The sequence below is a fragment of the Eurosta solidaginis genome, chromosome 5 (assembly GCF_040869045.1).
Source record: "Eurosta solidaginis isolate ZX-2024a chromosome 5, ASM4086904v1, whole genome shotgun sequence".
Lineage (NCBI taxonomy): Eukaryota > Metazoa > Arthropoda > Insecta > Diptera > Tephritidae > Eurosta > Eurosta solidaginis.
This window is the reverse complement of record NC_090323.1, coordinates 216976900-217048988: the sequence shown is the minus strand read 5'-3', so window position 1 is coordinate 217048988 and position 72089 is coordinate 216976900. Positions and strand designations below refer to the sequence as shown.

The window sequence follows — 72089 nt, the reverse complement described above, 5'->3', positions numbered from 1 at the left end:
CAAACAAAAACAGCGTTTCAAGTGCACAGCTGGGCATGTAATGTTCGGTTTTACCCGAACTTCGACTTTCTTACTTGTTAAGTATGTCCACTACTAAGATTTTGACCGCAGCTGTATGTGCTTGATAGGGTTGTATAATCATATGTGTGATTGTATGTGTGTATTAAGAATTACGAAACGTAAAAAAGAAATAAAATGTAATCAAATTTTATTTCCACAAACTCATCAAATACAACAGCAACATTAACAATTGTATATGCATCTATTCTCATTACTGTTAGCAACAGTTTATATTTGATTTATAGCAAATTCGGAGAAAAAGTCGACATAATGTCTAGCAAACCAGGCGTGCTATAACAAAAATGATGTTCAACTCCCATCAACGTCGCTTTATGTTTAGATACCAGATTACAAGGGAGAAAATACTACCTAAAATAAGCGTATAATAACAAGAGCGTAATATTTAAGTATGCGCACTTATGCTAATTATGCGTATAAAGCTTTGGATATAAAATTTGTGTTGTACGCAGAATAGGAAATGCTGAAGAGAATGAATGTAAAAAGTTTGAAATAATTAAATAAACATATAATTTTTTTCCGTTTCTGCGTTTTAAGCAAACGATCGTGTGCGGTCCAGCGACTCGATCTAAACAATCGAAGTACTCGCATAATTAATAAATATATTCTGTGATGTTAAGACTCTTGATCGATCTTTTCATATGATCGTAATTTTTATGAATTGTATATTTTTTTAATCAGCTCGGCGACAAACAATGCAATAGGGAGCAATTTTGATTACTTTGTTGTACTGATTTGGTTGATATGTATGTATATTAGGGTGGCCCTCATAAATCAAGTTGTCGATTTTTCCAGTCTCATATTGTACATAAATTTTTGACCCGTTCAGAGACAACTAAGGGGTATCGCACATAGGCCAAAGCTAAGATAAATTAGTTCAGATTAAGATTTTTGTAATATCCAAAATCGATAATACTATAGCACTACTACAACAACAGCAACATAATATCAACCAATCAATCAATCATTTATTAGGCATTTTCCTTATATCTATGTATGTACATATTAAAATAACATCGTAAAAGCAAACAATTTAATCTTATATATATGGGATATATGTACAAGTAGATATAGGAAAAGTTAAGACATTTTTATGCCAATTCAGCATAGTGATAAATGTCAATTATAGCAAATATAAAAAATACAGTGGGGTGGACTGTTAAATAAAATGATTAAATTATAAATAGTTGTTTAATTTAATTATAGTATATAAAAAGATTCAGCTAAAATTCCAACAAACCCATGGGTAAATGAAAGGAAAAGCAATTAAAATTATGAAGTATTTGTTATTATAAACGGTTTATGTAGCTGGCTGAAGCAAAACTTCCATTTCATTGTGTGCGAGGCCTAAGAGGAAGGACTTAACACTTTCTGTAAATTGCCGAAGATTCCGTAAAGTACGTATTTCGGTGGGAAGTAGATTAAAGAGTTTTCGTGAAACAATTGTGAAAAACTTGCTTGAATGTGTGGTTCTGGTCGACGGTACAACGACTCTAGTTTGTGAGTTTGTCCTCAGGTTATATGTTTCCGACCTCATACTTTGCAGGTAGCCACATCTAATGAAAACAATTTTTAAAACTTTGAAATAATACAGGTCCTTGACTGGAAGAATCCCTAGACTTCTAAAAAGTTCTCTCGATGGATGCAGCCGATTAACATTAGATATTTTTCGAACAGCATACTTTTGCAATACTAGTAAGGGCTAGGTTTTGTTAAGGGTGGCGCCACCTCAACAGCTGAGTCCGTATTTTAATTTAGAATGAAAAACCGCATAATAAACTATTTTGAGAAGATTGTTGGAACCGGAAGTTCTTAGATGATAAAGACAGCGCAAAGAGGATTGAAGATATTTTTTTAGACGGGATATATGCTTACCCCAGCTCATATTCGTATCAACCGTTACACCCTTATACTGAAATTCATCAACATAGTCTATCGTGAAGCAGTCCTTACTACAGGCCACAAGCGAGGCGAAGGTACCGGATTGAAAATCTTGGCACATATTTTCATGTAAAGCAAATCGCTCGCAAATCGCAGAATGAAAAACAATACTTACATCCGGTGTTTTTTTTTTTTTATTTAGACTAAAACTCATGAGTTTGGTCTTATTGCTAGCGACGAGCTTATGTTTTGCAAACCAAGTTCTCAGTAGATGTACATCATGGTTTATACTACTTATCAAATCAAGGGTGTTAGGAGAACTATAGGCCATCGCAAGATCATCTGCGAATGCAGTGACTTTCCCCAAGAAGGGCATATCAAAAATTGAATTAACATAAATTAAAAATAAGATGGGACCGAGCACGGAGCCTTGCGGAACCCCTCTCGTGATTGGATTAGTTTTCCCCAGTCTTCCGCAAACTCTCACGCATTGTACCCTTTCAGAAAGGTATGATTGAAACCACTTATGTACAAATCCTCGAAAACCGGCTCATATAATTTATTAATGAAAATAGCATGATCTGCCGTGTCAAAAGCTTTGGTTATGTCTACGAAAAGACCAGCGCAATTTTTTGTTTTTTTGTCCAACTCTTGATAAACAAAAGAGCAGAATTCTAAGAGAGCATCTTCAGTATAGCGGTTTGCTCTAAAACCAAACTGCCTTGGACTAAAAAAGCTTCTGCTTTCTAGAAACTGCATAATTCGATTCTTAAGAGCTTTTTCAAAGACCTTAGATATAGAGGATAGAAGTGAAATAGGCCTATAGTTATTTCTATCTTCCCTGTTACCCTTTTTAAACACGGGTATAATAATCGCACACTTCAAGGCATCGGGGAAAATTCCTGTAAAAACACTAGTATTAAATAGATGCTTTAGTACGTCCAGCAAATTAAGGGCTACGTTTTTAAGAAGTTTATTTGAAATTCCATCGTATCCACTAGAGCCAGAGTTGCTTATACTTTTTATTATTGCAAGCAGCTCAGTGCCTGTGAAGGGCTCAAACATAAAACTGCACCTAGAAATAGATGCGTCACCACTGGACATGATGCAGTTGCAGGAAGAAGTATTACATTGACCAACAGACACAAAAAAATCATTAAAAATATCAGCAACAACAGAGGGGTCGTCAATCATATTGCCACAATTATTCAGAGCAATAACTCGTTCACTACCAGAGCTATTTCGGTTGATAATCCTATTTACAACTTCCCATTCTTTTTTAGTGTTCCCATGGCAGCTCGATAGTCTACTCCGGAAATAAGTATCTCGGTGCGATTTTATGTAACGAGATCGAAGCGCAAGATTTCTTGGATGATTTCTACACTTAATACCTAACTTATTTTTCAATTTAATACTTTTTAAAAGGGCAGAATGCATCCAGGGTTTAAGCTTGGTTTTGGACTTACGTCGAGCACAAGTGAAACTAGAGAATTCTATGTCACCATGCAATATATTTATAAACAGAGAGTATGCTTTTGAAATATCCTTCTTAGCGTAGACAACAACCCAATCCTCATAAAGTAGCTTTTCATTAAGCATGGAATAGTTTATCATATTCGTTTTTGTATTGCTCGTTAAATCTTTCTTTTTCATATGGAACTCAAGTTTGACACCAGTCATACTGTGATCTGTAATACCTAGTTCCAAATTAATGCCAGTGCATAAGCTGCTAAGACGGCAAAAAATATGATCCAGAAAAGTGCCAGAACAGTTCCTTGTCGGCTCATTTAAGTACGATGTAAAACCGTGACTGGCCAATAGTGCTAGGTAGCTTTCAGATACCGCATTCAACTGCATTATATCTATGTTCAAATCACCTAATATAACAACATCCCTCTCTTTTAAACCATTCAAAAAATCTGAGAACTCTTCCAGAAAGGCCTGACTAGTTTCAGAATGTAACCTATATACACATATTAAGGCTACAGTTTTTTCACCATTTTTTAGCAAAACTTTCAAAATATCAGCACTTTGCACGTTGTATTTAGCAGTAGTACAATCAAACGTGCTTCGCACAAAAGCTCCGGCACCTCCAGCAGAATAATCGTCATTATTATTTGCAAAAAATTTATAATTAGGTATATCATAAAAGCTATTCTCATGAGAATATAGCCATATCTCCGACACAACTATTATGTCTGGGTAGACTGGAAACGTTTCTGTATTACACAGTAGAGAATCGAAGTTTTGCCGCAGACTACGTATGTTTTGATGCAATATATAAATACAATTTTCAATATAAGAAAGCTGGTTAACATTATTTAAGGGCTGTTATTGATTGGGTTGTCGATGTAGAGATCATTGAAATCCATTATAAGTTAAAGAACACTAAACAAAATAATAAAAACGTTAAAAACATAAAGTTAGTCCGGAATACCAGACAAATCATCAAACGATCGTACAACAACAACTGCATCATTATCAGCTTTTCTCAACATAAACTTAGTATTACTAAACCACGCATATTTATATTTTTTTCCTTTTACCATATTAAGCAATAATATGTTGGTTCTCTTTGGAACCGGTTAAGAAGTGCCGCTTTTATGAATCTCCATAGAAAAATAGCAATTTCGACCCCGTAACAGCGTCTAATTGGACCAAAACTTATCTATATCATGCGATTAAGATATTTTTTTTTTTTCGTTAAGGATGGTTCGAAGATGGAAAAGTAAGTGGTGCCACGCCTCTACGGAAAAATTTACCTTCGCTTTATAACCGAAATTATTTGAAGAATGTATGCAAAATGTATATTAGGGACTCCATTTATGAGTAGGGCTGCAGTGGGAGTAGGAATGAGGGTGAGAGTTGATGTGTGAATTGGACTGAGAGTTGGAACGAGAGTTGGAATGTGGAAATGAAAGTTGGAGTAGAGGTGGAAGTGTTAGCAAGAGTGGGAGCTTGAATTTGAATGGAAGTGGGACGGAAGGGAGGTAAATGGAATTGGATGGACAAGAATAAGAAGAAATGTAAGTTATAGACAGCGAAGAGGAAAGCAAGACCCACTTCTTGAATTGGTCATGTCGCCACGGAAAAATTTATCTTCGCTTTATCCCCACAATGACTTGAAGAAAGTATCCAAAATTCCAAATAGCAGATATATTTTTTATGAGTAGGGGTACAGTGGGAATGGGAGTGAGGGCGGTAGTGGGAGTTGAATTGAGAGTGGAAATGAGGGTTGGAATGAGTGTTGAAGTGAGGGTGGGTGTGCGAGTGGGGGCTAGAATCGGAATGTAAGTGGGAGTGGTAAGGAGGTAAATGGAATATACAAGAATAAGGAGAACAAGTAAAGGTGTCTAAGTTCGGGTGTAACCGAACATTATATACTCAGCGTGAGCTTCAGTTGCACATTTCAGATAAATTACTTTGCTACATAACACGTGGCACCACCCGTTAAAAAAAAATGTCTCCCCATTTCCTCTTACAATAAAACTTGATGAGTGAAATATCATTGATTTAAAACTATTTTTTGGTAAGGTATAACTTATTATTCTAGTCTACGACCCTTTTAAATTGGTTTTATATCTAAGCTGCCGTGGTCTTTAACCGATCTCGTCCATTTTTACTAGAAATATTTTCTGCTATAAGGAAAATATGTGTACACAATTTCATTACGATATGTTAATTTTTCTTCGAGTTATGGCTCCCGAAGCATAGAAAATTGCTTAGTCACTAAAGGGGCGGTGCCACGCCCATTTTTTTAAGTTTGAAGTTTTTCCTATTTATTGTTATAAATCCACTTGGGAAATGAAATACCATTGATATAAAGCTCTTTTCTGCAAAGATATAACTTATTTTATTAGTCCACGACCCTTTTAAAAATCTTTTATATAAAAGTGGGCGTGGTTCTAAACCGATTTCGTTAATTTTTGTTCAAAGCATTCCCAATAGTAAAGGCAACCTCTCTGTCGAATTTTGTTACGATAGGTTTAACTATTTTTGATTTATGATTAATAATATTTGTAAAATTGATTTTATCACAAGTGGGCGGTAAAACGCTCATTTAAAAATTCTTTTTGGAATATTTATCAAGAGTCTCAATATCAGGCCACACGTCAAATTTCAACATTCTAGGTGTATTATTTACTGAATAATCAGGTTTCTTTGTGTTTTCCAAAATGTTATATATATAAAAAGTGGGCGTGGTTATCATCCGATTTCGCTCATTTTCAATACCAATCTATTCTGTGTCCAGATAAGCTCTTATATCAACTCAATATTTACTCAAGTTATCGTGTTAACGGACAGAAGTACGGACGGACATGGCTCAATCAAATTTTTTTTCGACACTGATGATTTTGATATATGGTAGTCTATACCTATCTCGATTCCTTTATACCTGTACAACCAACCGTTATCCAATCGAAGTTAATATACTCTGTGTGCAAAGCACGCTGAGTATAAAAATAAGTGAGGTTATCGCGCCTTGCATTCATTTTAATTTTTTATCATCGTTTCAAGACATGAGACTAAAAAATTATCGTTTCTTTCATTTATAATTACCACCCTTATGTAGATATTTACGATTTTATCTAGAGAAGTACAAAAACGCATATATAGGAAATTTACCAAACCCTGTCGCCGAAAACGATGTCGAAAATTTGCATGACTTGCTAACGTTCCTGCGTATGAACAAAATCAATACAGGCGAACAGGATTATACAAGCAGATATGGGCGCGGTAACACCGTCACCGAACTATGAGGAAGGGAGTAGAGGTTTACGCCGATCACTTTGTCGGCGGTGGCGGCGTAGGCTCTATTATATACCGGCGGCGGCGGCGTAGGCGGCGCGCCGGCGTACGCCGGTGTTCTTACTTTAAAAGCTTGATTTTTCTATTTAAAAAAAAATAATGTTTACGAAAAGTTTTGTTTGTATGTATTAAAGGAAATCAACGTGTTGGCCATTTCGAAAGATCCGTAGGTTTTGCTTCAAGATCTCGCAAACCGTTCAAACATGTTCAGGCGCAGCTCCTTGCGGAGGGATTGACCCACGTTCACTTACTTCAGAGAGGCTTCGAACCTAACCCCGGTCTTTGGAATTGGTACTGCTGCGTCTTCAGAAAAGTAATAGATATACATAAAATAGTCACACTTTTGCTTGTATATCTCGTGCAAAGCGTAGTTTCACCTGGGGTTAATTCCTAATAATCATCGCGAACACAATTTCTCTAAATCATTTGTGGCTCCTTGGCGGTCACGCACAAAGGCGACTTACGGTTGCTACTAATGGTCTATTAATACTCATAACCCTCGTGGCACAGGGCGCCTCCAGTTTTTTCGGCTGTTTTTAAGAGCTACAATTCCCGATGTGCGAACAGTAGCAATCCCGAACACCAGTCGCTACCACGCCTTCTGACCCTCACACCATATGCCAGCACAGAAGCTATGGGACTGCGACTTCGAACTCATACCTCCGTCGACGTCACTTTCCTAGAATCTCTAGCTGTAGCTCCGAAGATTTTCCAACGGATGCTTTTGTCGCGCTATGCTGCCAAGCTACACCAGAGAAACACCTTGAAACGTTAGGGAGTGACTATTCGCCCAAGGACGCCGTCTTCGAAATGATAAGCAGTCTAAGTGGATGTCATTGCGTAATGGGTGAAAATCGTATAATCCTCGGCGCATCTACATAATTAAAATTTTACAAGGACCCTGCATAAAATTTTTAAAATATAGATCAAAGTTTGCAGACGTTGTATTCACAACATAGATTTTAATATTCTTCGTTAAATCAAAACGATATTTTTTTTGAAAGTCAACCGATTTTAACTTGAAAGATGTTAACTGCTGTTTTCCGGCCTTATGATATAAGAGCCCGTTATGGATGACTGTTCGATTGTTCACTACGTTAGGATAGTAGCACACACGGCCATTATTTCGACTGCCTTGGGAAAGCTTTTGCTTCACCACTTTGAGTGTTCTTGCGAAGGACAAAGCCTCACCTGGTAAATATATGTGCCTACGTATTCACATTTGTAAAAGGAACCGTAACTGGTAGGTGATATTTAAACTTGGTTGATAGGCTATAATCAATGTGATTCACTCCAAGAGACTAGTTTTGGATAGGGCCGCCAACTTTAGGAAATGTCAAACCGGGAGACTTGGGTGCTGAATGATGAAGTGTGAAAATCAAAATTAACATTTCAGGCGCTATTGTATAGTTTCGCAAATAAATAACAGATGTTTGAATGTAAACCCAAGTGATTTTTCAAACCCTTCTCATACGTATATAAATCCTCAACTTAAGTATGAGGTAAGAATCATTTCAAAGGAGTGTTTATGCCTTTAGAACCTACTAAAGGATTTTGCATCACTGATTTCGCTTATTCTTTCAGCTAATCGCAATATAAAAATTTTTAAAAAATCGGCACTTTTTTTGCTTTTTTTTAACAACTTGAAAACCATTTGAAACGCTTTGGGTAATTTTTTTTTTGGAAAAAATATGCAAAGTGATTATATAAATGTATTATATAATGTTTCTTTTAGTGTTTTGTTTTAATAACTTGGTGAATTGGGTGATGTAAAGTCCGTGTTATGCTGACATCGAAAGCGCCTGTTTTTTAAATAACTTTTGAACAGTTAGAAAGAGTTAAATTTCGCAATTAGTTTCTTATAAATGGCAGTGATGCGCATCCGTTGATACCACATTCGATCATATCCGACCAATTTTCGACTTGAACAATAAATGGCCTAAACAGCCGTAAACGAGTAGAAAATATAGTAACGCGCCGGACGCCGCGCCGCCATGCCGATATTTTTGACATTCGGCGGCGGCGTGCGAAAAATTACCCTAATCGGCGGCGGCGTTTATCGGCGGCGTATATCTCTAATATATACTCCCCTTTCACTACCACACACTTCTTTGCACGCTCATACAATTTGTCAAATGAGTCGGAAATGTCCTTTTTAGGAATCTTGTCTAGTTCGTCGGTCGTCGCATTTTGAATGTGTTAAATTGACTTTTATTTATTTGAGTAAAATTTATTTTGAGCTCTGATTATAGTTTTCTTTCACTCTCTAGAATTTTATGTTTGTAAGAAAATTTTAGAAATCTTTTTCATTTTTCGGGGGCCCCCTAAATTCGCATGGCCTTTCGGCCTAATTTTGTACGTGGATGCTTTTGATGTACATAAATAAAAAAAAAAATAAATGTAAGGCGCGATAACCTCCGAAGAGATCTAAGGCCGAGCTTCTCTTCCAATTTGCGTCGTGCTCCTCTTGATTTTTCCCTACAAATTGGCCGGACGGGACCTACATGTTTTATGCCGACTCCGAACGGCATCTGCAAGGCAGATGAGTTTTCACTGAGAGCTTTTCATGGCAGAAATACAATCGGAGCGCTTGCCAGACACTGCCGAGGGGCGACCCCGCTTAGAAAAATTTTCTTCTAATTGAAAAATCTTATTTCTAAAATTTTGATGTTGCTTTGCCCGGGAGTTGAACCCAGGGCATACGGTGTGATAGGCGGAGCACGCTACCATCACACCACGGTGGCCACGTACATATCTTCATGTTTTTTACTCCATATCGCATAGGGATGGATTAAGAGTCACACCACCTAGATGGGTGAGTCTCTGCCTTGTCAGAGGGATACAATCACAGAGAATAAAACTGGCGTTTTATCCTCTAGCTCACAGAAATGACAAATTTGATTATCGGATAGATTTAACTTACTTAGGTGATATCGTAGTCCACAGTGTCCTGTATAGTACCCAATGAGAGTTCGTAGCTCCTCACTGCTTAGATTAATGAGCTTGGCTGATATTTTCGTTACCCATTCTAACGTGTTACGAAGAAAAGTAATTTATCTGAAATTAACTGTACATTTGAAGCTCACGCTGAGTATGTAATGTTCGGTTACGCCCGAACTTAGACACCCTTACTTGTTACTGTTGGTTTTTGGGCCCATATATAGGTAAATATGTAATATTTATGCCCATTGTGCCTGTATTCCTTTATCAAATTACCATATGAGCGCAATTGGTGTCAAAAATAACACAATCTAGTGAACGCAAAATTAACATATGTACATAAACACATACATACATACGAGTACGCTTATTTGCATATGTGTATTAACATGCCTGGTTACAGCTAAGGAACCACAACATTTCATTTTATAATAATACAATAGCAATAGCGGTTGATAACGAGTAACAAATAGCACCACTTCATACATATTGCTATATTTTCAAATTATAACAACAACAATGATATAACAAAACAGACCGACGGCATTTGGCCAACAAAGCAAATAAGCACAATATTTAAACGCTATCACGACAACCAACCATTGATGATTCTAACCGATTCGTGTATTCATGTATTGCTGCTATTCCATTGTTTATCTATGCGATAAGGATACACAAATAGGACATACTTCAGCTACAGCCAACAACAACAACAATAACAACTACATACAGCTTAAAAGGCAGCGCTGTTCAAAAGCGCTAAGTGCTGGTTCTAATCAAAATGTCAATGGCAGCTATGAGCTATGACAAATATTGACACGTTGAAATGCCTCGGTGCGTCGGGAATATTTAAGTAGGCGAACTATGTACACAAATTATATCCATACACAAATTGCATATGTTTTGTTTGTGCATTTGTAATGCAAACTTTGTTATGGATCGCCAAGTAAATGACAAACAAATTCCAAATTCAAAATATTTTCCTAGACCTAATTAAATGAAAGTGATATAACACAACTAAATTTGTATGTATGTACACATTAGAGTGTCTGGTGTTTTACAATTAGGTTAATTTTTTAAATAAATCTCTAAATGTCTTCGCCAAACTAGAACGGCGGCCTGGTACAATTTCCAGAAATATGTAACAGGAAGACTGGGGCAACCTAAGGACGTTAACACCATAGAGGAATTGCAGGAGTGCAACAGCTTCTTATCAAAGGCGCTGACAACCGTGTACAACAGAGCAAGCAAAGCCGCCAGGATGGAATAAAGACTTGAGTCTTCTAAGAGGGCAGGTATAGGATATGTTTAAGCATACTGGGAAGAATATAGAAATCTGTTGAGGATATAGTTATAAACGTAAAATCAGCAGGTCAAGAGAGTTTCATACAAACTTTTCTGTGCGAACATGGAATGCTCCAGCGAAACGCCAAGGCTAATGAAAGTCCTATCTAAAGGAGATACAGTCCAGAGATTGATGTAAAAAGGCGAGGGCGAATGGTCAGACAGTAGTGGAGAGTCCTTCAAGGCCCTACTCAGAAAAGACTTTCCATCAGGAGATGATGCTGAAGAAGTGTGTAACAAAGCAGTACCTAGATTGGTGACAAATACCAACACTTAAATGGTGATTAAAACGTTTACTAAGTTCAAATCGCCCACACCAGCTGTGATATTCTCTTTTATATTGCAAATGGCAGGTGGAACGATTGTGGAATGGCTTAGAACAATCTTTGAGGGTTGCATAAAACTGAACTACGTCCCGCAATATTTGAGAACGGATCGAGAATGAAATATTATTCTCTTCAGCGCAACATGCTTATATTAAAGGCTAACCAGCTGATTCTGCATTGCATACGGCGGTCATGGGTGAGGTCTTCACCAATATCTCAAGACTAGCAATCATCGACAGTTTCAATTCGATTGAAATCAATCCATCCTTAATAAGTCGGATCGGTTCCACGTTAAGCTGCATAATGATCACGTCACCATACGGTCTATGCGAGGCCACAAAATCTATAAACAGAGGAACGCGGCTGGATAGGATATTTTAAATAATACTGTGGAAGCTGGTCTTCAACCAATTGCTTAGACAGCTCGACAGCAGTATACCGCCATTAAATATAGGGAAAACGGATACCATGGTCCCGCGCTTGAGCTTCGAAAGAAAACTTAGGGCCACAATAGAGCAAGAGGTTTGGTGCAAGGGGGCAGAAATGCCAAAACAGACTATACACGTACATACCGATGGTTCCAAATTACGGCAAGGCGTCGGATCTACTCTTTACTGTGTCGATCCAAAGATAAGTAGATCCTACAGGCTTCCAGATAACTGCAATGTCTTTGAGGTGGAAATTGTTGCCTTGAAGAAGCAAGAGGACGCATGCTTGGACTAAATAATAAATATATATATTGATAGTCAGACGGAGATCAAAGTAATAATCGCAAACACTACTTCAACAAGAAGTGCCCTAGAATGCAAAGACGCAACGGATAGACTTCGCTTAGGCCGGACCGTACATCTGTACTGTGTTCCCAGGCAGAAGATGACGAAAAGGCTGATTGAGTTGGCACTCGCTGAATCGAAGGTAGACGTCGAAATCCGTTTGGGACAAGTCAAAAGTAGACAGGAGTTGCATATGAATAAAGAAGCAGGAAAGGCGTGACTGTAAAATTTTTAAGATCATGAGCAAATCCTACGACAGTGAACTCAAAAGGTTACTAGTATCTCTAGAGATCTCTAGAAAGACAAGACTTAACGCTTTCGATGAGCATTCTAATTGAACATTGCCTTCTGGCATCGCATGGAAGAAACGATTGTGCACGTTCTGAGTTCGTGTACTGCGCTCGCTAGGTCGAGGCTCCAGCTACTAGGGGTGGCAGAGCTGCCAGATCTCGAGGCAGCAATTAAGCTAGATCCTAGAAAACTTCTAGTATTTGCGAAGAGGACGGAGTCCTGTGCCCATAAATTCATTATTTGCCTGCATCAGAACTACGTAGCTTCTGAGAGGTAGTGACAACGTTTTAGTCAAGGGAACGGAAATGTAGAATAAGTAAATAGACTGTTGATGTCAATGAGATTACTGACGTTTCGAAACATTATAATGAAGAAGCTGATGAGTTTGGCTAGTAGTACGAAGTTTCGAGAATGACGTTATACGGTCCGAAGACCAGATATTTATGTGAACCAAGCTTCAAAATGAAGGCGCACTAAGCAGCAAGAGGTTGATAATGTAAAAATATGTAACGGAAGATCTTATAGCAACGATACTTAAAAAAAAATCAGGGCTCATAGGTCTATCTTTTTTGCTTCGTATACCGTTATTTGAAATAGTGCTGGTTAAACTAGTCTTTGAAAAGGCAACATGATCTACTTCCAATCTTATAATTTAACCCAACAACCATTGTACTGAATTTCTCTTTCTACCTCCGTTTTGGTAGGTGGAGCACAATACGACGAAATCAAAATCAACTTGGAAATAAAGATCACCCTAATATACAAATATATGTACATTAGGGTGGGTCGATTTGTATGGACGAAAGTTAACCGATATCGCGCCATCGATTTTTCGATAGGATTTGGGCTCCGGAAAAAAATTTCCACTACGCATACCCAAACAAATAGTTTTCGAGCCTACGAAATTTCATTTTTTGACTTTTTTTCGACTTTGATTTTGAAGGTTTTGTTCATGAACTACTGAAAAAAATTTTATTTGATTGTAAACTTTTCATGTCGACCCTGTCCGACACAAAAATGTCCGCTAAAGGCGTTGGCGATAACAGTTTTTTGAAAAAAAAAAAAAAAAATATCGATATCGGCTAACTTTCGTCCATACAAATCGACCCACCCTAGCATACATGCAAATTTTACAATCAAATGAAATTTTTTCAGTAGGTCATGAACAAAACCTTCAAAATCAAAGTCGAAAAAAGTCAAAAAATTAAATTTCGTAGGCTCGAAAATTATTTTTTTGGGTAAGCGTAGTGGAACTTTTTTTCCTGAGCCCAAATCCTATCGAAAAATCGATGGCGCGATATCGGTTAATAATTCGACCCAGGCTAATGTACATACATTCGACTAGGTTATGCGCTATATGAGCAGTATCTAGCCTCCATATCATTAATCAAGACATGCCTTCTTCTTTATATTTTACTACTATTTATTTGTTGTTTTTGCCATAAACTGAAAAGTAGTTGCTTGCAAGCATTTGATATGTTTTTTCATCGTTTTGTTGACATCTGGTTACATTTGTTAATTGGCTTACATAAATATTTTAATTGCCTCCACATTGACCACTGCAGATAAATTCACGCCTCCAAGTTATGTTTTCTTGAGGCATCAAATATTCGTCATTTAATTTGGTTTACATATAATTATTGCTTCTATGATGCCGGTTTCTATTAATGTCCTTCAGCCATGCCTACATTTATTGGATAAACACTTTAGTTATTGTAGGTTTGACATGTATTACGCATATTTGTTTTGTATTATAATTTTTCATTATGGACATTAAAATAGTGCAGGTATGTACTGAATTTCGTTAATTTGTATACCCGGCGGCAGCGTAGCTCTCTAAACTGCTTTTTGACTCAGATTTGGTGAACGTTGATCGAAGTGCACCATTGTGACGCGTTAGTGAGATCGGTGAGTGAATAATATTTACTAATCAGCTAGGTTATGTTAGGTGGGGTGGAAACCGCCCTGCTGAGGGTCAGCTCCCTTTGTGTTACCACATTAATTAACCGTTGTTGTTGTTGTTGTTGTAGCAATGTTTCGCCCCACCTAATAGCTGCAACCGATCACAAATTGTCATCAATATCCTCTAACGGGAGTCCAAAGAAACTTGCTGTTTCGATAGGGGGGCCCATAATGAAAGGGGTCTTAGAGGCGTTGGTTCCACATTACAATTAAAGAGATGGTTGGTGTCATGTGGGGACACATTGCAAGCGGGGCATACATTTTTTATGTCGGGGTTGATTCTGGATATGTAAGAGTTTAACCTGTTACAGTATCCTGAACGAAGTTGAGCCAGAGTGACTCGCGTTTCCCTGGGGAGTATGCGTTCCTCTTACGCAAGTTTTTGGGTACTGTTCCCCTAGTACTGGATTCACTGGGCAATTCCCGGCATAAAGGTCCGACGCCTGTTTTGGAGTTCACCAAGGACCTGCTTGTGTTTTTTTTCTTCATACGGCTGAGTTCTCAGGTGCAGTATTTCCTCAAAATGCTTACGGAGATGACTCCTTAAGTCCCTAGGCGGTGCTGCCTCATCAATCAGATGTCTGTTGGGATGCCCAGGTTTCTGGGTATTCAACAGGAACTGTTTGGTTAGCATCTCATTTCTCTCCCTGATGGGGAGTATTCTCGCCTCATTATGTATATGGTGTTCTGGGAACATAAGAAGACAGCCCGTGGCAGTTCTGAGCGCAGTATTTTGGCAGGCCTGTAGTTTCTTCCAGTGGGTAGTTTTTAGGCTTGGCGACCATATAGGGGACGCGTAGCACGCAAAAGGCTGGCCAATTGCTTTGTATGTGGTAATGAGCGTTTCTTTGTCTTTTCCCCAAGTACTGACAGCAAGGGATTTGAGGATTTTATTACGGCTCTGGATTTTCGGAACAATTGCAGCTGCGTGCTCCCCAAAATGTAGATCCTGATCAAACGTGACACCCAAGATTTTGGGGTGTAGGACAGTCGGTAGCGTAGTGCCATCGACGTGCATGTTCAAAATGGTCGACATTTGGGACGTCCATGTTGTAAATAGGGTCGCGGCTGATTTAGTCGGTGATAATGCCAGGAGAGATCAGGGAGGAAGCCGTTTATTCTGTTGCAAAGCTCATCGATCGTTGGGCCCGGGCCTGTGGCCATTATTGTGCAGTCATCGGCGTTGGAAACGATTGTGACTCCTTCCGGTGGTGAAGGTAGCTTAGATATGTAGAAATTAAACAAAAGCGGGGATAGGACACCACCCTGTGGCACCCCTTGTTTAATTCTCCTTTGTTTTGATGTTTCGTTTCTGAATTGCACCGATGCCTGCCGACCACCCAGATAATTTGCGGTCCACCTTTTAAGACATGGGGGAAGGGTAGACCCTTCCAGGTCTTCCAGTAACGAGCCATGGTTGACCGTATCAAAAGCTTTTGATAGGTCTAACGCTACGAGTACTGTTCTATGGTGGGGATATTGATTCAAACCGCAATTTATCTGGGTGCTAATGACATTTAGCGTGGAGGTAGTGCTATGGAGTTTTCTAAAGCCATGCTGATGACAGGCTAGCTGCAAATTTGCTTTGAAGTGGGGGAGCAAAATGGCTTCAAGCGTCTTGGCTACCGGCGATAGGAGAGATATCGGGCGATATGACTCTCCTATGTTAGCTGGTTTCCCAGGTTTAGTAGCGGGACCACCTTGGCCATTTTCCATTTTTTGGGTATGACAAAGGTGGAAAGAGACAGGTTGAAGACATGTGCTAAGTATTTGAAACCCTCTTACCCTAGGCTTTTAAGCATCGGCATGGCTATGCCGTCTGGGCCCACTGCTTTGGATGGTTTAGCATGACCGATGGCATCCTCTACCTCTTTGGCGGTGATGGTAATTGGTGACGCTCTGAACTTATGTCTACGTGCGTGTAGAATAACCGTAATACTGACTTCCAATTATTTATTGAATTATACCGATGGCTCCAACTTAACGGAAATGGTCGGGTCAGCTGTTTACTATGTCGATTCAGAAATATGTCGATCCTACAGGCTGCCGTATCACTGCAATGTCTCTCAGGTGGAAATTGTAGGCGCGCAGAAAGCAGCAGAAACTCTGGAGAAAGCATGTTTAAGCCACAGTCGCGTCAATATATACATACATTGATCGTCAGGCGGCGACTAAGGCAATAATCTCACATAGTACTTCATAAAGAATGTTCTGGAATGCAAAAAAGCATTGGAAAAACTTCGCCCAGGCCAGACCATACATCTATACTGGATTTCCGGTCGTGATGATCCAGAAATAAATAGAAATAAGTTGATCCTGAAATAAGTAGATTCTAAAGGCTGACATATCACTGCAATGTAGCCTTAAAAAAGCAAAAGGCAGCGTGCTTAAACCGCAGTCGCGTCAATGTATATATTGATAGGCAAGTGGGGACGAAAGTAATAATCTCAAACAGTACTTCATCAAGAAGTGTATTGGAAGGCAAATAAGCAATGAGTAGACTTCGCTTATGCCGGACCGTACATCTATACCAGGTTCCCAGTCATTAAGGGATACAAGGTAAAGAAAAAGTCAATGAGTTGGCAAAGGAGGGTGCAACACTCGCTGAATCGACGATAGCTGTCCCAATCCGTTTGGGAGAAATCCGATGGAGACAGGAGTTGCATATCATCCATCAAGCAGGAAAAGTGTGGACGAAAACGCAGGGCTGCAACGATAATATTAGACTCACAAAGTGGCTCATATCTCTGTAGAGAGAAGGCTCATACTTTCTGGAGACTGGCTTCTGGGGTCACATGCTTATAAGTTAGGCCTCGTCAGTAACAGCACGTGTAAGAAGTGCCTGCTGCAGGAAGAACGGTCGAACATATTCTGTGTTCATGTCCTGCACTCGCCAGGTCATAGCTCCAGCTGTAAGGTGCAGCAGAGTTGCCAGATCTCGAGGCAGCAATTAAGCTAGGTCCTAGAAAACTTCCAGTATTTTCCAAGTGGGCGGAGTTTTTCAATAAAATAAGTCCTGACACCTGATTCAGGTTCTTCTATTTGTTCATGTCCTGTGTTCGCCAGGTCAAGGCTCCAGCTATTAGCGGCGTCAGAGTTACCATATCTTGAGGAAGCAATTAACCTCGGTCCTAGAAAATTCTAGTATTTGCCAAGAGGAAGGAGTTATTTTATAACATAAGTCCTGGAACCTGATTTGGGTTCTTCTGTTTGGTCGTCAAAAAAATGCTGGTAACACCATGGACACATTCAGTCTATGTGAGGTTTTTATTGGCCCGCCAGTTCAACCTAACCTATCGAATCGCTGCATGGCACCGGTAAAGTTACGGACTATATATATATTAATCTTAAATTTTTCCCTGAATTTGTGCCTTGTTCTCGCTAGGTACAGCTGAGCAAAAACGGTCGGACTATTCCAATTCGTCCAGCCATATACAGCGTTTAAGCTAGGAATACCTTGGCTCTTAAGGCGCACCGCATGCAATCTTTTGGGCAGTATGGTGTGGTACGCGCGTATTCTACCACCATACCACTGTGGCATCTACAACAACAGCAACAATAACTAAGCAGTCCAAAAAAAGCAAGTGGCCACCTGAGTCCCAATGTATCTATAAGTAGATCCATTCAGTTCGCTCAGTGTCTACTTAAGTCAAGAGATCACCGTGAGAATTGCTAATAAGGGCATAAGTCCTCGCACCTATAACATTGTTATCAAAAAGTAGTTCGATGCCACTACGACTGAGATCAAGGAAACCCCGACTGCCCGGGACCGTACGGTTGGGTGTCTGTATAAATATTAAGTTAGCTTGCAGTAAAATCTGTGGAGAGCATCCCATCCACCGAACTTTAAATAACGGCGAACTCTGAACTGTTTTCACACAGACGGCTTATTGAATAATAAAGGCAGTTTTCTACATTAAGACGCTTATTGAGCTCAATCTTCCCTACAAATTTCGAATCTATAATTATTTCATTAGTAGCTAATCGAATGCCTAATGAAGTCAAAAGCACAATGCAACTCTGTTGGGAGCGTTCAGTTTCTTAGTTTTTGGTGTGTTGAGTGCTTAAATATGTCATTTGTCAAAGTAAATGTCATTGTCTGCATGGCGGAACGATACAAGGTGGCCGCATCGAACAGCTGATTATAACCTTTTTTATTTGATTTGATACATCAACTACCGGCGCAATACGATTTTGACATTTGTCCATCGAATTTACAAAAACAAAGTACATAGAATTATTTATGTATGTAGGTATGTCATCATGCTGCCACCTTGTATCGTTCCGCCATGATTGTCTGTCATATAGCATTGTCATTTTATTCGCTTGACATTTCATCCTTCATACTAATCGAGCAGTTACTTCTGTGTGAAAGCAAAAAATTTACGATTTCATTAGAAGGTGAAATGAGATCATTAAGTTTCTGTGTAAAAACAGTATTAGAAAATGGTAATGTAATCAAGCAGGAAATTCGGAGCTTGAACTGCAACTTTCTGAACCTAGACTAGAAAAGGTGTAGTCTACAAGAATCAGGCTACTTGGTCACGAAACCCAGTTACCTCTGTTAAATCCATCTAAGTGAATTCAGACATTTGCTCCTCATACTATTTGGCAAAAGCAAGTTATTCACAGTCATGATCCAAGGGATCCCCCCCCCCCCCCCCCTCCTCCAGACGTCACTTTGCCTTATGCCGCTATGATAGTTCTGCCATTCAGTTTGCTAATAAATTCTACCAGAATTGGTCCGACAATGCTAATGATATCCTTTCAATGGCCGCTGGTAGTAGGATATTGTTAAATGTTCCTTAAGTGCTCAGCAAAATTTTTTTTTTTCGAGGGACCCTTATATTACCTTCACAAACCAATAAAGAGCTGATTCTTTGGGACTGCCGCTGCAATAGGTGTATAGTGAAACCACTCTCGAGAAAACTTGCACCCTAGGTAAAGGTCAAGGACCAGTGGAAAGTGTGAATGAGTGAGGGGATAGAGGTATTGCTGTAGCTGCACTCCGTCCTTACCACCACCACCACTTTTTTCCCCTCACCATTATTTCCGAGTGCAGCGCAAAAGTATATGCTCGGAAAGAGTCTGATGCCGATGATGTGGTGGTCCCCGAAACAGCTCTCATACTCACTGATTGCATTAGTTATTGCACTTATTCGGTATTCGACTGTCTTATTAAGCGTTATTAAAAAGGCTTGATACGCTGTTTTGTACTTACATAACTGGAAAAGCTTGCATTGTTGTCGCCTCTATACAACGCTCCTTGCGATTTAGTTCACCAGAGAATTTCTGTTCTTAGATTTGCTCCGGTGTATATGTTAACTGTAATTCAATCTAGCAAATGAATTTTTCATTGCTCTGGCATTTGGTTAGCTAAGTTTGATGGTATGTTTTGATAGTTTGTAATTGAACAACAGCCGTTCACTTTGGTGGTTATCCAATATCATGGTCAAAGTATAATGTGTCAAATAATACGCTCGTAATGAAAAACAGGTTTCAAAATGATCAAATTTTATGCTTATCAATGCGTAAGTTTTATATATGTATTGGATGAAAAGTGTCTATGGAATATTTGCACGCATTATTTGCACAACTATGTACATTAGGGTGGGTCGATTTGTATGGACGAAAGTTAACCGATATCGCGCCATCGATTTTTCGAAAAAGTTCCACTAAGCATACCCAACAATAATTTTCGAGCCTGCAAATTTCATTTTATTGACTTTTTCCGACTTTGATTTTTAAAGTTTTTTTCATGACCTACTACACTCAGAGAAAAACGTCGTTCTAAAATCCAGTACCACCGGACTCAATTCAAGCTTTTCATGTTCTTACTTTTTGGTTCTTGAAAAAGGAACGCCCAGTTCTTAAAACAACAACCTTGTGCTTGAACTGACACTATTTTCTTGAAAAGAGAACGGCTGGTCTTAAAATATGAACAAATGTTCTAATAATGAGAACAATGTCCTTAAATTAAGCCAAAGAAAAAAAACGGGACAATTCGTGTGCACTACAATGTTAAATACAACATTTGGCACCAACTACCAAGCAGTTGTAGTGGCCCAGCGGCTATGATGTTGCGCTTGCAATCGTGTGGCGCGAGTTCGATCACCATCAAACTATGAATTTTTTTAAAACAATTTTTTTATATTCTATTTTTTTAACTCTTATTTTTCGTTCAGTTCCATTCACGTATGCACAGATAATTCTCAAACTTGTTATGAAATGTTTTAAGTATATATGCAGATTACATCTTCAAATAAAAGTAATTTCTCAATAAGAGAAATGAATGAGAAAATGCTTATTAAGTATTTTTCAGGGATGCACCTTAACGTTAAGCTAATCGTTTATCAAAAAATTTCCACCGTTTCCGTTGAAACACTTCGAAATATTATCGATAAAGAAATTATCAAGATAAATTGTATCTCGTTTTTAACCGAAACGAAAAGCTTTCGTTAACGTTAAAAACTTTAACAAAAACGTGATACTTTATGTTTGAATTGTGCTGGCAATGCTATAGCCATGGTGAAGCCGTAAGGTGGTAACAGCGAGCGGACATACACACACAAACTACATGTAATTTGTTTGTGTAATTCGTTGGTGGTAATGTCAAAAATACTCTGAGAAATGTTCGTACTGTCAAAATTCATGAGAAAAGTTGCAATCAGCTTGGATAATGCTTTCACCTTTAATGACTCCGCCATCAATCAGCTTTGCCAGCATAGTTTGAAATTAATAATCAACATAAACGATTTGATTTCGTTTTGATATGGCAGAAAACGAAACGAAATCATTTCGTTAATTTGACGATCTTAACGTGACTTCGTTTCGTTTATTAACGTTGATTATCGTAACGAAATGATATCGTTTCGTTGGTTAAGCATGCCTGGTATTTTTTCTTAAACTTTTGAATTTTAATAACAATTTTTTTGTTATAAATATCTTTTATTTATAACAAAAAAGTTATTATTAATAAATAAATGTATTTAAAAAAATACTTTCTCCTCCCACCAAAAATCAAGCACGAACCGTTCTTAAATAGAGAACGAAAAATTCTAAATCAAGCCCAAGTAGTGCTTGAAATAAGCAGAGAAGTTTCACACATCAATACCAAACTGGTCATAAAGAACGAACGGCGTGCTTGGAAAAACTGTTCTTAAAACAAGCCCATCGGTCACGAGTTAAGAAAAAACGTACTTAACAGACTTTTGTCAACGAATGTTCTTAATTTTGAACTTGTTTCGTTCGTTTTAGAACGATTTTTTCTCTGAGTGTAAACAATTTTCACAGGTATACCCTGTTCGACCCAAAAATGTTCGCTAAAAACTTTTTTTTTTCAAAAAACTGTTATCGACAACGGTTTTCGCGGACATTTTTGGGTCGGACAGGGTGTACATGAAAATTTTACAATCAAATGAAAATTTTTTTAGTAGGTCATGAAAAAAACCTTAAAAATCAAAGTCGAAAAAAAGTCAAAAAATGAAATCTCGCAGACTCGAAAATTATTTTTTTGGGTATGCGTAGTGGAACTTTTTTTCCTGAGCCCAAATCCTATCGAAAATTCAATGGTGCGATATCGGTTAATAAATCGACTCAGTCTAATGTACATACATATCTTGCTGCTCATATGTATTGTTTTTGTGAAAAGTTTATCAAGGTTAGGTTGACCAGTCAATAAGACCTCACATAGACTAAATATGTCCATAGTGTTACCAGAATTTGTTTGAAGGCGATACGTAAGAATCCCAATCAGTTGCCAGAACTTATGTTATAGAATAGTTCCATCCTGTTGGGAAATACTAGAAGTTTTCTAGGACCTAGCTTAATTGCTGCTTCGAGACCTGGCAACTTTCCTGCCCCTAATAGCTGGAGCCTTGACCTTGCGAGCGAACGTACTCAACGCAGTTCGCACTTCCTTCACCTGCTGTTATTGATGAGGCCTAACTTATAAGCATGTGACAGAAGGCAGTATACAGATAATATACCCATCATGAGCCTTAAGTGTTCTCTCTTCAGAGATACGAGTCACTTTGTCAGTCTTATATTGTAGGATTTGCACATGTTCTTAGAAACTTTGCAGCCCCGCGCATCTGTCCACGCCTTTCCTGCTTGATGTATCATTTTCAACTTCTCTCCCTTTTTGATTTCTCGCAAACGGATTGGGACATCTATCGTCGTTTCAGCTAGTGTTGCACCCTGCTTTGCCAACTCATCGGACTTTTTGTTATCTTCTATCCCTTTATGACTGGAAACCCAATGCGGATGCATGGTCCGACCTGACCGAAGTTTTTCCTATGCTTCTTTACATTCCAAGACACTTCTTGATGATGTACTGTTTGAGATTATTGCCTTGGCCGCCATCTGACTATCAATATGTGTATTGACGTAACTGAAGCTTAAGCACGCTTCTCTACTTATTTCTGGATCGACACAGCATATAGCAGACTCGACCCTTTGTATTAATTTGGAACCATCGATATACACGTGCATAGTTTGTTCTGCCATTTCTGTACCCTGGTGTCAATTCTCCGGCTTAATTGTGACTCTTACAAAGCTCAGGCACGGAACCACATATCATCAAAATAGATCAAGAAGTTTGAGAAAAAATACTGTAACGAAAGGACAGTCTCGGCCGAAGGTTTTATACCTTTTATAAATTTGACAACGTTAATCGAGTTCAGAATTAAGCGTATTTGGTGTGGGAAACCTTGCTATAGCAAATATAAGCTACGGACCGTGAGCACCACTTTAATGTGTTGGAAGTTGATCTGTAAGACTCGCCGCGACATTGATTTGTTAGCCCCCTCCAACATGTCGGGCATTGCGACTAAGTTTTGTTTTTGCACTGGGTACAACCTCAACTCCGCCTCCATGATTCGACGGATACATAAGGCTGAATCATGTACCCCACTCTTAGGAAACTGCTCGTGTAGTTTTCCCACCAAAGTCGGGGAAGACAAGTCATATGTACTAGAGATATACGCCGCCGATAAATGCCGCCGACACCGATTTTTGGCGTCCGGCGTGTTACTGTATTTTCTACCCGTTTAAGACTGTTGAAAATTGGTCGGATATGGTCGAAAGTGGTATCAGCGGATGCGCATCACTGCCAGTTATAAGAAACTAATTGCGAAATTTAACTCTTTCTAACTGTTCAAAAGTTATTTAAAAAACAGGCGCTTTCGATGTCGGCTTAACACGGACCCGGCATCACTCAATTCACCAAGTAATTAAAACAATACACTAAAAGAAAAGTTACATGTATAATAAATTTATATGTTCACTTTGCATATTTTTTTCAAAAAATTAATAATGAACAATGAATTCAAATAAAATGACCCAAGGCAAACATGTTTTCAAATTGTCCTCAAGTTGTTAAAAACCCAAAAAAGGTATAGATTTTCCAAAGAATTTTATATTCCAAGTGGCTGAAAAGAATAAGCTAAATCAGTGATACAAAATCCTTTAGTAGGTTCTAGGGGCATAAACACTTCTTTGAAATGTTTCTTACTTGAAGATAGAAGGGTTTGAAAAATCACTTGGGTTTACATTCAAACATTTGTTGTTTATTTGCGAAACTATACAATAGCGTCTGAAATGTTAATTTTGATTTTCACACTTCATCCTTCAGCACCCAAGTCTCCCGGTTTGGCATTTCCTAAAGTTGGCGGCCCTATCCAAAACTAGTCCCTTGGAGTGAATCACATTCATTATAGCCTATCAACCAAGTTTAAATATCACCTACACGTTACGGCTCCTTTTACAAATTTGAATACGTGGGCACATATATTTACCAGGTGAGGCTTTATCCTTCGCAATAACACTCAAAATGGTGAAGCAAAATCTTTCCCAAGATAGTCGAACTAATGGCCGTGTGTGCTACTATCCTAACGTAGTGGACAGTCGAACTAGTCTGAAAACTGAAGCTACGCGGTCATCCATAATGTGCTCTTATATCATGAGGCAGGAAAACAGCAGTTAACACCTTTCAACTTAAACTCGGTCGAGTTTCATTCTAAAATTTCGTTTTGATTTAACGAAGACTTTTGAAATCAATGTTGTGAACACAAATGTTTGCAAACTTTGGTCTGCATATTTACAATTTCATCCAGGGTCCTTGTAAATTTTTAATTATATAGATGCACCGAGGATTATATGATTTTCACCCATGAGTTACGCAATGACATACACTTAGACTGCTTATGATGTCGATGGCGGCATCCTTGGCCGAATAGTCACTCCCTAACCTTTCAAGGTGTTTCTCTGGTGCAGCTCGGCAGCATAGCGCAAAAACATCCGTTAGAAAGTCTTCGGAGCTACACCTAGAGCTTCTAGGAAAATGACGTCGACGAAAGTATGAGTTCGAAGTCGCAGTCCTATAGATTCTGTGCTGGCATATGGTGTGAGGGTCAGAAGGCGTGGTAGGGATTGCTACTGTTCGCACATCGGGAATTGTAGCTCTTAAAAACAGCCGAAAAAACTGGATGCGCCCTATGCCACGAGTTTCATGAGTATTAATAGACCATTAATAGCAACCGTAAGTCAACTTTGTGCGTGGCCGTCAAGGAGCCACAAATGATTTAAAGAAATTGTGTTCGCGACGATTATTAGAAGTTAAGCCCAGGTGAAACTACGCTTTGCACGAGATATACAGACAAAAGTGTGACCATTTTATGTATCCTTATTTATTTTCAGCAGACGCAGCAGTACCAATTCCAAAGACCGGGGTTAGGTTCGAAGCCTCTCTGGAGTAAGTGAACGAGGGAAATCCCTCCGCAAGGAGCTACTCCTGAAAATTGTTGAACGATCTGCGAAATTTTGAAGCATAAACCTGGATCTTTCCGAATTTGCCAAAACGTTGATTTCCTTAAATACATAAAAACAAAACCTTTCCTAAATATCATTTTTTCAAATAGAAAAATCAAGCTTTTTAAAATAAGAACACCGGCGTACGCGGGCGCCGCCGGTATATAATAGAGCCTACGCCTCCGCCGCCGATAAAGTGATCGGCGTAAACCTCTAATATGTACCCCAAACACCACAGACCCATTAGCTTATTATCTTTTTTGCTCAAAACCTAAGAGAGGGTGATAGATGTAAATATATAAAGTTCAACATATAAAAAAACTGTTCTCCCCAACACAACCGCAAGTTTACATCAAGTCTTTTTTGACATTGCAGGGGATTTGAGCAAGCTGAATTAGGCCACGAAATCAGTGGCCGGGGGAATACCACAGGGCTAAGGATGGTGGAATCATTCTAGACAGTAAGTTTTCTGGGAATCTTAACGAGGAGGATAGACTGAAAAAGGTCGTGTCGAAGGTATTTTACGCATGTAAAAGAAGGCTAGGGTGTTTTTGGAGTATATCACCCTCTCTCACATTGGCATTTAAAGCGGTTGCAAAACCTAGACAGAAAAACTAAAGTGGTTTTGCTTGGCATTACGTTAGAAGAAAATAATCCCGATGCCTGCACGGTATGCCATTCTGCACATCCCACCTGTAGAGCCGGTAGCGAAGAGAATAGCCTGAACAGTTGGGGAGGAGGCCATATAGCCATAGTAGTATAGCATCATTTAATACTGGACGAACAGGCTATCTAATTCCGCAAATTCGCTTCAATGGTGCCACAATAGAGGTGGCGCGGGGGCGCTCTAAGGGCAGACGAGGCCTCACAGGTGCAGATCGATGGTCCCAAAGTGTCGGAAGGGGTGAAGTCTTTGGTATTAGTTCGATTCGAGGATAAGCTGATCGTTCAAGCTGCCAGATCAATGCAGTATTATTCAGATGAAAGTGGTAGCCATTACCAAAGCAGTAGAAACACTGGAGGTGAGGAGCTTAGAGATTAGATTTTAAGCAATCTCTATAAAGAATAAGAATAGGGAGAAATATCCATCTATAATTGCGGTCGCCGTACGTGCTCCGCCCGACCAAAGGAACAAAGAAACATTAAATCAAAGGAACATTAAAATTTTAGAAACAAGTTTTTTCAATTACACTCAGAGAAAAAATCGTTCTAAAACGAACGAAACAAGTTCAAAATTAAGAACATTCGTTGACAAAAGTCTGTTAAGTACGTTTTTTCTTAACTCGTGACCGATGGGCTTGTTTTAGGAACAGTTTTTCCAAGCACACCGTTCGTATTTTATGACCACTCTGGTATTGATGTGTGAACCTTCTGTGTTCATTTCAAGCACTACTTGGGCTTGATTTAAGATTTTTCGTTCTCACGCTTCGAGAACGTTTTGTGGTCGATTTAACATTTTTCGGTCTCAATTCAAGAACGGTTTGTGCTTGATCTTTAGTGGGAGTGGGAAATTACCATTTATTTATTTTTGTTATTAATTAATAATTTTTTTGTCATTAATAAAAAATATTAATAACAAAAAAAAATTATTATCAAAATTCCAAAAGGTTTGAAAAAACGCATAATGTGCATTTTTTCATATATATCTCTTATTGAGAAATCCTTGTTATTTGGTGATGCAATCTGAATATATATTTAAAACACTGCCTAACAAGATTGAGAATTACCTGTGCATATGTGAATGGAACTCAACGAAAAATAACAGTTAAAAAAAAGAATATAAAAAAATTGTTTTAAAAAATGTTAGAGTTTGACGGTGATCGAACTCGCGCCACACGATCGCATTCGCAACATCATAGCCGCTGCGCCACTACAACTACTTAATAGCTTCCGCCAAATGTTGTATTTAACATTGTAGTACACACGAATTTTACCGTTTCTTTTTCTTGGGCTTAATTCAAGAACATCGTTCTCATTAATAGAACATTTGTTCATATTTTAAGACCAGCCGTTCTCTTATCAAGAAAATGGTTGTCAGTTCAAGAACAAGGTTGTTGTTTTAAGAACAGGTCGTTCGTTTTTCAAGAACAAAAAAGTAAGGACATGAAAAGCTTGAATTGAGTACGGTGGTACTGGATTTTAGAACGGCGTTTTTCTTTGAGTGTAGAAGAAATCTTTTCTAAGCAGGGCGCTCCTCGGCAGTGTTTGGCAAACACTCCTAGTGTATTTCTGCCATGAAAAGCTCTCAGTGAAAACTGATCTGCTTTGCAGATGCCGTTCGGAGTCTGCATAAAACAAGTAGGTCCCGTCCCGCCAATTTGTAGGAAAAATTAATAGGAGAAGGACGAAAATTGGAAGAGAAGCTCGGCCTAAAATCTCTTCGGAGGTTATCGCGCCTTATATTTATTAATTTTTATTTATACATCTATATTAAGTACCTGTGCAAATGGGAATAGATGGAATTGAAAACGCGGATGAGCTATCGAACCAGGGCGCAACCCTCCAAGTTTGTACCGTAGACGTTTCAATCAGATTGGGCAAGATTTAAAGAAGACGAGAGTTGAACAGTATGGGCGTGGAACCAAGTGTGGAGCTGTAAAGTGTCGAAGTTTACGTGCAGGTCTTACAACCTTACACTAAAAAAGTTATTTAATCAATAAAAAGAGAGGGCTGTAGGCTCATGATGTGTGTTTTTCTTGAACACAGCCTATTGGTATCGCATGATTTGAAATTAAGCCTCTTTGCACTTCCCCCCTACACACCTATGTACATACATTAAGCTGGGTCGATTTATTAACCTATATCGCGCCATCGATTTTCGATAGGTTTTGGGCTCAGGAAAAAAAGTTCTACTAAGCATACCCAAAAAAATAATTTTCGTGCATGCAAAATTTGAGTTTTTTTTTTTACTTTTTTCTTTGATTTTTAAGGTTTTTTTCATGACCTACTTAAAAAATTTTCATTTGATTTTAAAATTTTCATGTATACCCTGTCCGACTCAAAATTGTCCGATAAAAATTTTGGGGATAACAGTTTTTTGAAAAAAAAAAAATGTTTTTTTGGGGTTTGAGGAGTGTTTTGGTGAAAAAATTTATTTTTTCGCTATTTTTTTTTTAAGGGTTTCTTCACAAACGTGCAAAAGTGTTGCCGATGAAAACGAATTTGTATCATAGTTCCTATCCTACTTAAAATTATGCGGTATGTTATTATAGCTATATCCGATCTTGACGATTTTCTCAGACAACCATCTATGCCCAATACGTAAGCTTGTGGTAAAATTTGATGTTGCTAGCTGTTAAAATGAGGCAGAAATGCAGCAGAAATGGCGAAAACCCTCTCATTGAACAATCGATTGTATGGTAGGTATATGCTATAGTGGTCCGATCCGGTCGATTCCGACAAATGTCAAATCCCCCATCAAAATATGCATGCTTACCAAATTTCATCAAGATATCTCAAAAATTGAGGGACTAGTTTGCGTTCAAACAAACGGACGGACGGACGGACAGACGGACATGGCTAAATCAACTTAGCTCGTCCCCTGATCATTTTGGTATACTTATTGGTGGGTCTAACGGGAACATATACATAAAAAATGATTTGGAGCCTTGAAAATGAAAAAAATCGATTTCGACCAACACAAGTCCCAAAAACCAAAAAATTTTTTTTTTTTAAACTGTTAATGCCAACGTTTTTATCGCATAATTTTAAGTGGGATAGGAACTATGAGAAAAATTCGTTTTCATCGGCAACACTTTTGCACGTTTCTGAGAAACCCTTAAAAAAAAATGGCGAAAAAATTAAATTTTTCACCAAAACACTCCTCAAAACCCAAAAAAATCAAATAAGAAAAAAGTCAAAAAACTCAAATTTTGCAGGCTCGAAAATTATTTTTTTGGGTATGCCTAGTGGAACTTTTTTCCTGAGCACAAAACCTATCGAAAAATCGATGGCGCGATATGGGTTAATAAATCGACCCAGCTTAATGTACATACACCCTCGCGTACACAGATATTTGAAGGCACACTTTTTATTATAAGCTGCAAGCTTCTTAGATATTTATCTATGCAATAATACCCAGCAACATTTTGAAACTTAATCGCATCAAAAATAAATTTTCTTTGCGCTTATCTAATTACAGATGCACTAAAAAATGCCTTAAAAAAATACAAGGCGCGATAACCGCCGAAAAGAGTTTAGGCCAAGCTTCTCTTCCAAATTGCGTCGTGCTTCTTTTAATTTTTCCTACGAATTGGCGGGACAGGCAAGGCAAATTTTCACTGAGAAGTTTTTCATGGCAGAAATACACTCGGAGTGTTTGCCACATCACTTCCGAGGGGCGATCACGTTTAGAACAATCTTTTTTTAATTGTAGAAACGTGTTTATACATTTTTGATGCTGCTTTTCCCGGGACTTGAAACCAGGATCTTCGGTGTAGACGCCTACGCCACGCGGTCGACTTATATAGGGCCCAAAATTTGCAATTCCGCCTACATACAATTAAGTAGATTTTTATTTGAAAGGAAAATTTTTTAAAGGCTTTTGTTTTTTTAAGTAAATTTTGTATTGCCCTGAGCTAAGTTTCCGAGAGATTTTGCGGCCTCGGTCCAGTACCCTTTTAATCGCATCGGTGCAGTAAACGCGAATCACATTTTTATCGTGGAAACGCGTTTTCAATCGTCTCGCATGCGACTCGAGCATTTCCAAAGTCAAGGTCTTAAAAATGCTGGCTGGGTAGGGATGTCATGTACACGTGCCACAACTTCATTGTTACTTAATTCGAAAGCCAATCACAAAATGTTTTTTGTTTGCTTGTGATACTGAAAAGTTAATTTTTGTAATTTTTCAATTTGTTATGGCTTTAAGCTGTTGTTGCAGTTTTTAAAAAGCTTACTCCTGAGAGTCCAAGCTGGTTCAGAATCAGCATAAAATACCGCTTGGAAAAGATGGACCTATTGGAATTCGTGTACTTGTATACATGCTGTAGCTTTTTATTCTACCATATGAAGAAAATACGACCATCTTCCAGCAGTCTATTCACACGAAAAAGATTAGCCGAACGCGACGATTTTGCAGAACTTTCGTTCTTCATAGCGGAAGAGCTTTCTATGAATTTTAGGAAGCCGTTTCGATTAGTACATATACATACATATTTGACTATGTCTCAGCTGTCGGCTACGATCAACTAACGATTACGCGGTCTTCACCACCTCTCACAATGCTCCTGAACGAACCATGGGTTGTTACTTCGCTTGCGACTTTATTCTGAAAATAACTTTCTTTGCCTTGAAAATCTCTTTGCTCTTCTTTGAAAAATATGCGTATTTTTTACACGATATTTATATAATCCGCCTTAACACCCGCACCGTAAGTTCTGCTAGGACTAGGTAGGCAATTGTAAAGTAAAGTCTTCTCTCGGTAAACGAAAATCATGCTCTACAAGTCACTTATAATACCTGTCCTGCTATATGGTGCAGAAGCATGGACCATGACAACATTAGATGCAGCGGCTCTGGGTGTGTTCGAGTGAAAAGTTCTTCGAAAGATTTATGGACCTCTACGCGTTGGCGAAGGCGAGTACAGAAGAATATTCAAGATTCAAGAAGATTCAGTGGATTAAAACGCAGCGGCTACGCTACGTTATGCGAATGAAAGATGACGCTCCGGCTGAGAAAGTATTTTGATGGAAGCAGAAAAAGAGGGCGGCCCCCACTCCGCAGGAAGGACCAGATGGAAAACGATTTAACTCCCTTCGTGTGACCAGTTGGCGCCAGTTGACAGAGCGAAGAAGCGACTGGCGAGCCTTTTTGGACGGCCATAACCGTTTAAACGGTTAAGCGCCAATCAAGTAAGAAAATTTTTATATCTTCATATGGAGAATAAGTACTTACAGCACATCAAGGGTACAAAAATTGATTCGAGAATTAAAAATGCCAATTAGTTTAGGATTATTTTCGGATCAATTTAGGATAAGCTCCCCAGTGTGATCAGGGTGATGAATTTTTACGCTAGAGGTGAAATTATGTTACCGAGCCCTGATTGGATAATTATTATTTAACAGCGCTTTGCTTTGAGCGATATCGACCATTTTCTCTTATCATGTTTCGGCGGGCCTTCCATTCCTTGAAGGTTCCTTACATGGCCTTAAATGGTTCAATGTAGCCATTATAAATAGTTCCCGAGATGGTCTGGCTTGTACCTTAAAGGTGCTTGCTATCGGAACCTACGAGATTTATAACCGGCAGGGACCATGCAAACCGATAACACTCCCTATAACCTGCTGGGAGTGTATTTATCGCTACAACAACAAAAACAATAACAATAATGTCGCCCTAAGACAAATATTGAAAACTGTAGAAATAACAGATTTCCATCAACATTAGAAAAACAGTGGCTGTTTATATAAGAAAGATTTGTGTGGCACGATAGTCATACTAACAAAGTAGTGAGCGCGGTGAGCGAAGGTTTCTCCCTAAAACTAACTTGTATTTGCATAATATTAACAGTTGTTCGCTGTTGAAATGACCAATGAAATCAATAAGATTGATAGAGAATCTGTCGTTTTTACAGAATATTGTTAGCTTGAGACCAGCAGTCTTTCATTTGTTGAAATAACTACACCAATTTGTTTTCTTGACAAAAAACTCAATTAATTAAATTTTCAAATTGTTGATTTTACTAGCCTTATTGCTTTCAGTATACTGTTTCATAAAAATTTTCAATATATTTGTTCAATATTAGTATCAAATTAACAATGATAATTTGGTCGTCAATACGAGATAGTTGTTACTTCGATATATCACTTGGTTTTGGAGATACTTACGAGAACTTGTGGCCACTTAGTGAGTAGCGCTTGTTAATACTGCTGGACAGAATTCTCGCGCATTCTTCAAATGGTTATGTACCTAATATAAATGAACATAACTAAAAAAAAGTAAGGATGTCTAAGTTCGGGTGTAACCGAACATTATATACTCAGCGTAAGTTTCAATTGCACAGATCATTTGAGATAAATTACTTTTTCGAATTTTGTTACGATGGATCTATTTTTTTTTTTTTTTTTTTCGAAGCGCTAGAAATTTTATGTAATGCTTGCTAGGAATAGGGGCGTGACACATCCCATATGAAAAAAAATATCATTGATACAAAATTATTTTTCGATAAGATATAGGTAATTATTATAGTCTATGACCTTTTTAAATATCTTTTATATAAAAGTGGGCGTAGTCTTTAAACGATCCCGGCCATTTTTATTAAAAATAAATCCTGCTATGTATAAGAAAATATGTGTACCCAATATGTGTTTATTATGATATCTAAACTTTTCTTCGAGTTATGGCTTCCGAAACATAGAAAATTAGTCAAAAAAAGGGCAGTGCCACGACCATTTTCAAAAAATTTTATATTTTCTAACTTTTTGTTACAATACCATTTAGAAAGTAAAATACCATTGATATTAAGCACTTTTTCGCAAAGGTATAGTATTTTATATATCAAACTGGAAAAAGAAGCGGTAAAGATGGGTTTGATGGTGAATGAGGACAAAATGAAGTACCTGCTGTCATCGAGCAAAGAGTCAGCGCATACGCGCCTTGGCAACCACGCTACTGTTGGCAGCCGTAATTTCGAAATAGTAAAATACTTCGTTTATTTGGGAACCAGCATCAACACTAGCAACAACATCAGCACTGAAATCCAGCGAAGAATCAATCTTGCCAATAAATGCTACTTTGGACTAGGTAGGCAATTGAAAAGTAAAGTCCTCTCTCGGCGAACGAAAATCATACTCTACAAGTCACTTATCGGACCCGTCCTGCTATATGGGACAGAAGCATGGACACTGACAACAGCAGATGAAGCGGCTTTGAAGCCGTTCGAGAGAAAAGTTCTTCGAAAGATGTATGGACTTCTACGCGTTGGCAATGGCGAGTACCGAAGAAGATTTAATGATGAGCTGTACGAGCTATACGCAGACATTCATATAGTCCAGCGAATTAAAACGTAGCGGCTGCGCTGGCTAGGGCATGTTATGCGAATGAAAGATGATGCTCCGGCCAAGAAGGTGTTTCTATCGGAACCCGCCAATGGAAGCAGAGGTAGAGGGCGGCCTCCACTCCGTTGGAAGGACCAGGTGGAAAAAAATTTAAACTCCCTTGATGTCGACAATTGGCGCCGGTTGGCGGAGCGAAGGAGCAACTGGCGCGCCTTGTTGGACGGCCATAACCGTTTAGACGGTTAAGCGCCAATTAAGTAAGTAAGTAATAGCATTTTATATTCGTCTACACCCTCTTAAAATACTTTTATATAAATGTGGGCGTGGTTGATCTTAGCTTAGCGATCTCGTCCAAATTTTTCCAGAAACATTGCCTAGAAAAATGTGTGTCTTATTACGATCCCTTAATATTTCTTCTTGTTATGGCTCCCGAAACATAGAAAATTGCTTGGTAATAAAAGGGGCAGTGCCACGCCGATTTTAAAAAATTTTGAATTTTTCTCTTTTTTAGTTATGATTCCACTTGGGAAATAAAACACCATTGATATAAAGCTATTCTTTGCAAAGATATAACTTATTTTATTCATCCACGACCCTTTTAAAAATTTTTTTATATAAAAGTGGGCCTACTACTTAATCGATTTCGTTAATTTTTCTTCGAAGCATTCTTTATAGTAAAGGCAACCTATCTGTCGAACTTTGTTATGATAGGGTTAACTGTTTTGGCATGTGATTAATCATATCTGTAAAATTGATTTTATCACAAGAAGGCGGTGCCACACCCATTTAATTTTTTTTAAATTTCATCAAGAGTCTCAATATCAGTCCGCACATCAAAATTCAACATTATAGGTGTATTATTTACTAAATAAGTAGGTGTTTTGCATGATTCAATTACTAGAGGTTTGTTCTTCAATGACGGCAGAGCTCTGACACTCCCAAATTGAAAAATCTGGACGGGTTGCTTTTACGAAGTAAGGAAAACGGGTAATAATTCAATCCCCTTTAGCGAAAATTGTAGTAGAAAAGTACCTTTAGTAGTATATTAGTAGTGATAATAAATTTGTAAATGCCATCAGATTTTGGAAGAAATAATTAATTTTCTACTGAATATTTCATGAATTGATAAAGAGCTATGTTGGTTTAGAATTTTATTCAAAAATACACTATATCAAAATTTTTTTCAAAAACTCCCTCAATGCATTTTGGCATAAGAGGGAGTTAATCAAAAGCATTCTGAGGCGTTCTTCAATCTAATTCTAAGATAGGGCGTTTTTGTAACAAATCATGAAATGAGAAGTTTTTGAAAAATATTTTGATGTAGGACGATATTGAAAAGGCAGCCGACATGGTCTGACAAAAAAAAAATAAATAAAAGAAAATGGCTTATTGTCTTCGAACTTTATATTCTGATCTTGACTTTGACAGAAGAGTTCAGCTTTTATGTGGTCCTGCTACACAGGGAGTATTCACCTTTTTATTCAGAAATTTCGGAAAGCTCCTTTACGTTAAGTATTCATGGAAGCGTTAGGGATAAACCGTTAATTTAAAATATTCGGAACACCTTCGTTTGATACTACCTCACGAGGTCCGAATATACATAATATTCAAAATATAAACCGATTCCCCAAATTCTTAAATGGGGACGAATGTTCAGAACATACGGAATGAATAAGTTAACATGCTCAATGAGTACATTTCGTTATGGCATCTTCATTATTTACTAATGTCATTTTTACATGAGTCGATTTACTAGTCGAGTTTTGACGTTGAACAATGAATTTTGAAGTGGTTTAGGTTTCCTATGTTCATAGGTTTATGAAAGTGCACGATTCTTTGGTGTCCGTACTTTTCATAAAACCTATGTTCAGCCACACTAATAGATCATGGCATAGTTAATAAATTTATCATAAAATTAAAATAAATGTTCTAAGGAATCATGCCAGTTCAGTACTTATCGGGTATTTGTAAACTGGAGTGGCTTTTCCTAATTCGATATCGATCTAGAACGAGTATAAAATAATCGTTTTCGCTTTCCGTAACACAAATTGTCGACGCGTCGTATCGAACGTTCGATACAAACTGTTCGATACCAAATTAGGTGTCGAATTGACTTTTTGAAAGTTATAATTTTATGCTTTGGTGATTATTTCGGGAATGATTTTTTCTTCAGATATTAAGAATCAAACGCAATTTATAAAAGAAAATATTTTGGTAGCTCCAAAAAGCTTTCTAAACACACTTTGAAGTCTGCAAGCGAAAGAGATCATACCAAGATACGGGAACTAAAATGGCATCATCGAGCGTTCGATATCGACTTGAATTATCGAATCAACGAGTGTCGACTATCGAATTACGGAAAGCCACCCCTGATTGCTTCCTATTTCTACTACTAATATTTTTCGAAAAATCGCAAAGAAACAACACAGTTAACGGATGTCAATTCGATTTGGGAGCAAAATGGCTGCAATTGTCAAAAAAAAACTGTGTCTGTCGAGCAAACCTCTTGTGATTGAATCATGGGTTTTTTTGTATTTTCCAAAATGTTATACATATATGTAAAAAGTGAACGTGGTTATCAAACGATTTCGTTCATTTTCAATACCAATCTATTCTGAGCGCAGATAAGCTTGTGTACCAAATTTGGTGAAGATATAATATTTACTCAAGTTATCGTGTTAACGGACGAAAGGACGGACGGATATGGCTCTATCAATTTTTTTTTTTTCGATACTGATGATTTTGATATATGGAAGTCGATATCTATCTAGATTTCTTTATACCTGTACAACCAACCGTTATCCAATCAAAGTTAATATACTCTGTGTGCAAAGTATGCTGAGTATAAAAATAAATGAATAAAACGATTAATGTTTGTTTTTAATTTTAAGCATAATACGGGTTTTATTTTATTTTTCGTCTATGTTTTCTTTTTTTAATTTTTAATATAAGTTATTTGTTTGTTTCTCTCTCTCTGCGTATGGTTCTACATTTATGTATTATGTATATACTAAACAAATATGCAACTTACAACTAAAATGTTTTAATTATAATTGCGTAAACAAGGTTATTGCTACATCCTTATAATTAAGTTAATTTTAATAATCAATATTTTTTAATTTTTATTTTACAAACAAGCACGTATACATTTGTATAATTAGATTTATTTTAAAACTAAAAGGCTTATGATTTTATATCGAATGCATCACACATTTTTTGTTTTTTTTTTTTTTTTGCTATTCGCTTAAACTTATGGACTTATTTACAGAATTACTATTTTAATATTACCTATAAATTTTTGCTTAAAATATAATAACAAATGTGTTTAATTGGTACGATTTACGTGTGTACTTTTTAATATTTTACTTAAATTTAAAAATAAGTTTTGTTTAAACCAAAAATCTTTTAAAAAGCGTGTTGATAGACAATGTTTTTAAACATTTTAAATTTGTTTAAAATAAATTTTTTTCAAGTCTGATATTCAGTTTTAATAAAAAAAAAACAGAAACATGCATTTTTTTTTTAATTTTTAATCAAGCTCATTCATTCCGAGGCGAATGCAGTACAAGGCGGTGTTAATTTATCAGCTGTAGTGGAATTCACTAACTTTTTTAACGACATTTGCCATCGCTTTATTTGTGAATCGATAACTATAACGATTTCGTTATTCAGTAACTATTTTGTATCGATATTTGTTTATCGACGATGAGCTAAATTGTTGAATAAACGACAAGTAAATTGGCTGCTTTAAAAATCATGAAATTTATGTTTCTGGCAATTTTAGTTAAAAAAGAAAATCGGAACTTTAATTAAATACTTTCAAACACGAAAAGCTGCTGAGTACTTGGCGTACGTTTTGTCACAAGATGAAGAATTACTAAGTCCATCGCCAGTGGACAGACACCTTCTTAGAGAAGTAAATAACCTATTCCACTTGAATGCAACGGAGTTTCGAAAGTTGTACCGACTAACCCCAGACTTGGCTCATGATATTATTACTCAACGTGATGGTCAATTCAGGGGTACAAGAATAACTGCGATATCAACAGAGAAAAAAAAAGAAATAAATACCGCATTTACTTACCTTTTGTTAAAATAGTTAAAAACTTACACAATAATGACTTTTAAACGCAGTTAGTATACGGAATTTATTTATTTTTGGCATTCCTTTTGTACTTTTCGCATTTTTTAGGTTTCGTTAAGCTGTGCTGCCACCTTTCTACTATTAGAACGAAATTTAAATTTCATTTATTTCGAGTCGTTAAAACTAAGTTAGTGAATAGTACAATCGATAATACAAGCGACAAAATCGTTAATTAAAGTCTCGACAAATCGCATCGTTATAAGTAAGTGAATTCCACTACAGATGGCTTGTTCTTGTGATTTTTCTGGTACTTGGCTGAATTATATGGTTGGCTGATTCCATTAGCTCATTTAATTTTATTCGTTGCACTGGCGTTGAATTTGTCAAAAGAAGATGGAGTATGCACAATATAATGAACACTTCAACAATTCTTAGTTTCATATTGCTTTGAGGGAAATCCGCCAAACTTTGGTTTTTTTGGAGAAAAAAAATTTTTTTTTTTGAAACATGGTATCACGCAAATATCTTTTTGTGAATGCCTCAAAAAGATATAGTCAAAAGATCGAGCAAAAAATATATAAGATGAGGTCGCAATGTTAAATCTACATTTACTTCAACACTTCTGTACTGATTATATCGAAATTTTAACAAAATATGGAGATATATGCAGCTGTTAGCTATGTAAAATTTTTTAATACACGAGACCCGGTTTTGTAGATATCGGTAAAAATATAAAACCGAATAACTGCCAAATATTTTTAGTGCTAAGTTTGCAACACATTTATTTTAACACCTTTCCACCGATTCATTTGAAACTTTAAAAACATATAGATATGTGAACGTAGTATGTTTGGGTAAAAACGTTTTAATACCCGAGATCCGGTTTTGGAGATATTCATAAAAATATAAACCCGGAAAACCTTAAATTTTTTTACTTATTTAAAAACTTCTTAACCGATTGTGTTGAAATTTTATCAGGATGTACATATCTATGTGGGGTATATTTAGGTAAAATTTTGTTGATATCCGAAACCCGGCTTTAGAGATATCGGCAAAAATATGAAACCGGGTAATGATCAAATATTTCATACCCGTTTATTAATTTTTTCTCTACACCACAGTAGTATACCATCAATTGCCTCATCTTGGAATATTCACGCAAGGAAAGTTATTGATGTTTGTACATGGGGCAAATATACGAAATTTTCGCCAAAAATTGGCAATCGTCAAAAAGTGTAGGAATTTTTTTTTTTTAATTTTTGTATCAAATTTGTGTTTCTTTTCATTTACTTTTAAATAAAACCTGGTTACAAAAAAAAAAAAAAAAAAATTCTACACTTTTTGACGATTGCCAATTTTTGGCGAAAATTTCGTATATTTGCCCCATGTACAAACATCAATAACTTTCCTTGCGTGAATATTCCAAGATGAGGCAATTGATGGTATACTACTGTGGTGTAGAGAAAAAATTAAAATACGGGTATGAAGTGATATAAGTAAAATTGTAGCTGTGCCCACAAAAAAACATGCTCCTGAAAAAAATTACGCAACCAAGTGCTTCCACTTTTCTGCCTCTACGTTCAAAACTGAAAGGGGCACATCGAATTTGAAGCCACAGGTATTTTTAGTCTCTGATAGGCTATTATCGTGCATAATCCAAATTTCAATACTCAGTTGCCTCAAAACGCTATAAGCAAAAAACTATCAATATTGAAAATGACAAAAAAAAGTATCGTTACTTTGATTGATGATAGTTTTGAGTGTTGGAGGGGCACATTAATTTTGCTCATACTTTTAGAATCTCCATCTCAAAAACAACATTGATTTTAAATTCCATAGCATTTCAAGCGATGCCTCAAAATTTTATCGAAAAAATTCAAAAAAAAAAAAATCAAGGGTATCGCTTGAAAAAGTGTAAAAATCGACGTCTTTTGCGTTATGAAGTTCTGCAAAAACTTACTATCAACTTTCTTGATTTTAAAAATCATCAGATCGGATAGTCAAAAGGTCAAACTTAATGTCCTTGTACTTTTCTCTGGCCTTAAGTTTTTTGCCCGTGTGTAAAACGCGAGTATCCAAAAAAGTAAAGGTTTTGGGATTTGCCCATCATTATTTTCCCACAACAACCAAGTATTGCAAAGTTTTGTTTTTTTACTTCGTTCTATTTGCCAAACACCAACACGCAGATTTTGACAATCTGAACATAGATATATAAATACTGTAGAAATGAGCCAACCATATAGTTAGTTTAAGCAAGATTTGGCAAAGAGAATAAATTAAAATAAGAGCCACCAGATTTGCTACGAGTGGCGAGTAACTCGCTGGAAATCAAAAAATATATGCCGAGTGTTTTCTATGAGGAAGTTTTTTGAATTGCCTCCCATTAAACATGCGGTGTAGTCACCTTGTGTAATTATGATTTTTTGGACAGAGAATTAATTTATTAATTGAATACAATCGTTCAAATAAATACAAATACGCCACGAAAATGTATAAAAGGAATTTATTGACATCTCGCTCAAAAAAAAATAAAAAAATAAAAAAATATGCGACTACCTCACAGAAAATATCGAGCTATATATAGCGGACTGACGTCTCTTGTTTCAATTTTCCTTTTTGGATTTGGTACAGCAAGATGTCAATTAATCGAAATCAATGCTAATTTTCTTTTGACTTGACATTCTCCTACACTGCGAATTAAGTTGACCTAGCTTTGCCATCACCTTGTAAAGATCGCGTTGATTCATATATAAAAAATTTTTGTTATTCGGCGTGTCAGTAAAAAAATGCATATTTTCTTTTGTCTGACATTCTAAAATACGGCAATATACATCCGAATCCATACCCATATGGCACATATCTCGATATTTTTTTAGAACATTATTGAGAACAGATAAAAAGTAATTAATGTAAAGAATGTAAACAAAATGTAACCTAGAATACAGCTGCAATGTGCGCTCAAGGTTAGAATAATTTTTTTATTCGAAAAATTCGGAGTTCCAAAAATTGAAGAAAATAATATTTCGACACTATGTAAAAGCAGCTTTGGGTTTGTTTCTATGTCTTCCATATCTAATTTTCGATTTTCACTTTAGTACTGTGATAAATATTAATTAAGGTTGAACTGGCCGGTCTGTGAGGAACTCACATAGACTGAATAAGTCCATAGTGTTACAAGAACGATTAAATTGAAATTCACTATCAGAAAACAGGACCTTTGTTATAAAAGCACTTCGCCCCCCTGATAAATACTAGAAGCTTTCTAGGACATATGTTACTTTTTGCCTCTATATCCGTACCACTCATAATAGCTGGAGTCTTAGCCTGGCAAGTGCAGGGCACGACCACAAAACGTGCTCAATCGTGTCAGCCTCCTACCCGCACTTTCTATAACTGCCATCACTGACCTATTTAAAAGCATGTGTCGCCGGAAAACGTTGTCCAGCCAGATTACTCATCACGAGCCTGCGGTCTCCACTTTTTAATTATAAGACAATGAAACTTAAACAATATCTGGATCTATTCTTACTTTACTCAAAAAATTGTTTGTTGACGTAAAAAGTTTGCCGGTTTTAAGAAAATATCGATAAAACTTGAACGTGGCCAGATAGGTTAAAAAGTTCTTTGAACGAACTGTGCCCTAACAGAAATCCTTTACAACAATATTTTGTTAACTGAATGGAATACTTATTCCTCTTATTATTTTATATAAAAACTGTTTCTGTGAATCTAGATTATCATTTCTTTAGAATGTTATGATCGAGTTAAACAACAGCCAATATTTTTTTTAAATCTAAATATTTCTAGCTACTTTTTTTCAAACTCGGCTGGATATTGGCCCACACAAATTTTCGAAGAGATGGATCTATAAGCAAAAAAGTCATGTCCCCGATTTTCGAAGTAAGCCTCCACAGTATAGATATTGGCTTTCGAAGTGCGAAATTACTTTTCCATGCTAATCCAGTTTATTATTTACTGCGATGAAAAATTATCAAAACAAAGCTATGAATTTAATGGCCGACACATTCTTATACATCCCAGTAACATCGCCACAATCAACCACGATGTTGCGTTTGTAAATATGAAGGAATTTCAGACTTGGCAATTGAAGTTTATTTCGCCTTGCCCATTCACATACAAAATTTCATGAAGCATTGTTATAAACATTTTCACTATACAAAAAACAAAAAAAAAATACTTGATAACATATATTTTGATCTATTCATTTGTTAAATTGCAAGTTTTAACTGTTAACAATTTTAGAAAAGTATTAACAAGTGGAAAAAATTATTTGAAAATACCCTTAGCCAAATCAAATGTCAAATTCTTTTTCTTATGCTTTGCTTGCAACAAAAGTTGGAAGTTGGCTACTTTTACATGTCAGATGGCGCCAGTGTCGCTCAATCTGCCGTTCTCATGCATAAGATTGTGTTAAACGCATCTATATAAAAAACTCCTTATGTGACGGGGCTTTAAACGTTGTCTGTCTTCTTTTCTTTTCAAGCGTATAAAACAGGCAATATAAGATGTCAAAAAGTATATACGCAACTGCAGAAAGGCGTTGATGGATGCCCATATATGCGTTGCCCGAATCGCTATCAGAATTGGGTTCCGGTTTGGTACTAACCTCAAAGAACGTTCATTCACCCGTATTTTTTCCGGTCTTTTATTTAATTAATTTTTTGCACACGCTAGGGGAGTTCAGAATTTTGTGCAAACGGTCTAGCATCATTGTGTTTGCAAACTGGCGTATAATTATTACACAAGAAACCAGCACAAATCAAACGGCTATGCATTTGCTACGTCATTGCTAACACGCAACATCAAAAACCATAGCTAATTTGTCAACATTTAATAGCAAATCAACAACTGTCTATACAAAACAAAATGCAAAAGAAAAATCTAAAACTTAAAAAAGTCGTTCACGCTCCGTAGTTTTGCTATTGCAATGTTTTCAATATTAAATGCACAAAATTCTGAGCTGCCTTAATAATTAATAAAATATATTAGGATGTGCCTAATTTCGAACATATTGTTTTTGTTGTGTTAACAGTGCTTCCGCCCATTCAATGGGCACGACCATTCACAAATTGTCATCAAAGTCCTCTAACGGGTGTCCAAGGAAACTGGCAGTTTCAACAGGGGCGGACCATAGGGAGATTGGTGTTAGAGGCGTCGATTCCACATTCCAATGGAAAAGGTGGGTGGTGTCATGTGGGGACATATCGCATGCATGACATATATTACGTATGTTGGGGTTGATACCGGACAAGTAAGAGTTTAACCTGTTACAGTATCCAGAACGAAGCTGGGCCAGGGAGTCGTATCTACGTTTTGTAGGCTTATTTCGTAAAAAGGGAAAACTAATTTTTTGCTTACGAGTAAACCTCTTTAAAAAAAAAATTGCTTTATCACTATATGTATAAGTTTCTGCTTAATTCGATCATCAAATCAGGAAATAAAAAATAGATAGAGGAAATTTTCTTTTTCTGAAATTTCTGAAAAATTATGGTCTTATTTTAGAGGATGTCATGGAAACTTTTGTAACCTTAAAACGCGTTGTCATATTTCACTGTAAATTTGTAAGTTATGTAACTAAAATTTAATGCTTTTCAAAACTGAAATGTTTGCCTAAGTTATCGTTTTAGACGAATATGCCTGATTCAATCTCATTTACGTTGCTGACAATTTTGATCTATGAAGTTTCGGACTCAAACATAGATATGAAAATTTATGTACGATCCACAACAATTAGGCACGTTTCAACCATTTATATAATGTCCGTCCTGATGTCGCATTGTTTAAATTTTTCCCAAATTATTTAATAAACTAAAAATGAAATATGTTCTCATACCTTAAAGTGCAGTTGGGAGAATTTTCACAACTAAAAAGAGTGTGGGTTCGAATCCCAATCACGGCAGAATGGGTTTTGAAGATATTTATAAGTTAAAGACAGCTCTCGCCTTTGACTTAGAGTTAGCTTCTCATGAGCGGTTAACTCGTACAAATTTTGAAATTACTTCTGAGTCAAAAAGATAACTTGTCGTTCTGCAAATGGATCTTGGCAGTCTAATTAAGAGCGGTATTAATATATGTTCTAAACGTTTTTAAATTTCGAACGTTTTGAAATATTTTTTTGTATTTTAAATTAAGAAACGAAAGTGCATCTTTCTAGACGATGAAATTTTTGTCTGACGAAAGTTTAAGTATCAGGTCGCTTAAAAATACTGGAAAACGTTAAACGCGATGAAACTATAAGTTCTTAGGAAGGGAAAAAGCGATTTTAACGAGGGACCTAAAGAAATTCTAGTAGCATCGTTGCTGGTGGCGCTAACACCCTTTGGTTTATGTTTTTTGGTATAAAACCTAAAAAAATTTTTTTAAATGTTCGACATTTTTTTATCTTAAAAGATATGGACGAAGTTGAACTGCAGTGAAATTAAATTTCTATGGTAGAAGCGCTAAAATGATATATGTAAATGGTTAAACATGCCTATTTCAACGAGTTATTTATATAAATTTCTGTATATCTCGATAAATTCATACCATTACAAATCGGCTTTAGGCAACCAAAACTAACATGGTAAAAAGGGTAGTGCTGATAAAGAGGCAAGCAAATGGGTCCCTAGGTCTGCATTGACTGCCCTATCGACAAACTCCGTGAAACGCCTAAACAAAAAAAAACAGCCCCAGCGGGTTAGGCGGCTTAGAATATACCCGCGGTAAGTAGGCCTGTCGTAAGAGGCGACTAAAATACCAAATAGATTCAACGGGTTGCCAGCGCAATATAACGCTTCTCCAACCCAATTGTCAACCTCACCTACCCGTGGCGAATCCTGTTTCATTAACAACCGAGAAAAGGACCATCAAAATCGATAACACGCTTCAAGGCATTTGGGGAGTCTCCTTATCGCTACAACAACAACAACAACGGCACGAAACACAACATCCTGGAAGGAAAGCATCTATGGTTAATCTACAAGGGCAAATTGGCGGTAGTAAAAGCGAATAGACGTAACATAATAGCTTGGTCCAGTCAAAATATTTGTACCAGCTTTCAACGTTAAATACTAACATTTATTAAAGTTTAAATTCGTATACTTCAGTTTCCATAAAAACAAACCATTTCAAATCTTTGCTAACTTTCGAAAACTCCTTCCAAATCTCTCAAGATGGATTTAGACTGGACACTCAACAGTCGCTAGCAAGATTTGTGGAATGGTGTGTAAATATCCAACACATCGTTCAACCGTCTACTGAAACAGTTTTTGAGGCATTTACTGTTAATTTAGCTATAAAAATTATATTTCGGTACTTCTTCTAATTAACCCCAACTAAATAAAGGGATAAATACCACAGGAGATTTCGGCCGAGCTTCTCTTCGAACTTGCATGTTTTATGTCGACTTTGAATGGCATCTGCGAGGCAGATAAGTTTTCACTGAGAAGCTTTTTATGGCAGAAATACCCTCGGATTGTTTGCCAAATATCTTTCGAGAGGGAAACCTGATTAGATATTAATTGAAAAAACTGTTTTCTGAATTTTTTATGTTACTTTGCCCGGGGGTTGAAGTCAAGACCTTCGGTTTGGTCGGTGGGGCACGCTACCAACACACCACGGGGGCCACCCCAACTATCGTAAGATATATTTACTGTTGAATAAAATGATCATGCAGTCCTATTAGCGGAAGTCAAAACCAGTTTGTTCTGAACAAGTCTAGGACTGCGTGAAATATCAACTTATCTCGGCCGCCGTTTTGAAAACTATCCTTTTCAGAATTTGTTCGAACAGAGCTTGGTTCAAAAAATGCCGTATCCTAAAACAAAAACTAAACCGGGGACTTTGTTTGAAAAGATTATAAAATAGCGCGCTATTCAAATAAATTATGATACAGGAGGTTTTATCAAGAAGAATTTCTGAGCTCTAGGCCACACATATATATTAAATAGGAGGTTTTTAAAAAGTTTGCTGTGATAGGCCGTTTTCGAAATGGCCTCTGCCGTTAGGATGAGATTCCACGCAACAATCGATAAGAATGTTCAGCATTTCTTCAACAACGCAAAAAGAATTGTATATCTTAATTTATCAGCAAACACTCAGAAAAAAACTTCTCCCGATTGAAGAAAAATTGGAATGAAATGGCACTTAAGAAATTGTATCCTCATTCGCATGGCCAAAATTTCTTCAAATGAGGAATTTTTCATTTTGAAGAAATTTTGGCCATGCGAATGAGGATTAAATTTCTTAAGTGCCATTTCATTCCCATTTTTCTTCAATCGAGAGAAGTTTTTTCTGAGTGAACAGTAGGGCGGGTCGATTTAAAAATCGCTCATTGCTCTGTCAAAATCGTATTCTAGGGATCAAAATAAGAAACTATGCCGAAGGAACCATACCTCTAAAACGAATTATGATGTACCCCCCCCCCCCCCCCCCCCAGGTAGGGGAAAATTTAAAAAAATCCCACTTTGACCAATTTAGAGTGCTCCAATCGAGTCCAAATGTATGACCGACCCCCACTAACTTTGGAGGCCCGACCCACCGATGCCAGTGGCACACCCCCTGGAACCCCCCTGGGGGTTCACCATACAAACATTTCAAAAAATCGCCGGTTTTGCACTTTACATGAAAAAATCAGCGAAATGCCTATGTTTTTTCTTTTTGGAGTTTATTTTTCTCTTTAGAAATTTATTTAGTCAGAACATATGTAAATGAAAAAATGAATTTAACTTAGTAATAGAAAAGAAATTAAAAAAAATTATTAGAAATTAGCGTTTTTACAACCCGTTTAAAACCAAGGCATCACTGTGATGCATTTGCATGTCGTAAACATAGTTGTGTGGGTTTTTTATTCAACCGTTTTAAAAAATTAAGGTATCACTGTGACAAAATTGCAGATCGTAAAATTTTTGGTGTTGTTTTTTTTAAGCCACCACAAGACACAGCAGGTAGAATTGAAATTACCATTTCATTCTTATTGCCTCGTCTCGTAGACCATATATAACGCAACAGTTTTTGTGAATGCATTAAGTCGTTGTGAAGAACTCGAAGTGTGAAGTGCTAATTTCAGATAAAAAAATATTTGAAAAAAAATAATAAGTGAAGTGGCCATTCCAAATCAAAAAGTTTACAATGAATCCACCATCCTCTACACCCAAGATGAAGCAACTACATCAACAACTATCGAAAACCCAATGAGTCATATACCCAAGCATGATGTTCCAGTCTTACGTAACCAATCAATTCAGAATTGGGTTCTCTCAAAATAACAGGATGAGGTTCTTTTACCATCCTAGTATGATACTTCTCATCAATTGTATCTATCGTTTTTCCTTTTGATTTGCTCTTGATGCTTGTCAAGCAATTTATTCAATTTATTAAATACACTTTTTTCAGCATTATTTCCATACCAAGTTTTTCCCAAATTCCAATCAACTTATCTTGTACTTGAATAGTGAATGATTTATGGGAAAACTTTTTTTGTTCTGTTTTAGCATGTTCGCTTAAGTCAAAATAATATCTCAAGATATCCAGATGGGTTAGTAAATTAAGATCAGTTAAATCAGTAGACACACCAAAAACAGTAACAGTGGAGCACTCTAAATGGGTCAAAGTGGGATTTTTCAAAATTTACCCCTACCTGGGGCGGGGGGACATTAGAATTCGTTTTAGAGGTATGGTTCCTTCGGCAAAGTTTCTTATTTTGATCCCTAGAATACGATTTACACAGAGCAATGGGCGATTTTTTTACCTCCCCACAAATCGACCCGCCCTAGTGAACAGTGTTCGTACAGAAACGGTGAATTTGCTTTGAAAGCTTTAAAGATTTAGCAAAATATCTTCTTTAGTAGATACCTACTTTAAAGATTTCACAATAACAAAAATTGCAGACTTTGGCGCTTCCTTACAACGCTACACGAATCTGCGTCAAAACGAGGATCAACGCTTCGTTGGAGAACCTTAGAATAACGCAAGTTTTTTAGTCTGCGTAAGCACCTCAAACCGCGCGCGCCAACAACTTAAACGCCATATTTAATACCATAATCTTGATAATGACTCACATGCGACCGATAATGACTTAAATTGCTTAAGTTACTTAAATTTCCTAAATTCCCGCTTAAATGATGATGATGGTGATGATGATGACTGCTAATTACAGATGCCGCCGCTGCTGGAGATGCTGCTGCTACGCTCGCACTTGATGGTGGACTTGAAGATTGAAGGCTACTACCATTCGGACTGTCAGTGTCCATTTGGCATTGTTGATTGGTTTCGAAAAGCATATCGCGAAAGCCCAAAGAAGTGTGCCCGGCGACAACGCCGCCAACCACAACCGACGGACTGCTGGTAACGGTAATAGACGACGCATGATTTTGATTACCGACATGAACACCAATAGAACCGTTATGATTATGATTATTGTTGGTATTATTATTTTGATGATTATTATTATGTGTTGGTGTGCCACCATTTGGAGTGCCACCGCCACCGCCACCACCACCACCACCAACACTGCCGCCACTGCCTGCTGAGCCACTACCACCATTACCAATTGGTTCAGATGGTGGCGTTTCAGGCGTATACCAACCGCCATGTGTAGGTCCATGTGGATTTGAGATCGTTGTAGGTGATGTGCCCGATGAAATGGTGGTTGTACCCGCGCTCAATTGTACGCCAGCATGTCCGCTAGGCGTTAAAGGATGCGTATGCGAAACATGTGTGGCATGATGATGATGATGACGCAGTTGAGCATGATGTGCGGCGGCAGCATGATGTGCATGCATTTGTGTTGAGGCAACAGCTAAATTATCCTCATTTAAATGATATGGATAGGCGCTATGGTGTATACGTGGATTGTAGACATTCATGAGTGAATCTACGGTGAAACCGGCATGTTCCACCGAACCGGTGAGATGATTCATTTGCGCTAAGCTATCGTGGCATGAATTTAGCATAGCAGTACTTAAGCCAGTATGCATATCTTTACCCGCCAAACAACCCAATTCCATTATTGGCTCCTTTTTGAAGTGTGCATGTGCTGCCATATGTTTGTGTTCCAATATGCCATTCGTCATCAATTTGAGCGGTTTAATCTCAGCCAACTTTTCATTCATCATCGCTTGACGCTTCATAGCCTCCTCTTTTTCGCGTAGCACATCTTTTTTCTTGAAACGACGACGTCGTCGCAAAAACGAACCATTATCAAACATATTATATGAGTCCGGATCGAGCGTCCAATATGAACCTTTGCCGGGTTTTTTATCATCACGCGCCACCTTCACAAAACATTCATTCAAACTGAGATTGTGACGTATGGAATTTTGCCAGCCTTGTTTATTATCACGATAATAGGGAAAACGTTCCATTATATATTGATAAATGCCATTCAAAGTGATCTTTTTGTCGGCCGAATTTTGTATGGCCATAGCTATGAGCGCGATGTAAGAGTAGGGCGGTTTAACGATTTCTTTATTCTGATGTGGCGCCCCCAAACCGTAGGCGCTTGCTGGATAAGAATAACGCGAATATTGATCGTAAGCATAATGAGCAGCAGCCGCAGTGGTCATGGCGCCGGCGGTTGCAGCGCTCGGATAGCCGGCGGTTTGCGCATAGTGGCGTGAAAAGGAGTTTTGATCCGTGAAAAGTGTGTGCATTGTGCGTGATGATGAGTGAGAGCAGCAGGTGAAGAATACGGTACTCTAGCCTTTAGTTTATAGATGGGTTCCAGGAGATGGTCGGTGTTTTATGTGGTATTTTTAAGTTATTAACGCCTTGAACTACTTTTACTAATAAAGCTTTTTATTTTTACTTAGATTTCCGCACACAATTTTTTTTTTTTTTTTCGTTGTTTGGTTTTGAGTATCACGCGTGTCTGCTATATTATTTTTGTTTTTTTTGCAAGTCACGAGTTCTATTCGCTAAATTCTTTGCTTGTTGAGAAAATATTTATTTAATTTCACTTGTTTGTGTTTTAAATTTTTTATTTTTTTTTTTTTCCAATTAAACGCCGCAGCTAAAAGCGTGCGCGTTGTCGTAAACTCCAGCCGCGTCTGGGAAAACACACAGACTAGGAGCACTTGCACTACACTCTGTATTATTATTATTTATTTGTATTTCCTTATTTATTTTATTATTTTAACTTGAACTGAGCGGACGACGAACTAGTTTTGCCAAGTCGACGTCACTAGCGTAATTTGTGTAGTAGAGAAGTGGTTAAGGGTAAACTAGACGCACACCAGGTGTACGCGCGACTTGCTAAATAAACACACATACAATCTACTTTTTTATTTGCTTTTTCCAGTTTTTTCTTGCTGACTTATTAGTTGTTTTTTTTTTGTATTTTCTTAAATTTTTTTTCTGACATCAACACTTTACCGTGCTCAACAAACTAACGACCCGCTTGGGATAGTAACACGTCAGATACTGAATCTGTGTAGCTGAAATAACATTCACCTCGAGTCCGAACGCAATGCAAAGTAAAGCAAAGCAGCAACAATAGCAAAAGGAGCAAATATTGTTGCGCACATAAGAGGGAAAGAGGGCAAAATAAACCAATTTCCACGCACATGCACCTACACACACAGCCATATGTGTAGTCACACACACACTTGCACATGCTCTCACAATTATGTATATATAGATACATATGTATATATATACCTCCTTTTAAGCACTATGAAATCATCCTATGAACATCAGCGCGTTTGGAATGCCTCGAATGCACACTGCGCGTGGAGTTCGAAAATTTGGGCAATATTAATATTTACTTAGGCATGAGAAACTTTAAAATAAGATATAACAACTATTTTTTTTTAATTTATTTTTTTTTTCTTTTTCTCTTGTTTGATCACTTATTACAGAACAGATATGCATATATAATAAAATTGTAACAGGTTGATGTTTGTACATTGAAGATATTCAAGAAAAACTGAGAGGAGAGGTCGTTATTGGACCAACGGAACCCAAATCTACAATTTTTAGAATTTTTGTCTGTCTGTCTGTATGATTGTCCGGGCATCACGTAAAAACTACTGGTTAGAATTGCATGAAACTTCACCATTCTATCACATGACGTCTAACTTAAAACTTAGAATAACCTTCATTTGGATATCTCACCCAGTTCCCGAGTTATTGCCCAAAATGTGGACCCAGGGTGACCAAAATGTTGTTTTTTTAATATTATGCCCACCACACACAAAAACTACTCCATTGAATTGAATGAAACCTTCACTATTATATAACTAGACATATATGCTAAATTCTAAGACATCCTTCATCAGGATATCTTATCCGGTTCCAGAGTTATTGACCCAAATGTGACCCAAAATTAGTTTTTCCAAAATGGGAGTCAAAAGAAAGGTAGAAATGAGTACTACATTATGATGTGAGACCTATTTCAATATCTCAAATTATTTCGGAGATTTCACACAAAATGTGAAGAGTGCAATCGTAAAATTCGTTTATAAAATATGCCTATCAAACGCACGGTACTGGGACTGTGATTAGGACTAGGACTGGGACTGAGACTGAGACTCGGAGTGGGACTGGGATTGAGACTTGGAATGGGACTGGAGCAAAATACATACCACCCTCTGGGACTGGAGAAAAACTTGAGAGAGGAGAAAAGAGAGAAGGAGACTGATAAAGAGATATAATGAGAGGAAGATGGAGATAGATGAAGCGAAAAATACGGAGGGAGGTGTGAATACAAAGATTAGGAAAAGTCGAGGGGCGAGGGCCGAGTTAGACGGAATAAGCGTATTAAAACGTATGCAGATATACCAAATTTAGGGTAGAACAACTTCTGCCGGGTCTGCTAGTTAGAAGTAAAATAATTTAAAAAAAAAAAAAAATTTGGTTAAACGGTTTTATTGAAAACAAATACTTACATGCAGTAATAATAATACTAAAAGCAAGGAAATAATTAGGTAGACCCTAGGTACTAGTCATCACACTCCTCATCAATCTTGGGCGTTGATCAGAAAATTAAATAAAAGCGTTGAGGAGTGAAATTTCTAAAAATGTGAGGCGCAGCATAACCTGCTTAAGCTCAGTTGGTCTTATATATGACTATCAATAGAAATTTGACACGTCCAACGGTTTTATTTAATTGTCTGATCAACGCCCCCGGTTGATGGGGAGTGTGATGACTAGTACTTAGGTCTAGATAATTATTTCCTTCCTTTTAGTATTATTATTACTTCATATAAGTAGTGTTTTCAATAAAACCGTTTAATTCAAAAATTTTTTTAAATTATTTTATTTTCAAGTTTTTAGCCTTTATTCAATTTCCTATTATTTCTTATTCTATTCAGTTCATTTAGTTACTCATTATTACAAGGACTCTTTCCTGACAATTTGTTTCAATCTAAGTCCTCAATACACAATCCTTCCAAAATCTTTACTCGACTTTGCGCCACATATGCTTGCCCCTCCATGAACTCCAGTATATTTTGATGTCACTTCTACCGGACTGTATGTAATATTTGTTCCAAATATGAACCAAATCGGATATCATAGGCCGCTTTCTGTTCATGTATGTGTTATGTGTTCCAAATATGGACCAAATCGGACCACAAATACAATTTTTTCGAATACCTCGATCCTTGCGCCACCTAGCGGCTATTTTTTACATAGGTCGCTTTCTATTCATGTATGTGTTATGTGTTCCAAATATGATCCAAATCGGACTACAAATACTATTTTGAAATATTTCGATCCATGCGCCAGCTATCGGAGTTTTTTTTCTTATTATTTCATTGTCATCGGGTTCTGAAGTATATTCCAAGTTTCAAGCATGTAGCTTATCGGGAAGTTACTTAAATTTCAATTACAAAATTCGTACCGGCCAGCCGGTCAAGTCAAGCTAAATAAAACCGTTTAAAAATAAATATTTGGCGCGATCTACTTAAGCGGAGATTTGAGTCGAGCTTTCATTCCTTTTTAGTTTTTCCTACAAATTCACGAGAAAAGACCTACGTGTTGTTATGTAGGCTCCGGAAGGTAGCTGCAAGGCAGATGAGTTTTCACCAAGAAGCTTTTCATGGCATAAATAATAAAATCGGAGTGTGTACCAAACCAATGCTGAAGGACGATAAGATCTAATATCTTTTGCATTCAGCACCACCGAAATGTTAATAATAATAAAAACAGGAGGTTATCTAGATCAATATATGACAGTAGATATTAAGAATTAATTTCTATATTTTACTCTGATCAACATTTTGGCGTTTTCCCTTCAAAAAAATCTCGCCCTGTTGGGTTTTCTTAGCTCTCTGTCAAGTTTGCCTTTCTATCTTGTTTTGCGTTTCTCTAACAAAATGTTTTCCACTGACTAAAAACAAGGAACCATTACCAACAAATATAGTGATTTTGTTTCAGGTGACCTAGCTCAAATGTTAGAAATTAAGAGTGCAACATGAGGGTAAAATTTTTCGCAGAAAAGAAAACTCCACTAGTAGTGCTCGAGAGATCATTAGACAGCAGCAGGTCACTAAGGGCTTCGGCCTTAGTAATATATATTTATTATAAGCCTATAAAAAACAAATGGTGGTGGTAGCATGTTCCGCCTACCACGCCGATGCACAGTGTTTCGTGTAGAAAAAGCTAGCTGCAAAAACAAAGTTCTTATTCCAAGAAAAGTGTAATGAGAATGAAAGAAAACAAACAAAATAACGGGATTTTTGCTTTTTTTTAAGATGTTTGCTCATATATATTGAGTAATTGAAGTAAGAAGGCAGGAGTGGCCGTAAAATGCATTGATTAATTTGCCAAATTCTTGTTGAATATTAAGATTCATATTTCTTTTAAGTGAACACTTTTACATAATTTTTTTGATGTATTCTAAGCTCGAAGGTAAGCAAAATTTTTTAATAGTAATTCTTTCATAATTAGAGTATTTTAAATATATTTAACATTCCGTTATTAAGAAGAAAAGGTATTTTTTCCCTATATTTTTAACTTTAGGGACAAAAAAGTTACATACATCCGCGGACATCCGGGCTTATTCTTACATATGTTATAGTTGCAAGTATTCTCTAATAGTCGAAAGAAAAAACCATTGCGAATTCTTTACACATCTATTTAAAATTTTTTTTTTTGTAGATTTAGTTATCTCTACATATCAAATAGGACGTATGTACGTACCAGCTCCGACGAGATATTTGAACCTTTAAAGCTGATCTAAAAACGGCAAAACCAATTATCTGGTACAGAGAACAAACACGTAGCCATAAAACATACAAAAATAAACGCGCAAGGTCAACAAGAGCACACCAAAAGCAAAAAGGCGAAGATCATTGACTTCAACCTGCCACAACCTACCGCACCAGTCACCAAGGCATAAAAACAGGTACATACAATGGATTGATGAAGATAAAACAAAACCAGGTTTCGGCAATATCAATGACAGCAACACTGCCCGTAGGTTTTTCGAAAATTCCTGGGCCTAGTGCTGAGATTACGGGGTTGGATGTAACGCTCATCAAAAGATTCGATACTCTCCTTTGCGCATTAGCATCTGGGTACAATATAAATATCCAAAGATTTGAAAAATTTGCGGTCGAGGCAACTATACATAGATCTCTATATATAGCTTAATATGCCTGTTACAGTTCATAAATTCTTAGTGCATAGTACTGAAATTATAAAATCAGCAATTTTACCTATTGGTCAACTTTCCGAGGAAGCACAGGAAGCCAGTAACAAAGATTTGAGACGATTCAGGGATTATAACGCACAAAAGCAGACGCGTGAAGCCACGCATAGAGATCTTATGAATATGTTGCTTATAACACCGGATCCTTTAGTTAACAGTTTTAGGGAGATACCTAAGACAAAATTTAAAAGTCTGACTTCAGAAGTCTTAAATTTACTGTCCCACGATAATGTTGAGGAGTCAATAAATACCCCAGTTGTTTCAAGCTTTCACAGTAGTGTTGCTGATGTTCATGACTATTCCACAAGTGACTCATCCAATGAAAGTGATGATAGCGAATAATAACATAATTATAAAAGATAACCTACCCTATAACTTTTTGTTGGATCAGGTTTTATTCAATTTAAATCTATTGTCTTTTCTACTTTGCATGATACTTTACTTTTAAGTTTTTGTAATAAGTAATTTTGACATAATTAATTTAATTATTTACATTGTTATTATTATTATTGTAATTCACTTTTACATTCCTGACTGGTACTATAAAATAATTCTGTAAAAATTGTAGTGCCAGGATAAATACTCAAATAAATACAAAATATGTATGTACATATGTACAGTCACTCACATAAATAAGTAGACGCCCTTTTTTGGATAATTCTTACAATTTTCGCTTTCGCAAATTTATTTTAACTAATTTCCCATAAGAAAATTTGTCACGATCTATAACAAAAACTAAATTATATTTAAAAAATACGACGAATTTTCATAAAAATTTTTATAAATTAACTATGGCACATTGCAATTACATTTATATTAGAGAATATTTTGTTTGGCCTTTATTTTTAAAGTGCTTAAATCCAAGTTATAGAGATGCACAGGGAGCATAGCGTGTTGCAATTTTATCATTTTTTTAAAAACGAGGCATGATGGAAATCTGTTGGATACAGCGAAAACCTTTGGATTGCATTCGAAAAGACGCAGTATATATGTACATATGTATATCAAGGAAGGCTAAAAACCTGTTTTTTAAGCGATTTGTTTAGTAAAATTTATCTTTTCGACTATCATAAGGAGGGTTCAATCGAAATATTTCGCTAAAACATGTCGGCATTTGGTTTTGTTTTCGTTAAATCTTCTTAAGACAGCATAATGAATTGAGTGAATTACTTGCTTGGCCAGCGCGTAACCATTTAAACGGTTATGACCGTCCAACAATGCACCCCAGTCGCTTCTTCCCTGGGTTAACTGGCGCCACTTGCTCACACCAACAGAATTTAAATCCTTTTCCATTTGGCCCTTTCAGCGGAGTGAGGGCCACTCTCTTCTTCTGCTTCCATAGGCGCATTCCGATAAAAATATTTTCTTTTTCCATTCCCAGCGTAGCCGTTGGGTTCTCATTTCAGTGAGGTATAAGACAACCAAGGCATCACATCGAACTGAGTGACATTGAGATACATCGCCTGTATACACTAAATCCAAACATTTGTAAAACTTATTCCCAGTATTGTTAATTTAAAAAAGGCCTACTTCTGCGAGGTCAGTAAAAAACTTTGGAAATGACCTGAGAGGATCTAGAAACCGAGAAGATATCCATCATATTTCAGGTGCGAGCAGTTAATTTGAATCTAAATGAATAGGAATGAATCGATGGCGACATTAAATTTGTTGGAAATTTCAACCTCCCTGACCACAATACGAATTGCTGGATTTTTTAAGATACATACATGCATATGTACGCGCGTTAGCACTGTTGTTATTGTTGCTTTACGCCCGCACTTTGCTTTAGTATTTTTGTTAGTATGCATGCTCTGGCGCTCTACATACTCTCAGGTCGTGCAATGCCTTTGTGTATGTAGCCGATGTGCTTCTCAATGAAATTTAACTTGCTGCGTTATTGTTGTTGCATAAAAATCCACCATTTATTGTAACAACAGCAACAACGGTATTCCACCACCATACACGTCCATCTATAAAAACAAACCAACTAATCAGGACGTTGCAATATGTACTAGCGGCTTTTCAAATGCAAAATGTGAGCGGGAGGGTGGCTGTGTGTGTGTTTGTTAAGAGCGTGGGTATATGTATGCGTGCGTGGTTTTGTTTTCTTAGCTTGTATTAGTGGCAGTCGCAAAGTGAAGATTTCAACCATTCAGCGTTAAAGCAGCACTTTAATAATTGTGTGTGTATGTGTATTTATGTGAGGTAGGAGTTCAAATTTATGTTTGCAAAGGTGTGCCGCATATATAATTTGTTGTTGTTTTTAGTAGCCACCTATTGCACCCACATTTGTTGTTGTTGTTCTGAAGAGATATTTGTGGTTTTTACAAATATGTATTTGTTGTTATTGTTGTTTGTACTAATATGTGCTGCTTTTGTTGTTATTGCTTTTTTCACTTACATACCATCCGTCGGCTTTATTCATATTTAACAACGCGCTAATTTGTATGGCTTTAAATGGAGTTGGAGTGAGATGGCGCTCGTCTAAATTACAAATTTAAAAATAAAATAAAAACAACAAATTTTTAACAACAATATTATCGTTCATAGTTGTTAAAAATAATAATAACAACCATTCGTGTAATAAGACCTACTAGCTACCCCTACACAAATAAAAACAAGTAAGGACGGGACTGTCTTCGGCTGTGCCGAAGACTTCATACCTTTCATGAATGGGGCTGAACAATAATCTTATCCCATTCGTAATCTCCAAATAATCGGATGTATAAGATAAGAAATATATAGTGAACAGATGTACATACCTAAACGATTTTTAAGATAAATATAAAATAAAAAATGGCAAAAAACCCCCTTATCTGAACGATCGGTTGTATAGGTTATATATTATATATAGCTCCGATGGAAATGATTTTTTCAGGATATCTATGATATATTAGAATTAATATCACCAAGTTTAATGTTTTTATATTGGAAATTAAGGGAGAAATTGCCAAAAATCTTTCTATCTGAACGATCGGTTGTATGGGATATATACTATATATAGCTCCGATCAAAGTGATTTTTTCAGGATGTCTTCTATGATATATTAGAATATATATCACCAAGTTTCGCGTTTATACTTTCTAAATTGCGGCAGAAATGAACAAAATCGTCTTATCTGAACGATGGGTTGTATGGCAGATATAGTTATAGTGGTCCGATCCTACCGGATCCGACAAATGTGTAATACAATACAAAAATACATCTTTGTGCCAAATTTCATTGAGATATCTCAAAATTTGAGGGGCTAGTTTGCGTTCAAACAGACAGACGAACGGACAGACGGACATGGCTATATCAACTCGCCCTGATCAATTCGGTATACTTAATGGTGTGTCTATCTTCTATATTTCTCGTCTCATTCTATATCTTTCTCAATCTCCTTCTCTCTTTTCTCTTCTCTCAATTTCTTCTCAATCTTCTGCATCCCTTATTGCCTTTCCCAGAGGGTGGTATGTATTTTATTCCAGTCCCAGTCCCAGTCCCACTCCGAGTCTCAGTCCTAGTCCTAGTCCTACTGGGATTAGTCCGTCTCTGGATAATATATTACTCTGTACTAAAGCACTCATCAACAGCTTTCATTTGATATTCATATTTTATAAACACTGTCACTGGCGGCCACCGTGGTGTAATGGTAGCGTGCTCCGCCTATCACACCGTATGTCCTGGGTTCAACTCCCGGGCAAAGCAACATCAAAATTTTAGAAATAAGGTTTTTCAATTAGAAGAAAATTTTTCTAAGCGGGGTCGCCCCTCGGCAGTGTTTGGCAAGCGCTCCGGGTGTATTTCTGCCATGAAAAGCTCTCAGTGAAAACTCATCTGCCTTGCAGATGCCGTTCGGAGTCGGCATAAAAACATGTAGGTCCCGTCCGGCCAATTTGTAGGGAAAATCAAGAGGAGCACGACGCAAATTGGAAGAGAAGCTCGGCCTTAGATCTCTTCGGAGGTTATCGCGCCTTACATTTATTTTTTTTTTTGTCTAGGCATTCACTGGCTCACGTTTTGGCCTATATCTCGAGACCCTAGTCACCCAGGGCTATGAAAATTACCCTCTACACAACTAAAAACTCTCCTGAATTAAAAAAAATGTCATAATGCCTCTAAATGGCGGTCCCCCTCATAATTGAATATTGGAGTTATTTATTCAACAATTTAGCGATACGAACATTAGTAGAAGGTGTAAAATAAGCGGAGTTTCAGTAAATTCGTTACAATACACATATTTAGTAGGCGAGGCTCTGGCGACGCCAAGTTCCTAATGGCACTAAGTTTAATGTGGTCACATGAATCGTTCCCGAGAAGGTTGGGCTAGTACCTTAATGGTGCTTGTTACCAGAACGTACCGGATATGTATCCAGCGAAGCACCATCAACATCGATAACACTCCCTAAGAGTGTCGTTATCGCTTCAACAACAACAACATAGCTTAAGAGTATAGAGGGCGGACAAATTAGAACAGCTCCGACGAATAAAAACAAACATCGGATATGCTTGACAAACAACAAAATTTATGTGGAAAGCAAAGCTGGGCTTAAGATCAAAATAAACACCTAAGTCTCTAAATTCGCTTAACTTTTTTAGCATAATGTAAAAGACTATGTGCGATGCCGGAATAACAACAAATGATCTAGCATAAGATGTTCAATGACATTAAGCAATGTTTAGGAATTGTCGATTACGACGATACTAAGGGTATAAGTTGTCAAGTTCACTTTGTAAAATAGAAGATTCTTTAACGTGTTTAATTTCATAATAAAATTTCAAATTAACCGTGTACCGAGGGAAATTGCATTTAAAAGCGGACCCGGCAGAAGTTGTTCTGCCCCAACTTGGGTCTATCTGCATGAACTTTAAGAAGTGTTTACCTCTTGCTCCCCCCTCCCTCTCCCCCTTTGCCTTGTCTCTTTCTCCTTCCCTATCTAGCTATTTCCGTCTAGCTCTATCTCTTTCTCCTTCCCTCCTCTCTCTTTTGTCCAGTTCTTATATTTCTTTATCCCTCATCCTTTATTCATAGTGCCAGTCTCAGTCCCAGTTCCAATCTCAATATCAATTCAAGTCACAGTCCTAGTCCAAGTCCCGGTCCTAGTCCCAGTCCCAGCCTCATTCCGAGTCCGAGTACCAGTACCAGTCGGTTCCTGGCCCACTTTCCGGAAAAAAGTTACGTAAATACTAATCTAGGTGGCAAGGGCTACCTATGTATATACCAAACTTCAGGCAAATCGAACCGGGAATAGAATTTGTTCGAATAGACTGGTCCCTGGTTCACTTCCCGGAAAAACACTGCACGGGAATACTCTGCGTGTTGCTGTGAAGCTTTGTTGTAAATTTGAATAAAATAGATGGGGTGGTTTCAGAGTTCATGCTATAAGGATACTTTGCAAGAATAAGATGGCACGCTATCAAGGCGAACGATGCAACGTCTCTAGTCTAAATAGGATGCGATCCAGTTAAAAAAATTAAAGCATAGTCTTTCATGTTTAGCTAATAGTATTCAAAATCCGTAGAGATTGTAATAACTTGGACTCTTTTCTGAAAGGTAAGGAAAAAGTCTTCCGTAGAAACAGCTAAATGTAGTTTTCGAAAGCCATGCTGATGATTGGCAAGAAGCAAGTTTGCAGTGAAGTAGGGAAGCAGAAAAATACTAACAACTCGCAGCAGAGGAACGCACTCTCTCTAGGGAGACGCGCGTCACTCTCTAGCTTAACATCGAGCTTGGTACTATAACATGTTAAACTCTTACCTATCCAGAATCAACCCCGACATACAAAATGTATGTCCTGCTCGCAATGTGTCCCCACCTGACACCAACCATCTCTTTAAATGTAATGTAGAACCAATGACTCTAACATCACTCTCGCTCTGGTCCATTCCTGTTGAACCAGCCAGTTTCCTTGAACTCCCGTTCGAGGTTATTGATGACAATTCGTGATTGGTCGCGCCTATTGGATGGGGCAAAGCACTGCTACAACAGAAACAACCAAAACTGCATAGGAAACTACCAAAGCGATTAAAAATATTTGCCACATAAAATAAAATCATAAATGCATATTAGAAGTGGAATATGAATCCACTTACTTGCTAAAGCAATCGAATCATTTATTATTTACTTAACATTGTAAAGTTTTCTCATTTGATGGGCTATGCCTTTGGTGCATTTACTTAATATAAACGAAGGTGTAAAATGTACACAGATTAAATCTATTGACCCATTGACATCTCAAATATAAATAATATTAACATTTCTTAACCCTTTTTGCACAAATAAATAAACGCATTATATGTGCAAATATGTACATAACCGCATACATACATAAATTTTACGCACACATACATATACACTTGGAACATTGAATTATTCAGAAAAATCTTTTGATTTCTTTAGCATTATTGGTTTGCCATTTCTTTAAGATTTCAAATAAATGCTTACAAATGCTAAATCAAGAAGAAAAGAAATTCATTCGCAATATGCACGTATGAGCGAATAGCCAAAGCAAGAAAAAAAGAAATTTAGCTGAGTTTATTGTTAGAGCAAATATTTTCATAGGTCAGACATACCCAAACAATGAAAAGAAAACATTATTAACATTTTGACGGAATGTCAAAATCGTCATCGTCCTCATTCTCGTCGTCGTCATCTTCATCAACGTGGCGCATGACGTCTTTTTTATCGAGAAAGATGCGCAGAGTTCCAGCAGCCAGACAAATGTTAGAAATGGTAGAAAGAAAAAAAATTAACTCAGACTTGCCTTAAGCGCTGTTGGGATTGATTGGGCTGAGAGTTGGTGGTTGGAAAATAACAGATAAAATATTAAAGGAATCATTAAAGTTTGCAATTGAATAAGAGAAATGCTTAGATAAATGTATCCTTGTGAATGTAGAAATGTGTAAGAATGTTTAAATTCGAATTGAATGAATGAATTCTTAATGCGTGAATTGATGTGAAACAATTGAAAATGGCGCATCAGAAAGGTGGAGAGTACTTGAGATACTTTCATGCTTGAACTAAATGATTGTATACGAGTACACACTTATATGCAATGTGTCTTTGTGTGTGTGTGTGTATTAGAAATAAAGCTTGACTTGAACTAGTAATAATATAATATTCAAGTAGATTATTTTTTCGTAAAATAGTTGTGCCGCGTTGTGGCCCTGCAGAAAAAAATATCAATTGCTAAGAAAAAAGCTAACTAATAGCTGACTATTTTATGGGATTCCGAAAAGTAACTCACTTCAAGTTAACAACACAAAATCAGCTGCTAACAGGTTTGAAAGTCATGCTTGGTTGCCATGGCAACCACTGTACTATTAACTGTGTTTTTTACATGTATATACATCTGTATTTGCGCGTAAAAAACGCCTATCATTACTTAGATAATGTTTAGCGGAAAATACTGAAGACTCGTGGCAGTGTTAAATAACTCGCTACAAAATGGGTTGTACTGAATAGCGGAGACACACACTGAATGCGGAACTGGAGAATAGTGTAGAGATATAATGGAGAGAAACATTTCAATTGCAATGCAGTAAGGCATACTGAAATTAGGTACCCTGCAAAAATTGTTGGATTACGTGTTCCATTTTCTTCATGTTGGAGTACTCTAACAATACTCCTTTGCAATGCGTTTGCGGGTCACCATCAGCCATCATTGCTCGTTTTTTAACGACCGTGATCACAACACGATGACGATCGAACAGAGTTGCCAAAAGTAAAATATTCCATACAAATAACTGATAATAAAATTTTACTATGGCAACTCTGATAAAATGCAACCGCGCACTGGTTTTATGTATACATACTATAGTATAGAGAAATATTAGTTTCTTTATTCGCGCAAATGCTAAATAACATAAGAATATTCGTAGTAAAAAATATAAAAGTTGTATTGCCCCTCTTCATTTACTTTTATTTTAAATTAAATTCACTCCGATAATTTTTCGACACAATTCCTCTTTAGTACTTTGGCATATGATCCTCTATGGGTGCTCCATGGAGTACTACAGTGATAGTACTTTGGAAAGTAGTCTCACGTATGTACTCTATGGAATACTCACAAACAAAGCGAGAGTGGAATCACCTACTCCTCTCCTAGGACATCGCAATGTTAATTGGAGCACATTTTTTGTATGAATACAGATTAGTTTTGGAATACTCCTATACTTCCTTACATTATTTATGGAGTACTCACGTTTTTTGAAGGGTAGTACTAATTTTATGCGCAACAATTTCAGAAGTTATACACTTAGCAGTCCATATAAAGTTTAAGTCAATATGAAAAAAACACAGCTATTATTATTATTATTATTATTATTATTATTAGGTCTCAACGCACTACGGCCTTTTTAGACCTATTGTGCTTGACTTTTCGGTCTATTACTAAATATGGAAGCTTTCAATATATTTAAGTACACTGAAAGAAAGAGACTGGTAGAATCAACCTAAATACGAGTCAATTCAACCAAAATTTCTGTAAATTTTTATCCATCGCAACAAGATGTTGAATCAACTGCGCACAAATCGTTGATTCGTAATTGACCATTTTAGTAGTCAAATGAACGAAAAAAGTTGTAAATAAATGTAAGGCGCGATAACCGATTAGGCCGAGCTTCTCTTCCAATTTGCGTCATGCTCCTCTTGATTTTCCCTACAAATTGGCCTACATGTTTTATGCCGACTCCGTACGGCATCTGCAAGGCAGATGAGTTTTCACTGAAACCTTTTCATGGCAGAAGTACAATCGGAGCGCTTGCCAAACACTGCCGAGGGGTGACCCCGCTTAGAAAAATTTTCCTCTAATTGAAAAATCTTATTTTTAAAATTTTGATGATGTTTTGCACGCTACCATCACACAATGGCAGTTACTAACCGAACATCAATTGAGCTACATCAAATATGTTGGGACACATTAAACATTATACACTTTATTATTTTGTTTTATTAAACGCACTTTCACCAAATTTTGTATTTTTTAATTTATTTAATTTATAGTTTTGAACTTCGCTTTGCAAATAGAAATGAAAATAGTAGTCAAAAAACTGATTTTCAATTTTTTCAGTTGCAGCTCAGCTCATTCTCAATTTCTTCCATCGTATGTAGTTGCCATACTTGATTGTTTCGAAAAAAAATTCTAGTATAAATGTTTGGCGTAATATTTTTAAAAGAGAACTTGCAAGTTATAGTAAAGAATCAAATCGCAGGAATGTAACTTTACATGTAATTTACCAAGTTTAATTTTCGTAACACTTTAAGTTGAAACGATTCCAAACAACTCAAACTTTTATGTTGTCGGAAACATCAACATTAAAAATGGATGTTTTTTTATCATCTTATTAGTTGCGTTCGCCTGAGTGAAAATTCGTAAAAATGTTACTAACTTTGGAAAAAAATCCTGTTCGTTCAAACAAAACTTTTGCAACAAGAGGGCGCAAAATTGCATTTCGCTTGAACGAGAAGTTGCAAAATTGTACCCGATAGATAGGTGTCCCGGTATCTCATAATTTTTGCACAGTAAATTCAAAAAAGGGTTTTTTTGTTTTGTATTGATAACTGAAAAACTAGTTTTTTGTTGTTTTCCCATTTTGTGTGTTTTTTCGATTAGATGGTTTTCTTATTTTGGTGTTTTTTTTTTTTTAACAAGTGGCACCATCGTCATAAGTACAAAGTAGAGAGCGTAAAATTCTCTTTGAAATTTGCTCATGTATTGACAGTTGATCGCCGTTGAAATGACCTGTAAGATCAGTTGTGTTAACAGAAAAATCAGTTAGATTGACCCAGAATCTGTCAATTTTACAGAATCTTGTTAACTTAAGAGCGACAATTTCTCTTCTGTTGAAATTACTAAGCTCATTTGTTCGTTTGACAAAGAACTCGGTTGAATTAACCATAATTAGATCAATTTCACCGAATCTCCGTTAAGTCAAGAACAACAGAACCGATTTGTTGATTTTACTATCACCATTTCTTTCAGTGTACCTTTCAGGCTCTTTACTCCATATCACGAGGCGATTACGAGCCACGCCAAAAAGGCGCTGAGTAATTACGGCCTACCTGCCAAGCTGTTTCTAAACACTGAGATGACGAATTGGTAAAGTGAATGCATCAACTTCTACGCCGCATATGGTCGGACGAGCGCATGCATCTATTGTAATTTAAGTGCACTCTGCTCAGTTTACATGAAAGGCTATCCTGCAAACTGCGGTAATCACCGCGCACTCAGCGGTGTTGTGCGTGAGACTGAAACCATAAGTCATCGAACTAATTGGACATAATCAGTGCAGCTTCAGACCTGACAAATCTACTATCAACCAAATATTCACAATAAGCCTAACATCGGATAGAACTATCAATAACGTAATGGACATGCATCATCTTTTTGTCGACTTCAAAACAGCCTTTGGCAGTGCAAAAAGAAGTTGCTTGTATCCTGCTATGTCGGGCACAATAGACCAATGGTCGCAGTGCGATCCTCAATTAATTATCTATCTATCCTGCTATGCCTGAATTTGGCAAGCAATGTCATTATCTTCACCGGGATTGATAGGGATCCCTCCAATCTAGCTTCGGATCTAATCCGGAATAGTACAATCTATTGTAACGAATTTACTGAAATTCCGCTTATTCCAAATCTTCTGCTAGCGTTCGAATCACTAAACTGTTGAATAAATAACTGCAATATTGAATAATGCAAAAATGGTCATTATTAGACTACTTGCAAATAACACTTATACTTCGCAACTGATAGCTTGCTTAAATCAAACTGATTTTTATGTCTGACTGATTGCTGCTTTTATACTGTCTGGTTTCCTCGTTGGCATATTTCTACGCGCCTCTATTTCTAGAATTTACTAGTTAGTTATCAGCTATAAAATTACCAGCTATAACTACGTTTATAGCTTCTCATATGCGCATGTATATGTGAGTGATACTTGCACAAATTATTACCTACTTTTGGGAGTATCTCAGATATATGCATATGTTTGTGCATTGCTCTCCGCTGCTTGTATGGACATATGTATAGACATAATGATTGATTTATTGATGTGCATACAAGTCACTGCTTAGTATTGGCTTAGAGATGACAGTATCACTTAGTGTTGCTATAATTCATCACACTATTATAGGTGGGTAGCATTAACGTCAAAAACAGTGTCAAACTAGAAGTCCAAAGGAGAATAACTCCCACAGACTTCAGCCCCGAAATTGCTCGCATTGACACCCGAATTTGGCAACATAGAAAATGGACAAACTCCACTGAGTTGAATGTGGTCCAAATTGGCTTTAACAGCCACGTAGGATTGACTAGCCTTTTTATATATGATGATCACTTCAAATTTTTGCAGGTCTGAAAATACCACCAAGGAAAAGGTTCTTAAATTGTATTTAAGTCGTGGTTGGAAGAAACTAGATATAATCTCCCTTCTGCATCGATTTTGAATCCCATCGGAAAATGGGAACCCTTAACGATTCTATTAAGTGTTCATATACATTTTTCTACAGGGTAAACGAGGCTGGTATACCCAACTTAACTTTGTTGATTTACAATTCAATTTGTATGAGTGATCAGTTCCATTTTCTTTTTGGTTTTCACAATATCAATTTCACTTCTTTTACAGTTATTGCATTTCAATTTACTTTAGAAATTATGTTAAAGCAATAAAAATATTTTTGAAAATAATGCGATTGCAAACGAATGCCAAACAGCATAAATTGAGTACTGCAGTTTTGTGACCTACGTATATGGCAAAAAATCAAGGAGGTGGGGAATTTAGTTGCGGTAAAATAAAGAAATAAAATTCATTATGAAAATAATTTTTCACTGTCATCAGTTAGATGAAGTTACTATTTGATATGTCTGTAACAGGCACAGTTTGGAATGGCTCGGAGAGCTCCTTCCCAATTCTGACTGAGCCGATGGTGTTGCTCAACGTCATTTTGCACAGGCGTATAAGTTTTTCGGAGGAAACAAATTCAGACATAGTGGCATATAGGCAGATCCTTTTCGTATTGTCGTTGTTAAAATCTGGTCGATGGTAGATTTACCAAGACTGAAGCCGCACTGATAAGGTCCAATCAGCCGACTCACGGTGGGCTTCAATCTTTCGCACAATAGACTTGACAGGAGCTTAAATGCGACATTAAGAAGGCTGATTCCGCGATAGTTGGCGCAGTTTTCAGGATCCCTTTCTTATGGACGGGGCAAAGAATAGTTAGATTCCAATCTCCGAGCATGTACTCGTCCGACCATATTTTGCAAAGAAACCTTCCATCTCTCGTCGTATTTTTTGGTAAAAGTTGCGGGCGTGTTTCCTTGTGGCTTGCAGCTCGAGCTACTGGCACTCACGCCTTTCTGTCTCCGCTTTTTTCTTCCTTAAAAGGCATCTCACTTCCCTTTTCAAATCGGGGTAGTATTCACACACTCTTCTTGTTGCGCTCGCTTACAATGTACCCCTCTAGGCAGCGTCTTTTCTTTCGGTTGCAACGCGGCATTCTTCATCGTGCCAGTTGTTTTTCCATGGTCGCCGGTAATGAATTTTTTCCTCGGCGGCAATTCGAAGTGCTCTACAGATATGCTCCCACTGCTCCTGCATTCTGTCGTGTTGACTTGTGCTCTCTGCGAGCAAGTTTGATAGCCGAGCCGAGGAGGGTGCGTATTTTGGCTACGCCGAGATAGTGATCCGAGTCGATGTTAGGTCCTCGGATCATGCACACATCTAAAACACTGGAGGCATGCCGTCCGTCTATCACAACTTGGACGATCTCATTGCGTGTTTTTCGATGGGGGTACAGCTATGTAGCTTAATGTCTATTTTAATGCATGAACCTCGTGCTGGATATGATCATGTTTCGAGCACCGGCAAATTATATCAGCCTTATTAGTCCATTACGAGAAGTTTCAGTGTGTAGGCTGAACTCCGACTGTGGGGCGAAAAGTACCTTCTTTGCCCAACCTGAAATTCTCTTTTGCGTCTTCCTTTCCTTTTCTACGCCGCATAGGCGCTAAGAATCTCCCTTTTCACTGATTTTCACACTTCTCTGTAGAGAACTAGTTAAAGGAATTGCCACAATTATTAAGTTATGCTTCGAGACATAATTCAACCCCTCGGGGACGTACGAAGTCACAGCGTTACGTCCCCCCTAATGGCAGCTTTGTTGTTTCAGCGGAGTCTGACTTTTATACCCGCCTGAAGTGTATTCCTCCTTATCTTGGCTGAATAATATAGGGATTCTCACGGCAAAACTTTTATTTATGTACTGCCTTTTACCGGGGGCTAAGATACTTGGCTTGGATATCATAAGTGGTTCCAGGCTCTGGATCAGGGACTGTTATCAGTCTTAGACCGGCCATAGTGACGAATGTCACGCGTTATTATTTATCACGTCCTGCACGAGGTGGCCCTGCTTCTACTGATAATGGCGGATCTAGAGAGGACAACTCGATAAAACCCGCACCCTTGAGTCATTGTGCCGAGCTCAGGGGATGGAGGACTCTTTAAGAGTCAAGATTGGTACACAGCGGTGACGAACTGGATTGTTTAGGGCTTTTGATTATTGACATTAAATTTTGACATGATGACTTTGGGCTGGGAGGTGCGGTATTCTGCCACCTTAGTAGGTCGGGGTGAACCCCTACCGAAATGGCTGGTAGGCTAATGCTGCACCTGCCCACGTCCCGTTAAAACCGTGGCGGGCCTCAAGGTACGTTCCGGCTCCGTCGCCGTTAAGTTGGTGGTGTAGGTGCGGTTGAAAATTTGCCCGCTTCGCGTCCGGTCTGGCTCTGAACGCATTACTCATAAGGTAATGCGTCAACCCTTGCGCGGCCTCCCTGCGTAGCATAGATAACCACGAGACCATTGATGGGCGACTACACAATCGGCTCCGGATAGCGGCTTTGAGGGGGGACTTTTTTACGACTAACACGAATCCGCCAAGGATGGGGTGCAGAAGAAGAGCGATTTGATGGAAATCCTTCAAATCAATCTTCAGCACTCTAAGGCGGCTTCCGCAAATTTGTTGCTCTGCCTTGAAAAAGGCGGAGTGGATATAGTCCTTGTTCAGGAGCCGTGGCTGAGTAGTAACGGCAGTAAGATTTCTGGATTAAGGACTGGAAAATTCAACACCTTGGTGCAGGGGGAGGCAAGTAGGCCTAGATCCTGTGTGCTTGTTAAAAAAGAGATTAAAGCTTTTATTCTCTCTAATTTCAGCAATGCTAACGTAACCACGGTCTGCCTTGAGCGAGGAAGTAATGAAATGTGGGTGGTCTCAGCGTACATGCCCCTCGGGGACGTAGCGGGACCACCGCCTGCGATACTGGGCGAAATCACCGCTGAAGCAAGGCGGAGAGGTGTTGGCGTGATCATCGGTGCCGATGCTAATACCCATCATAGCATCTGGGGAAGCTCGGATACCAACACTAGAGGTGAGTCTTTATTTACTTTTATTGTAGATGAGGGACTTTGTATATGTAATAGGGGGAATGACCCGACTTTTATTACTGCGGTAAGGGAGGAGATCCTGGACCTCACCCTGGTTAGTAGAGAACTGGAAGGTCGGATATCTGGCTGGTTCTCAACGAGCACTCCTTCTCTGATCACCGATATATTCAGTTCTCGGTGAACGAAAAACGTCCCGGTAAAATATCTTTTAGGAAAAGTACTAACGTGGACTTGTATTGTAGGAAGCTGGGAGAGCTATTGCCTGCGGCGCCTACCGTTATTTCGGACCATATCCGAATCTGAGATAGACGTTCTGGTGGAAAACTTCACCTCGGCAGGCAATAGCGCTTTTCAGCTGTCCTGCCCATTGAAAATTTACAGGGGAAGGGCTGGCCCTGGTGGTCGGATTCTCTTGACGACCTAAGAGCGTCCAGTCGGCGGCTCTTCAACAGAGCCAGGATGAGTAAATTACCCTCGGACTGGGAGCTCTATAAGGTGAGTCTGGGGATTAATAAATTTGAAATAAGGATAGCCAAGCTAGATGCATGGCGAAGCTTCTGCGAAAACGTAGAAGGCTGCAATGAATCCGCTAGGCTTAGAAAAATAATCTCTAGGAATCCCGCTCCTCTGGGGTATCTGAGAGATGATGGTGGGGACTGGTCGATGAGTAGCGAGGCGTCCCTAAAGCTTTTACTGGACAATCATTTTCCCGATATCCCAGTTGCGCAGGGATCTTCGCCTGCATGGTCGGCGGTCGTTGGCCATGCAGAAGTGCCTGCCATTCCAATACGGGAAAGTCAAATAACCTGGGCTATAGGGTCGTTCAAGCCCAATAAATCTCCGGGCCCTGATGGAATCATTCCTGCACAGCTTCAAAAGTTTCCTGCCGCTGGTTGGCCATCATCTATACTAACTGCCTCAGGCTTAACTATATCCCGAAGTCTTGGCACACTGTTAGGGTTATTTTCATTCCGAAGGCCGGCAGAAGCTCTCATGTATCACCTAAGGATTTCATGCCAATCAGTCTCTCGTCGTTTGTTCTTAAGACGTTTGAGCGGTTGATTGACCTGTACCTACGGTAAAGGATACCTCGGGGGTTACTGTCGGCTTCACAGCATGCGTATGCAAGGGCAGATCGACGGAAATGGCTCTCCATTCGATTGTAAAGCAAATAGAGGGTTCCTTAGAACACAAAGAGTGTGCTCTTGGTGCCTTTCTAGACATCGAGGGGGCTTTTAACAATGTCTTACCGGGGGCAATCGAAAGAGCTCTGGTGGGTTAGGAGTCGAGGCGGCTCTGGTTGAATTTATTAGCAAAGTTCTATGCGGCAGAATTGTCGCAGCTGAGTGGGGAGGGGCCATAATTAAGAGGAAGGTATGCAGGGGCACGCCACAGGGGGTATCGTATCTCCTCTCTTCTGGGTTGTGGTAGTCAACTAGCTTCTTGTGGAGCTGGAAGCCAATGGTTGTCGGGTGGTTGCCTATGCAGCTGACCTCGCTATCCTAGTCAGAGACAAATTTCTGGGCACCGTGCGCGATGTTCTGCAGGGCTACCTGGATACTGTGGCTAGGTGGGCTGAACCATGTGGATTGGCGGTCAACCCGGGAAAAACGGAATTGGTTCTTTTTACAAGGAGATATAAGATCCCCGATTTCAGAACTCCCTCGATTGGAGGGGTACCGTTGGTAGTTTCTGATAGGGATAAATATTTGGGGATTTTTTTGGACAAGAAATTGTCATGGAGGCCCAATGTGGAAGATTGGGCCAGGAAGGCCGCCATTGCCTTGTACTACTGCAGAGGGGCTATCGGAAAGAGGTGGGGACTCTCGCCAGGAGTAGTACACTGGCTTTATGAAATGGTGGTCAAACCGATTCTGCTATATGGGGTGCTGGTCTGGTGGAAAGCACTGGACACGGTGAGCACCTCCAAAATGTTAGTGCCAGTGCAACGGACGGCGCTGATCGGTATCAGTGGCGCTCTCGGAATAACACCTACCTTGGCACTGAACGTCATGCTGAACATATACCCAGTAGATATTGCGGAAAAGGCGGCCGCGGCAAGGTCGTTGGATGGGTTTCTGACCGCGGACACTCTAGCCTTCTTACCAGTTTTGACTATATCCCGGACAGAACGGACTATTGTATGCCGATAACTGCTCCCCCTACAACCTTCACCCCAGTAATTCCACCGAGAGAGGAGTGGGGAAGAGGAATTATCTGGGGCATGGGACCGGTTGTTCACGGATGGGTCGAAGCTGGATGGAAAGGTTGGTGGGGGGTCTTTTGTCAACAGATAAATGTAAGCCGCAAGTTTAAGTTGGCTGATCACTGTAGTGTATTCCAAGCGGAAGTTGCTGCGATTAAGGATGCGGTGGTTGGAATGCTATCCAGTGCTACTAAGGTTAGGGAATTTAACATCTACTCTGATAGCCAAGTGGCTATCAAGGCCTTGAGCTCAACTACAGTGCGATCGAGGGTGGTCTGGGAGTGTCTGACCTCGCTTGCAATTGCAATTGCAATTTTACAATTAAGATTATCTGGGTCCCGGGCCATAGTGATATTCCGGGTAACTGTCAAGCGGATCTCTTAGCCCGCATCGGTACAACTGGACCGGATGAAGATGGCTGTGGGGATTTCGGGATCCCGCTGGCCACCCGTGGATTGCTCCCCCACAGCTGGGCCTTGAGTCAGCTCAGCAAACGTTGGCCGAACACCACGTCTTGCAGGGTAGCAATATCTTTCTGGCCGAAAGTGGATGGCAGGAGGTCTGCTGAAATAATTGGGTTCACTAAAGCTCACCTATCAATGGGCATTGGGGTTTTGACAGGGCACTGTCGCATGGGTATCCATGCGGTACGTCTCATTATACTGGAAACTCCATCCTGCTGCAGCTGTATGGAGGATGATGAGGTGGAATCACTAAATCACTTTATGCTTGATTGCCCAGCTTTTGCCAGAACTAGGCGAAAGTACTTCGGTCGCGACTCACTTGGATCTCCCGAGGATTTATGCAAAGTTGATATCGGTATCATTCGGAGCTTTATCGTTGCTATCCAACGATTCTCTAAGTAGCTAGATCTAAGTCACCGTTATTTTTGGTGTATGTGGTATCACAACGGACCTTCGTGTTGTCCAAGTGAGCTATCCTTATCAGGGCAGCTACCACCTAACCTAACCTAACCTAACTGCCTTTTACCTGTCTTTACTGCAACACAGGTTCATGTCCTGTTCTGTGAAAGGCCTATCTTACTCTCTCTACTTCGTACCCTTCTCCACTATTATATTCTGCTTGTACTTTCCAGCCGACTTTTTGCCGAGCTCATTGACTTTTCGTTACTCTCACTCTCTACGCATGGTTAATCGTTTGTAGCAATACCCACCTGCCTGGCTTGCACCACAACCTCCCTATCTCCACCTTCTTATCTTCGTTAGCTTTTGAGTGGTCCATCTTGGTCATACGATCATCTGCCCACCAGGGCGTTCTCAGTTGTATCTTATCAAATATTTGAATATGAAACATCTGCCATAGTATCACCATTACCACAGATAAGTCCGCCTTTAATTCTCGAGGCAGCCCGGTATCGTGAAGGCTCCATTCAAATACAACCACATAATGCCTATAGTAGCAAATCATCTAATATGCACGGTTGGCATAGAACAATAGATTAGGAGGTTGGTAGTTATTGGCCTTCCTGTGTCCCGGAAATCGTGGGT

The 72089-nt window shown here is 38.0% G+C and overlaps 1 protein-coding gene across 1 annotated transcript; it reads right to left on the bottom strand.

Moving 5' to 3' along the window:
* Positions 1–47039: 47039 nt before the first annotated feature.
* On the bottom strand, positions 47040–49681 carry croc (crocodile). The gene has a single exon (XM_067756822.1). It carries the CDS (start codon positions 48940–48942, stop codon positions 47308–47310), a length of 1635 nt encoding a protein of 544 aa, XP_067612923.1. The 5' UTR covers positions 48943–49681; the 3' UTR covers positions 47040–47307.
* Positions 49682–72089: the final 22408 nt, after the last annotated feature.

Coding starts and splice junctions, on each gene's coding strand:
- croc (XM_067756822.1), bottom strand. CDS start 48,942: ATGCACACACTTTTCACGGATCAAAACTCCTTTTCACGCCACTATGCG.